The sequence below is a fragment of the Arachis hypogaea genome, chromosome 5 (genome assembly GCF_003086295.3).
Source record: "Arachis hypogaea cultivar Tifrunner chromosome 5, arahy.Tifrunner.gnm2.J5K5, whole genome shotgun sequence".
Classification (NCBI taxonomy): domain Eukaryota; kingdom Viridiplantae; phylum Streptophyta; class Magnoliopsida; order Fabales; family Fabaceae; genus Arachis; species Arachis hypogaea.
Window position 1 is genome coordinate 108851299 of NC_092040.1, and position 72089 is coordinate 108923387.

A 72089-nucleotide genomic window follows, 5' to 3' on the forward strand; every position below is an offset into this window, starting at 1 on the left:
ACTAGTAATTCTAAAAAGGAGTAGACATAATATATTGTCATCAGCTATTAACTCATTCAATTTGTGGTCGTTTTGTAAGATTTTGAGGCTGTATACAAACATGAGGCATTTAATGTCTTCTTTAGATCAACATCAGGGACGGAGCTAGATGAAATATTAGAGGGGGGCCAAAAATATTTACACAATAAAATAAGACTAAAACAAAATTTTAAGGGAGAGCTAAACTGAAATTTACATATAATTTACATGTAAAAAATTAAAATTAGGGAGGGCCGTTGCCCCCCTTTCTATGTATGTAACTCCGCCCCTGATCAACATGATGATGAAATGAAGAAATTTGCTAATTGGATACTTGATGTTGGAAATAAAAATATTGGTTCTATCATTGGAAATGAGTTAGAAGTTAAAATTTCAGATGATCTGTTGATTACAACTACTAACAGCGACGGACCAGGCATTGAAGGAGGAGGGCACTTTCCCCACTAAGTTTAAGAAATTTTTTTTATATAAATTAATATATTTATTCCAATGTAATTTATTTTTGTCCCACAAAAATTTATAAAATTTTATTTTGAGATTCATATTAAAAATAATTTTTTCATTAAATTTAACGTATAACAATATTTATTTTTGCAGTGTCTAGGGGAGGTCCTGTGATCTCCCATCTCCTTTTTGCAGACGACCTTATCCTTTTTTGCAAAGCGAAAAAATCTCAAGTGCTTCATGTTTTGGACACTATGGCCACCTTTTGCAGAGCATCTGGTATGAAGGTGAATTTTGACAAATCTCGTGCTATCTGTTCCATGAATGTTTCTAGACAACGCAAGGATCTCTTCACTGGTATTTCTTCTATCCGGTTTGCTAATTCTCTGGGAAAATACCTTGGTGTCCCCCTCAAGCATGGCAGAGTTATTAAAGCTGATTTTAATGATGTGGTTGATAAGCTTACTAATAGGCTAGCATCTTGGAAAGGTCGCTTCCTTAATAAAGCTGGTCGGATTTGCCTTGCTAAATCAGTTTTATCTTCTATACCTATTTATAGGATGCAAGTAAGCCTTTTTCCATCAGGTGTGTGCTCTAACATTGATAAGCTTACTAGAAGTTTCATTTGGTGTGGTAGTCATAATCACCGTGGTCTTCATTTAGCATCTTGGAGAGTTTTGACGACTCCAAAAAAGTTTGGAGGTCTTGCTTTGAGGGAGTCGCGGTTGGTCAATTTTTCTTTATTAGGAAAGCTAGTTTGGCAAATTTTGATGAATCAAGAGAAACTGTGGGTTAGGATTATGCTTCAGAAATACCTCCAGAATAGAAACCTATTTGCAGTTAAAGCAATGGGTTCTTCATCGTATATATGGAAGTCTATTGTGCACTCAGCTTCCGTATTAAAGGAAGGGTTTGTTTGGAAAGTGGGAGCTCTTTCTAAGAATTTCTGGTTTGACTCTTGGTTGCACTCTGGGCCAGTAGGAGCGAGGGTTGAATTTCTTGATATCTGTGAGGCTGCTTTGACCATTGAAGATGTTTACCGTGATGGCGTTTGGCATTTGGAGAGGATTTACTCTTTTATTCCTAGGGACTTAAGGGAAGACATTCTTAGTTTAGTACATATTTCGGCTTCTGGTCGTGATTTGGGTTGGAGTTGGGAGCACACTATTTACTCTGCTAAACAAGGATATTTATGGTTAATTCAGAAGAAGTTGAATTGGGATAGGAATATCAACTAACTTTGGCTTTGGAAGGCGCGGATCCTTGAAAAGTTGAAGCTCCTAGTGTGGCTTTGCCTTCATGATGCTGTACCAACTCAATATCTGCGTTTTCGGCGACATCTCTCCTCCTCATCCTTATGTACACGTTGCAATCAACTTCCGGAGACAATTCTTCATTATTTTCGGGATTGTGAAGTGGTGCGATCAGTTTGGGTTTCTCTAGGTTTTTCTGATGTGTATTTCTTTGACTCTTACGAGGTGCATGATTGGTTCAAGCATGGCCTCCTCAATGAAGGTTGTTCCAAATTTGCAGCTATAATATGGTCAATTTGACAAGATAGAAATATGGGTAATTTTCAGGGAGTTTTTGGATCTACTGGGTCAATTGCATACAAGGCTCGCAGGTGCATGGTGGATTTTGAATATACAACTCAGAATCGAGTGTGTTGCATCCAGGGAGTCTCCACCAGAACCTGGTGCTTGGAAGTTAAATTGTGATGGGAGTGTGAACTTGGGGGATGATTGTGCTGGTTTTGGGTGGGTAATTCGCGATAGCTCCGGTCAATGGGTAATGGGATGCTCAGGAAATTCCTTTGGATCTAGTGTCATCAAGATGGAGTTGTGGAGTATATGGAAAGGTTTGGCTTGGGCTTGGGAGGCGGGTCTTAAGCTTGTTATCTGTGAGACAGATTGCGCAGCAGCTTTTGAGCTAGTGACTGGTTGGCAAGTTCCACTCTGGCATCTTGAAAAAGAAGTGATACAACTGATCTTTGACTTGAAGTTAAGAAGGGATTGGGATATTCGTTTTGAGCTTATCCCGAGAGAAGCTAATGTCGTGACAGATCGGTTGGCAAAGATGGAATTGGAGGTAGCGGAACTGATGAGGTTCACCTTTGGCACCAGCCACCAGAGGTGGTTTGTCCTCTCTTATTGTTAAGAACCTAATTTTTTTTTCTTTTTCTTTTCTGCTCTTTTGTTTTTCCTCTTAGTTGTTCACCAAAAAAATAACAATATTTATTTTGTTAAATTTGATTTAATATCAAAATTAAAAATAATTAAATAAATTAACTCAATAAAAAAATTAATAAATAGTGATAATATAATTTTTTAAATCTAATCAACTCGTTAATTACCAAACTAAATCTCTATTTTTTAAATAAAAGTAAAATTATCAGTATTTTTTTGTCTTAAAAAATTAGTTGAAATCAGAAAAAAATAATATTTATCTATTAATTAATATCTTTTATTTTAAAATTATATAATATTTTTTAATTTTATCTTTTAAATAATCTTGTTTGTTATAATTATTTTAGATTAAAAAGTATCTTATGTCATAAATATTATAAAAAATAAACTTCCTAATTCAATGTCTGGTAATTAATATTTGAAAATTATAATGAGTAATAATAATTGTTTAAAAGCATGAAAGTTAATTTTGATATATTAAAATATGTATATTTTTTTACATAGTTATTTGATTATATTTATTCTTTTAGATAATTATTTACGTGATTAATATAAAAGATATTTTTAAATTACAATACATAATTAAATAGATGTATAAAAATCTAACAGTATATTAAAATTAAATTAAAAAATATATAAAAAATTAATTATTTCAAAAAGAAAGAGAAAAAATAATTATAAATTAAATTTTTTATTATTTGATATAAACATATTTTTCATATATAGGTTTATTTTTTTATGATATTTATATACAATTATAGTTTCAAATTATAAATGCTAGTATCTTAATAGGTGCTAACGTACCAATTGATTCAGTCTTTTATTATTAAATGTATATAAAAATACATAAAAATAAAATTAGTTATGATGACAAATTATTTATAATTTAATTAAAATATTTTAAGTTTAAATTTTAGAAATAATTTTTTTTTATAAAATATATATAATAAATAGTATTTTAAGAATGAAATTGTTCACTAACTCTTTTTAAATTTTATATCTCTTATATTTTTAATATAATTAACAATGTTCAACGAAATTTATTTTAAGATATATATTTTTGTCTCCACTCTTAAAATTTTTTGGGTCCATCACTGATTACTGATGATCCTCTCCCTTTTTTGGTAAACTTTATAAATCTAGATTTGTTGCAAAACATGTCAGATTACGGGTATTTTCACAGTAGAGTAATTTTTGCACCCACGCTTGAAAATGTCAAGAAGGTGAACGATTTCGTCTTGACAATCTTTCTAGAAATGGAAAAGGAGTCTCTGAGTTCTGACACAATATGTCAAGCTGATGAGAATGAAGATGTACAATAAGAGTGGTTCACATCAGAGTTCCTAAATGACGTTAAATGTTCAGGACTACCCAATTATAAGTTGATTTTAAAGCTAGAGTCGCTGTAATGCTACTGTGAAACATTTACCAGACTTTAAATTTATGCAATGGGACAAGATTATTAGTTAACGAATTTGGCAACAACATAATTAGAGCCATGGTAGCGGCTGATATTTTAACTATTTTTTTTAAAAAAAAAATTATAATATTATTTTTTTTGTACTTAAAGGATTTCAATTTGTTAAAAAATTTGTTTTTGCTTAAATAAATTTTTTTCTATCTTTTTATTTAAAAATATTATTATTAACATATTAATATTAAAAATATAAAAAATAAACATACTTTAAAAAAGTACTTTACGTCGTTTAATCTTTATAAAATTAAAATAATTAATTAGTTATTAATTTTAAATTGTAACTATTTTTTTAATAAAAAAAATTTATAAATTGTGTTTAAAATTTTATGAATTTGTTAATTTTTAAATTTTAAAATATAAGATATATATGTATATAGTTTGGTACAATTTTTTGTTGTTATTATTTTTTAAATTGTAATTAGTTTTTTTTTTAATATAAACATTACATATTAGATGAGTAAACGAAATTTAAAAATTTTAATATTGACTTCTATGTAAATTTATTTATTTAGATTTGTTTCAAGATTTTTTTTCTATAAATTTAAATTTATTTATTTTAGTATTTTTTATGTAAATTGTTATTTTAACTTTATTTTGTTATAAATATTTTTGTGCTCGAAGGATTTTAATTCATTGAGAAAATTATTTTCGATGAATAAATATTTCTATCTTTTTATTTAAAATGTTATTATTAGTATGTTAGTATTGAAAATATAAAAGATAAAGCATATTTAAAAAAATGTATTATGAGATTAAATAATTTTATAATTGTGGGTATTTGTCCCTACGGAAGGCTGTGTAAAAAATTTTGGCTCATGATATTCATCGGAGATGGCCTTCACTAATGAGATTAACTTTTTATTTACCTAAAAAGCAAAATATCATCTTTAAAGACTTGACAATCTTGAAAGAATCATGGATCAAGAGAAAAGGAAATGTACAATGTTCTTAGCATGGATAAAGGCCAACAAAAATTTTGAAGCAGAACAAACTTTAATGTATGCTGAGTTTCGAAATTAATTTGTTTATGATAGAGAAGAAAGAGAATGATATCCACGCAAGAGAGAGCATTGTATCAGGAGGTTAAACTATGTTTCACCGGATACATGTGATATTTACTATATAAGAATTTTGTTAATTATTCAAAAGGTTGCACAACATATGAGTCTATTAGGACAGTTAACAGGATTACATATCCTAACTTCTAAGATGCTTTCTATTTTATGGAACTACTGTGTGACGATAGAAAATTCATTGCAGCTATTAATGAGGTCTGGTCATCAGTTGAGAAAATTATTTGTAATGCTATTGATATCTAATAGTGTTAATAAACCAAATCGTATTTGGAATGCAACTTAGACATTATTGGCTAATGGGATACTATATATGAGGAGAAAAATATTGAAAAACCAAGGCATTTCACTGTGTGGTAAATCATTATCATATGTAAGACTTTACTTGCCAAAATCAAAGTTCACCAATAAGTAACTTTACGTTGCTTTGTCAAAAGTTAAGACTCACAATAGCCTGAAGATTCTAATTCTAGATGAAGACAATAATCCAAACTCATCAACAACAAATATTGTGTTCAAAATTTTTTTAAATAATATTTAGATAAAAAATAGTATTTTCATTTTAGTAACATGTTATAATTTACACTTTTGTACAAATATTTATCATATATATAACTAATTTATTAAATATACTTTCAGACTTGAAATAAAATGTATAACATGGAGCACAATATTATATGCCAATTGCTTTTCTAATGAGGTTAATAAAATACTAGGTTGTCAATAAATTTTCATTAGCCTTATAAAATAAAGTTTAGTGTAAAATTGACATGCTACTATTACGATTATATATGTTCTTATTTCAGGTCTCTTTCCTTATAACTCAAGAATATTATAGACTTCAAACTGTTTCATTTGCAATTTACTATGAATAAAGATATAATGTAACACCTTAACTTTTAGCACCTCATAATCGCACTAAAATAGACTTATTTCAAGATTCTCAAATACTAGTCCTATCCCCTCTAAAAACTAAAAACAATAAACGACAAGGGAAAAATAAAATCTAAGAACTTAACTCGTGAGTATAATCTTCTATGCTCCTGAAATTATGCACTAAACCTTCGCACCTGTAGCTGAAAGGGAGTGGAAATAAGGGGTAAGAACTGGGGATTTCTTAGTAGGGTCTGGGTTAGAAGTTGAATTCATTATCCAAATTGAAACTCATATTTTCCTTATGAAAATTTCACGCAAAATGACATTTCATATATTTCACCGCTTACTAATAAACCATTTTAACCAAAACTTACCACTGGTCCTTCCAATCACAACCTTTGGCCCAAATCAAATCAACTCGGTCTCTGGTCCAAATTAAATCAACTCGGCCTATGGTTCAATTCAACACGAATCACCATCAAAACTCAATCACAAAATAGAATCAATCATAGGCACAAACAATGCAAGACAAACACAAATCAGAGAGCAATTATAGAACATAGAGTCCAATCACAAGCACACAAAATCATGAAAACATAATCACAACAAGTATGCGCAAACAAGTATGATGCATGTCTAGTCCTATACAGGCCATGAGCTCATGTGTCAGTTTGTTGTCTGATTCCCGACACTGGTCCTAAGATAAGCATTTCGTACCGCCGTCCTTATCTCAGCCAACGTCCCCTCCATGAGTGTTACGCATCACCGTCCTTATGGGAGAACCTTCCTTTCGGTCTCCAGTGAGCGTTACGTATCACCGTCCTCACTGAGCTGTCCTTATAGTATCAACGTCCCCTCCATGAGCGTTACGCATCGCCATCCTCCTGGGGAACCTTCCTTTTGGTCTCCAGTAAGTGTTACGCATCGCCGTCCTCACTGAACCGTCCTTATAGTGTCAAGTGAGAGTTATGTATCGCCGTCTCCACTAGACACTTACACTATGACCCAAACAGCACTCAATTTCTTTTCAATCTTTGCTCTATACTCTATTGCAGTATAGATCCCTTTAATTAATACCTTCTTTTCTATCTGCTCTACTGTGGCAGACGTTCATTAAAATCCTTTAGTTAATACATTCTTTTCTTTCTCATCTTTCTTTTTATTTTCTTACTTTTTTTCTTTCTCTCTTCTTTTCCTCAATCTTTTAATTCTTTATCATAATTCAACTTCACATTCTTCCCTCGTCTTTCCCTAAGTATCTTATGGAAAAGAATTGTAAAATACTTTAAGTAAGTCTGCGTTCTCTAAAACTTTTAAGATTACTCTATTTGCTCTTCTCTAACATATAATAATATTAATAATATCTTTACTAGATAATATTTTTAGTAAAATAATAATTACAATAATATAAATAAAATATTTTAAATAGTAAATAAATAATAGATTTATATCTTTTCTTAACACTTAGTTTATAAAACCTTACTTTTAAACTTTTATCAATTACTTTCTAAATCACGAATCTTTTAATGTTCTATTTTTTAACCTCAATATTCTATAAAATTATATTTAAATCCTCAATTATTTTCATATTTATAAAAATAGCTTGAACTTTTATGAAATACCCATTACTTATTACCCAAAATACCTTAAAAATGTATATACTTATAAAATTAACTTCAATTTTTTATTAAATTACTATTTCATTCTCAAATATAAATTTTAATTTCCCGATTATAACTTTATCAAAAAAATTGAATCTCATTTCCAAAATTCTTCAACTTTTCAGCTTAAGTTTTAAGTCCATTTGTTAAGCTTTACTATTACCGATTTTTTTCAGTTTTTAATTTAATCTTTCAACTACCAAATCTCACAAATTTTCTCAAAAATATCATATCACAACAGTTCCAAAATCATTAAAACAACCATCTTTGAACTATTTTTTCAAAGTCAAACCAACAAATCACAAGCAACAACAATAATTCAACATAAATTCATTTAAATTCAAGCAATTAACAACCAAATCAATATTCACTTATCAAATTTACATTTAATTATTATAAAATTATCAAACCCTACCTCCATATGAAATCAAAATACTCAAGGCTAAGGAGAAGCTTTCTGACTGAGCTGTCAGAAAAAATGTCAGAAATTGTCTGTGTTTCTTAAAATTTCAGTTGGCCGAACTCAAGGGGAAGATGAGTTTCGTCATTGTCAACTTCTACTGAACAAAAATAACATCAACATGTAGAAGAAGAGAATACAAACACTTTTATTGGATTAAATTTGTTATTGGAGTTACAAATCTCAAAAAATCGAACGCCGAAAATTCGATGTTCTGAAGAATACGTTCATTTCTCTCTCGGCCTTCTTTCTTTCCTTTTTCCCAAATGTTTCGGCTGAATGAATGAAGTGAATATAACCAATTGGTAATGTGGTGTCATTAGTGGGACATGTGTGGCGTTAATAAGTGGATGAATCAGCAATTCAAGTTATAAATATCTTAACTGAATAACTATAAAAGTTGGATATATTAAAACACAAATAATAATATATATAGGAATAAATATGCGTAAGTTACTAATATAAATGATATTAGTAATAAAATGATGAAAAATATATAATGAAGTATTAGTAAATCTAAGTTCATCGAAGAGTACCGATATTTACTCATACCGGTAGATTTTGAACTTAATAATAATAATATTAACTAAATTCTATTTTTTTAAATTAAAAATATCAATTACTTAAATTAAAATATACATATATTTTTTATTACTTATAAATGACTAGAATTAAAGTTTTAATTATGTAAAATATTTCATCATAAAAGAATATATATATAAATATGAATTTTGATTAAATTTAAATAGTTATAAAATTAATTTAACTACTTATAATTCAAATAGTAATTTTTTAAAAATAAAGAACTCCAATTTATAAAATAAATTTTTACTTATTTATATTTATATTTTTAAAATTGTGGGTCGTTACATAAAACAACATATTAAGTACGTTTATTATATAATGACGATGATAGTATTATCCTAAACTTAAAAAATTTATGACTATAAAATATTATTTTTGATTTATCATGTCAAATTAAAATGTAAGCCCGTACATCACACAGGTTTAAGACTAGTAGAAAAAATATAGGAAGACAATGAGAATGGTAAACAATGTGAACAATAGAGTAAAAAAAGAAAAATGAAAGTAAAATCATAAATAAAATTATTAATTAATTATTAATAATTTTAAATTTTGAAATTTAAAAAATAAGAATTTTAAATTAAACCAAATCACACACGATGCAGTTACACCCAATATTACGCTAACCTCCCTTCTCCATTTGCGAATTCTGGTCTGTAGAGTAACTCAGTTGTTGTTTCAATTCCCCATTCTCTGGTCTGACGCTGCCCAGACTCTAGCCGCCGTCGCCCAACCTCTCTGCGGATGTCTGATCGCGCCACATCAGCCTTGGACAGCCTCTTTCACGCTACCCACCCGCTGCCGCCCAGCCTCTCCGCAAACGTATGATCGCACCGCACCAGCCCCGGACAGCTTCCTTTGCGCTGCCCACTCGCCGCCGGCCGTGCGGCCTCCCCCGCAACCCACTGCGTTCATCGTTCTAGCGTCACTATCAGCGACATACCCGATCAACATACAGGGATGTACGCGGCTAATGGAGCTTGATCATGGTTGCTTCTTCTGTTCAGTCATCTCCTTCTTCTTCTACTTCAATGGCCAGTTTAGGATGATCATTTTAGTAGGTATGCGGATAGTTTTTTTAATTCTTATGTGGATGATTATTTTGATTAGATTGGATTTAGTTACATATAATTAAAATATGTTGGATGTTCAATTCATTAGGTATGTGAATGATTTTTTATCCTTAAGTGGATGGTTATTTTTAGGGTTAAGTACGATTTTGGTCCCTAAGGTAGATGATGAAAATTTATTTCGTCTCCGGCCTTTTTTCGCTAAAAAATGGTCCCAAAAGTTTAAATTAGTTTTAAAATCGTCCTTTTTACCAAAATTTTAATTTTTATTACCAAATTATCTCTAACTAAACAAATTTTAAAATGAAAAAAGAAAAATAAAGAAAGAAAATAAAGGAGAAGGGGAAGGGGAAGGGGGGAATCACGCGGAGGGTGGGGGCAGGGAAGAAGAAAGGGGAAGAGGAAGGTGGGGGAATCACTAGCCGCTATGCTTCGCATCACCACCGAAACCACCGTCCACCACTGTTGCTGCTTCTCTCCGTTGTTGCACCAGTACAATCGCAGTTCGCTGGCATCACTGCTGGCTTGGATTCGCGTCACTATCATTGCCGTTTGAGGTCATGCCAGCACCGCTGCGGCAGCGGCAGCGGCCTTCCTCTGCTTGCGTTGCGCCGCCGACGTTCTACCCGTCGCCTCACTGTTCTCCTCTGTGTCTTGCTGCGCTTTGTTTCTAATGATAGGCATTCACTTTGCTTCGCGTCACTTCCCGCTAGATTTGTTGAATTTTTTTATTTGTTGATTTTGTTAATTACATTATTTCTGATTCTGATTTTATTATTGTTGTTGATTCTATCTGCTTCTATGGTTCTGCTTCTGTTTCTTCTGCTTTTGATTTTGATTCCATTGTTCATTGTTGTTGTTGATGTTTCTGTTTGTTTCTGCTTCTGTTTCTTTTGTTGTTGTTCTTTGCAGAGAGACAGTGATGCTTCTGCTTCTACTTCTATGGTTCTTTTGTTGTTGTTCTTTGGAAAGAGATAGTGATGCTTCTATTTCTTTTGTTTCTTCTGCTTCTGCTTTTTTTATGTTTATTACATTGTTTTATTATTGTTATTGCTGATGCTTTGATGAAGATGAAAAAAACAGAAGCAGAGATGAAGAGATGATGCTGTTATGGGGAAAGGAGAAGGGGGAAGGGGAAGGAGAAGGGGGAAGGGTATTTTGGTTCGAAAAACAATTTTAAAATTAAGTTAAATCTTTGGGGACCATTTTTTAGCGAAAAAAGACTGGGACGAAATAAGTTTTCAGCCCATACCTTAGGGACCAAAATCTTACTTAACCCTTATTTTTACTAGGGGTGAGCGACGCTGGTAGCGGCGTGTGGCAGGTCAAACAACGACGATGAAGTAGGATGATTATTGATGAAAGTAGGGGTGGCAACCGGTTGAGAAAGAAGAGGGTATTTGAGTGAAATACTTTGGTAAATTAGGGTTTAGGATGGTTATTCTTTTGGAATAACTAAGTAGAATTTTTTATTTAGGTAATTTGTAGAGTGTTTTTTATTTTTACATGTATTGGACTAAATCTACAACCCATTATTCACATTGTTTAGATTTCCCATTATCTCCCTAGCGGAGTTGTTCATAATATCCTCTATGCTGGGTACAAGCTATGATGTTCAGACACTGACATGGACACGGGATATGATACGACATGGGATATGTCAACACACGAATTTTAAAATCTTATAAGACAAGGAGACACGTATGTAAAATATAAAGTATTTTTTAGATAAATGGTAATGATATTTTAATGTTTTATTGATATTAAAATATAAATTAATTTTTTAATTATTTTTAATGTCTTATTTGAGTTATATAAAGTATTTAAAATATTTTTTGTTTTAATAAATAATAATATATACTATTTCTAAATTTATTTTGAGAATACATGTTAAGAATAAGATTGGATATACTGATACGTGATGGTATTTATGTGTGTCCAAGAGTGTCCGAAAAAGAATTTTTTTTATATTCTATTAAGACACAGTTGGACACAGCAGACACACGTGTCTGATGAATGTCAGTGAGTATCGTGTCCAAAATGCATCTGACTCGCAGACACAGCAACTCAACGAAATATCCGTATTTCATAGGGTGCAAGTGTACCGCTTTTCCTCCGTCATGAGATGAATCCAACCTTCATATTATTATTAGGAAAAATTATTATAAAGGAGCTTATGAGAGATTTAATTATTAAAAAGGACCGTTGTACTATAATTGTCATAATTGAACCGGTGATTAAATCGATCAGATTACTAATTTGTTGGTTTAATGGATAAGTTATTGGTCCATCCGGTAAAACTGGTCATACATAAATAAAAAATATAAAATAGTCAAAAATCTAAAATTAAAATTTAAAATACATATTTTTACTAATATTTTAAGAATAATTAAGTTTCGAATTCTAAAGATAACTAATATAAAGATAGACATAAAACTAATTTTAAGAATAATTAAGTTTCGAATTCTAAAGATAACTAATATAAAGATAAACATAAAATTAACCCGTACTACTATAATAACATCTTAATTGGACATTTAAAAATAACAATGCATAAATTATATCCAAAAAGTAATTTCAAAGTTTGAAAATCTTTATATAATTAAATAATTATATATAAGTTTATTTTTTTCTTAGAATAAGTATTTTTTATTTTATTTTTATATTAATTATTATTTTTATTTTAAAATTAATTAATTTGTACTTCAATTAAAAAACTAATCAATTTAAAAAATATTGAATATAAAAAATATTGAATTAAGTATTTATATATATATATATATATTATAGTTAAGATATTATATAAAATGCAATATATACCATAAAGAGCATGAAAGATACAAAAAATATATTAGACGTCATCAGTGCACCGGTTGACCTTGCTTGTTGATTATTTTATCGGACCAGTTTGTGTCGATTTTAATCAGTTCGTATCGATTTTAATCAGTTTATTTTTTTAAACAGTTAGAAGTTAGAACACTAATCTATTTCGATATAGGATCTATCTGGTTCATCAGTTTTTTAGTTGATTCAGTCTGATTTTAATAACTATAATTAATACTAAAATTATTAAAAATAATTATTTTTTATAATATTTTAAAAAAAGATCAATTTTTTTAGAAAGACATATATTTTTAGGCAATTATTTATTTTTTTTTGTAAACATATTTTTTTTATTCTCTATTATATTCGGGTCTTTATTTACACACTTTCATCTATAACAATAATTTATTGTTAGTGAATCCCTTAATCTCCAATTCACCATTAGTAAGTCTTTTAACTCATGTTTTTGTTACTTGTTTATCTTTCGTAAAAAATTGTCTAAATAGTTAAGAGTGAAGAGCCATTTGATAATGAATAGGATTCTATTAAACTCAAAATAAAATAATTAGACTAACAATAGAAACATATACTATAATTGATCATTTAATAGTATGCAAATAAAAATGATCTTTTAAGTATAAATCAAACTTGAATTGTAATTGAAGCAGTCATGATTATCTAATGCATGGGAATATTCATTAGACTGCATAAAGCAATTTGAGAATTTTCTTATGTTAAAAGGTTTTTTATTTTCTGAATTTTGAAAACAAAATTATAAAGTTACAATCCACTATACATATCAAACAAAGTACAAAACTATAAAAACTTCATAAGACACTAATTTTTAATTTGAGTAAGAGATTATCAATATAAAGAAAACTAAAATACATAACATAAAATTGAAAATTTTAAATTCTTTTAACATAACCAGATCATAAGGACCTTTCGAAACACTAACTATATTCTGCTTTGACTTCAAGTCAAGTGTTTGTTTCAATTTGTACCCAAGAATGGGTAATATATGTTAGGATTTGGTTGAATTAGTCCCACATTGCTTAGGATAGCAAATGGAGTGGGTGGCCTAGTCTGACCTTTCACATCAGAAAAGAATTTTGTCCTGTGGCTTGAGGTTGATCTTTGGTTGCTGTTGTTGTTGCTGGAAGGCAGTGTGACACCGTGAGAGTGCAGTTTGAAAAGGTTCTGGCTAAGGAAAGACTTGGTATTTAAGTGTGTCCATTGTGACCCACCTCTCTTTCCTGGGGACCATTCCTAGTGCACGGTCTACAGTTGAGTTATACTATTCCAGTATACAGTTGCAACAATGTCAGGATATTCAAGTGCTGTGAAACTTGAAATAGAGAAATTTGATGGAAGAATCAATTTTGCCTTGTGGCAAATACAAGTCAAGGATGTGTTGATACAATCAGGTTTGCACAAGGCGTTGAAGGAGAAGATCTCTGGTTGCTCTCTCTATGAGAGAAGATGATGTTCTCTAGAAGACAAGAAGTATCCTCATGGTATTGTCGCACTGCCATGGATAAGGATAAGTTGTGGCAATCGGGTCCACAATTACACACGGGTATTGGTTGGCATTGAGATGCAAGGTGTGTGGCGGAGTTATGTCGATGGCTGAAGAACTTTCAGGAAAAGCTAATTTGGAAGTTGCACCATAAATTTTCAGCAAGGTTTCGATCTGTACCAAGGCGAAATGCTTGGAGTGGTTTAATTCCAAGTGAGTATACTTTCATGGTGGAGTATGATAGTTCTCTGAACTATGATTGTCGGTATAGACAATGGCAGCAAAGAATTGTCGGTGTTGACAATGGAAGCTGAAGATGTGTGACTATTTCAATCAAGGTGGAGATTGTTAGGATTTGGTTGAATTAGTCCCACATTGCTTAGGATAGCAAATGGAGTGGGTGACCTAGGCTATAAATATGAGGCTAAGTTCTCCATTTGTTTTTGCACCAGTCGAAAACACTTTAAGCTTGTATCTGATTTTTCTTTTCCTCTATACTCTTTGATTAGAGAGTGTTGTGAGGTGTAGTTAGATATTTGCTTTGAGAGAGTGTGGGTGTTCTGAGGTGCCGGTATTAGAGAGAAAGAAGTCTATGTGTTGTAACAATTTTCACATAGTGATATTCTCTGGTTGTCATTTGACAACGGCCGTGGTTTTTTCTCCGGTAATTGGAGTTTCCACGTTAAATTCTTGTGTTGTGATTGTGTCTATTTTATTTCTCTGTCAAAGGTGTTTTCTCAAGGGGGAATGGTATCTTATTCCCAACAATATACTCAACAAAGTAAATTACTTATTTTTTATAATAGCAAAATAAAATTAAAATGAAACATATATGAGTTTTTTGTGATATCTATCTATGTTCATCATAGACAAATAAATAAACCTAGGTACCTGCATTAAATTCAAACAAGTGTTAAAGTCCAAAATCCATCAAGCCCCGTAATATAAAAAAGAAGTTAGTAATTTTGGCAAAAGTTAGATGGTGCACCTGAGAAAATGGATTCATGGAAAACTCAGGGACGGAGAGAAATTTGTCAGAAGAGCTCCAATAATGGCAAAGGCAGAACAAAGTCACTTAAATATAGTAAAAGGCATCTGTGTACGTACAAGAAGATGAAGCCGACAGAAATGAAGAAAATATGCCAAGAAAGAGGAAGAAAAAGCACAATAACATGGAGATGACGGAGGAAAAGAAAACACAAAGCAAGGAATAGGGAGTGGAAAAGAAAATAATAGAATGATTTTGTCATTTTAAATTTTATTTGTTAATTCTTTTTTAATATAATTTTTATTTGGTCTTTTTTAATAATTTTAATATAATTGATCATTTTTTTAATTAAAATCTCTTAATGATTCTTAGCACTAATTTTCCATTATTATTAGAGTGCTTATTGATATTTATTTTTTTATTTATTAAATGTATTTAAAAATAATAAAAACTAAATTAGTTAAGATGATAGGTTGTTTATAACTTAACTAAAATCTTTTGGGTTCAAGTTTATATACAATAAAAAAAATTATAAATTATATATAATAAAGAGTAGTAAAAAGAAGTTGGACATCAATCTTTCACATAATGTTTTATATAATCAAAATTAAATACTTGCATTTTTACTTCAAATTTTAAGAGTTTGATTTTGATGTATTCATAGTGTAAAATATTTACATAATCGTTAAATCACATATGTTCAATTGTTTTGGATGATCATTCACGTATTTAATGTAAAATGTAATTATTTTTTTGATATGATATGACATAATTAGATGCACTACAAAAAAAAAATATTGAGTACCGTCAGATTTATCATCGAATTCACAAATAAATTCGTCGGTAATCAATTTACCATCGGATTTACTGTTGTATTTGAGTTGACGGTATAAACGGCACCTAAAACTGTTTACCGGCGGATTATTTTTGTCTGACACTATTTACTGGCAGATTTTCCATCAATATTTTCAATAGATTTGTCGAGATTGAGTTGATGTTTACCGTCGGATTAACCCGACGGTAACTTTGGCGCCATATCACGTGTTTAGGTGCTAAGTTACTGTCAGATTTATCCGCCAGTAAATCTTATTTACTAGTCTGCTCGTCATCTTCATGAACAGCGACAACGTTGGTGCTGGACGGCGACAACGATGGTGCTGGATGGCGACGACGATAGACGAACAAAGAGAAAGAGGGAGTCACAGCTGACGGAAGGGAGAAGACAAACGGGCTAACGGAGTTGACAGAGGGACAGGCAGCGGTAGGGCTGAGGACGGATGGCGGGGAGAGGCAGCGGTTAGAGAGAGAATGGGAGAGGAGAGGTTAGAGAGAGAGAGAGGAAATTTCAAAATGAAGGAGGAGAGGGTTCACGCTTAGAATTTTAGGGCTCGTTACCGTCAGATTTATCGGCGGATGAATCCGACGGTAACTTATGCCGGGTCATCAAAACGCAGCGCGTTTCACTAAATTGGGTTTTCTGGCGGATTGTTCCGACGGTAAATCCCGTGCTAAATTTTGCTCATATTTTTCCCGTTGTCCCTCCAAGTATTACCAGCGAATTTACCGTTGGAAACTGGAATCCACAAGTAACGAATTGACCAAACGAATTTCACATTAAAACCGTCCATAAATCCGTTGGTAAATCCGACGCTAATGTGCGATGCTAAATCTGACGGTACTCAATATTTTTTTTGTGGTAGTGATACATACATAAAATTAAATTTTAATTTTAAATTCTAAATCTTACATACTAAATTTTAAATTCTTTAAAAAATAAGGGAGAAATAAATTATTTAAAAAAAATGTTAGGAGAAGAAAACTCAGATTTTTTAATTTTTTTGGTAAGAAGAAAACTCAGGTTACTCCACAACAAAAAACGTTTATGTTCCCCTTTTAAGATGCTACCAATAAGAACATCTGTTTAGAGCCCAAACTGGCGTGGCGAACTTGCTATGATTGAATTCAGACCCATCCTAGCCTTATCCTTAACTCCCATATATTTATTGGCGTCTAGTTTCACAGAATTAAACACACATCTCCTATATTTATTTTATGCAACATGCATCCTGCAGCACTTCCCGTGGTATCCAAACTTTCGGGGATGATTCTATTATTTCCATTTTCCATACCATGTTCTCCGAAGGACATTACTATACACGATGTCAACTTGTCATGTCCCCTCAGAATTTTGGATTTGAACCACAGAAGAGGTTCGAGTCTTTTATGTGCAGCAAGAAGGCAGGTTCGATATCAAGATGGGGATATTGATGATGATGAATATGGGCACAATAAGGAAATTGCAATGTTGGAGTTGTACAGTCAATCAGCAAGAGATGAAGTACTCTTTGTTCATGCCATTGTGGACCAAGAGGAAGTAGATGTGCTCATCTTCAAGGTCGATTGTTTATTTGCTTCACATTTAGATTTGAGTTGTTATATGATTATTATATTAACTACCAATAGCAATACATCAGCTCTATCATTAATAATAGTAAACAAATGCAATTAAACGTGACCATAGAACGGCTAAGATCATAGTCATAAACGTGACCTCTTAATTCAAAAATATTATTTATATATTAAAATTAACCGTAAACTCAATTATTATATTTAACTCATTTTTAATGTATATTTTATACTAGTAATTACTTTTAGTATAAATTTAATATAGTTGCGTTTAATCTATAGTCACGTTTTTTACTTTATAAAAAAGGACCGTGACTTTTGCCTATGAAACTGTGGCTATTAAATTATGGTATAGTATCAGCCACAGTTAAAAATCATGACTTTTGCTCAAAATATACTACCATAGATCAAAGGTCATAGTTTGTTATATCTAATTATCTATGGTCAAAACTGTGACCTAGTGTAAAAAAATGTTGTGATGAACTCACAGCCTAGTGATTTTCTTATTTGTATCTAGGGTCCTCTTCCCCTCTTATATATCCCCCTCCCAAGTTGCTATTTTGGGTTAAAAAAGATCATAAATAATAATTAGGACCAATCTACATAGCTCTCTTTTCCTTTTAATACCAAATTTTGTTTTATTGGCTACCATATAATTGCTTTGTCAAGGCAAATATAATTTAGTTACAATATATAATTACATTTCAGGGCCTTTCTTCAAGCTTGAGCTACAGTACCTCCCCAGACTTAACTAGAAGCATTCTACCAGAAAGGGCAGTGATAAAGACCATAGATAGAATCAAAGGGCCTTTCGACCCTAACAATATAGTGTACCTGCAAAAAGATGTACCATGGGAAGATTTCAAGACAAATCTGCTATCTAATTAAGTGAGTTTCAGTTGCGTTAATTTTCAGCAACAAAAAAGTGAAAAAAAAAAAACCCAAATCGGTCATGATTTTTAAAATAGGATACTTTTTCAAGTTTCAAAATATGTAAAATAGTTCCATCCGTTAGCTATTAGAAGTGACTGTTGAGGTGAAACATTAATTCGTACATAAATTGTTAAGTGTTCACATATTGAACTGGACAAATTAGTTTTCGGAGTAAGTATAAAATAATCTCTAAAAAAAATAAAAAAAACCTTAAAACAATTCTTAAAAATTTTAAAAATTTTAAAATATTTCCTTCTAATATTTTTAATCTTTTTTTTAAATCAACATCATATAATATTTTTGTTAATTAGAATAATAAAATATTGTTAAAAAATATATAATAAAAAAATAATACAAAAAATAAAAAAAATATATATTAAAAGATAATTTTATTAATACTAAAATATCATAAAAAGTAATATTATTTAATCATTAATCTACAATACCTGCATCGAGTACCTGCATCGAGGTAATGTACAAAGTAAAAACTATAATAATAATAACTAAATTTAAGAGATTATTAAATTATGAATGACAATATTTATATATCTAAATTTTTAAGATATTAATAGTAAATAAACTTAAAAAAATATTCCTAAATAAAAAATTTATTTTTTTTGGCATAATTACTAACTATGTTACTACAAACAGTTTTACTTGCAAGCTTATTTTGTGCAGCATTACAAACATTGAATTCCAAAACTTTCTAATCAACATGAATAGAATATTTAAATTTACCAAGACATTTTTTCTTCAAGTGTTGCATAGTATTAGGAGCTTCATAATAAAATTTTATATTTTGTAAATTATTTACATTACCTTATGGTTGACCAAAATTTATAAATTTGTCTTTATAGATGACTTAGTTCGCATTACATGTAAGTTCTAAAGTGTTGTCTCCATAAATATTTGCACAAATAATTTCAAATGTTTATGTGAAAAAAAATTATGTTTATGTTAAATAAAAATTCTCCTATCTCTTCAAACACACTAACTCATTCTCTTATTCATCATTAAAAAAATGATCATAGAATATGATACCTATAAATTAAATTAAATTAAATTAATATCTTACATGATCAAAAATAAATATGAATTCATTTATTTTAAATTATCCTTTTTTGAAGTAGTGCCTTTCTAAAATTAATTTATAATTTATTTTGAAAATACATAAACATTTTTTGTATATAAATAATTAAATTTGAGATAAATAAGCCGAAATGTTAAAAATTAAAATTTATTAATTTAAAAATAATTATATATACATAATTCGAAAGGACTATTTAAAATTTTAAAAAATTGTTAGGAACTATTTTGAGATTTTTTAAAATTTTTAGAAATTATTTTGTATTTTATCATAAGAATTGATTTGTTTATATGTGTGAGTTAACATTCCATGTCAGTAGTTACCGTTAGTGATTAACGGAAAAAATTATATTGTCTAATAGAAATAAACGTTAGGATCTATTTTGTATATTAAAATATGAGAGATTAAAATATCCAATTTTAAAACTCTCAAAACTGATTTGGATAATTACTAAAAATAGTGCGTTGATTTTTTAATAAAAATGGTACTTTTATAAAATTATAAGGCTATTTGAAAACATTTTTTAGTACTTTTATTAAAACAAAGAAAAAATTTGTTTCATAACGTGTTGTTCTTAAAAAAAAAAGGCTTAATTATTCCAATAATGCTCCACATTCATATAAAAAATCTAATCATATCATCCAAGCATTTTTTTGTTAACGCGCCTCCCCCTTCCCCCCAAGTCACGTGAAATACATGCGCACCCCCTTCTCCCTCCTATCAACGTAACAGATTTACGTAAACCTTTTCTTTAACGTAAGCATTCTTCTTCTTCTCTTCTTCAACGTCAACGATTTGCATTGTAATTTTCGGATCTGCAATCTCTACTGCTCATTGTTCTTCTTCTTTTTTCTTCTCTTCTGCTCGTTGTTCTTCTCTGCTGCTCGTCTTTCTTCTTCCTATTCTTCTTTGTTTTCTTCTTCGATTTTGTGAATTTATCTTCTTCGTTTTTATATTTCAATATTCCATCAAAATAATGAATGATTCAACTTCAAATCAGTTGAATGAGAGCATTTTGGATTATTCTTCTAAAACGAATCAAGAGGACAAAGTTTAGATTATTTTTTGAATTGAATTGAATTGAAGGTATGCATGTGTTTTGAATTGAATTGAATTGATAATCTCTAAATTGTAGACACATGTGTTTTAAATTTGGTTTTATATCATGGATAATATTTCGTTCATTCAGTACTATACAAGTGTTTCACCATAATAATGTATTCGGTTTATTTTACAGAAAACTGTTTGAATTTGATTTTATATAATGGATAATGTTCCGTTCATTTAGTAGTCTACAATTATTTCACCATGAGCATGTGTTCGGTTCATTATGTAGAAAGCTGTTTAAATTTGATTTTATATAATAGATAATGTTCCATTCATTTAGTACTATACAATTGTTTCACCATAATAACGTGTTCGGTTCATTATGCAGAAAGTTGTTTGAATATGAATTTATATAATGGATAATATTCCATTCATTTAGTTCTATACAATTGTTTCACCATAATAACATGTTCAGTTTATTCTAAAGACTAGGTGTGTTGTGGATGAACGATTTGTCGCAAAGGTCGGAATGATTTTCAAGACACTACAAGAAGGCAGAAAGTTCTACAAAAATTATTTCAAACTTTCCAGTTTTTCTACCAAAATAAGGAACACGATTCAGAAGGGAGACGAGATTAAGAATCAACTAATCGTATGCAGCAGAGAGGGGAGGTGGAAATCCAAGATATCTCTTACTCTAAAGACAAATCCCCCAGCCGGCATAAACTGTCTAGCCAGGATCTACGTACACATATTGAAGGATGTCGGTCTTTGGATAATTTCCAAAGTCATTCTGAATCACTCATACCCCTGCTGTTCAGACCGGGAAGAGATACTCAAACAACACAGGGAGCTAAGCATGTTCTTGCGTCGCACCATCGAAACCAACGAGGAAGCCAGAATCATACCAAAAAAAACTTACCAATCATTCGTAGCAGTAGTCGACAATCACAGGAAACTAAGTTTTATAGAAAAAGACGTGAGAAATTACATCACAAGGGAAATACATAATGTTTCTAAACAAGACGATGCTGAAGAATTCGGGAAGTACCTACTAAGAATGAAAGAGAAGAACCAAAATTTATTTTTCGAGCTCAACCTCGAAGGTGATCACTCCATCAAAAATGCATTCCAGGCCTATGCAAGAAGCATGGCTACATGCGAATATTTCGGAGATGTAGTTTCATTTGACACCACCTATAACACAAACAGGTATTTGGTTCACCCAAAGTAAGTCTTTACATTCACTAAATCCACACATTTTGGTTCATCACATTGTGAGAGTGTCCATTATGCAAGTACAATATGGTTTTTAGTTCTTTTGTTGGCGTGAATCACCATGGTCAGTCGACACTTCTCGGATGTGCCCTGATGAAAAACGAGGACATCCAATCATTCAAATGGCTATTCGAGTGTTGGCTCTATTGCATGGGAGGGAAGGCACCAAAAGGCATTCTCACCGACCAATGCGCATCGATGCAAAGGGCCATCGAGATGTGCATGCCAACAAAAACACATCGGTGGTACATCTGGCACATCATGAGGAAGATTCCAAACAAACTAAACGGCTACAAGCGACACGAAAAAATCGAACAAGAGTTGAGCCACGTCGTTTGGGACTCGTTCACAAAAGACGCATTCGACAAAAAATAGAACGATTTCCTCATAAAGTATGGCCTCGGAGGCAACAAGTGGCTCTTAGGTAACCGAGGTTTTAATTCGAATTATTTTCATGCCATTACTTCTTAGGTCAAAACATGCACAGATTTTGGTTTAACATAGCTCATTTGTTCAGTTCATTCTGCAGAGCTGTACAAGGATCGGCATATATGGATTCCAGTTTACCTGGATCACCACTTTTGGGCTAGGATGAGAAGTACACAAAGAAGCAAGATCATGCACGCATTTTTCAACAAGTTCAGCACACATAACAGCTCCTTGAGTCAATTCGTGAAACAATACGACAATTGCCTAGCAAGCAGAGAGCAAAGAAAGAGAATTCGACGATGCAGATTTTCACACCGTGATACCGTGCGCAACAAAATCATCAATAGAGGCACAGTTTTAGCACATGTATACCGACAAGAAGTTCAAGGACAATTCAGAGGAAAGGTGAACTGCATCACAAGATCAAAGAATTCCACCCTAGGTTTCACAACATACGAAGTAATAGAGCAGGTTTCCAACTCCACATTCAACAAGTTTTTTGTCACCTACGACACAGCATCACGAGAGGTAAAGTGCCAGTGCTTGCTGTTCGAGTCAAGGGGCATACTGTGCCGCCATTCTCTGAGCGTCCTAAGCTTTGAACAAGTAGATACGTGGCACCGAAATACATACTAGAGCAAGAACATAAAGAGGAGGCACACACACATCAGGAGCAGCCAAGACAAGCCACTACTGGAGCCGAGAAGCAAGAGATTCGATGATTTGGTGTTTCGGTCGCACAATATATGCGAATTTGCGTCAGAGTCCGAGGAGCTGACCAAAATTCTACACCGGGCGTTTGATAATGTGATGGCCGAGATGCAAGAATATCAAAAGAGAAGCAAAGAAAAAAGTTTGTTATCCCACGAAGAAGCGACGTTGAGCGATGTGAACGACCTTCAAAGCCCGCCACGTGTTAGAACAAGAGGTTGGCCCAAGAACAAATTGGGATCAAACCTGGAAAAAAGATCTCAAATTCCATGAAGAAAAAGAAAAATCCATCTCCAAGCGAGGTAATATTGAGATTAGGCTTAAGCAAACATTCATTTGTGCATTTTGCTAATATATGATTTATTTTCTCTTTTTTGCAGTTGAACCTTTTAGACGGCAGATCAATGATTCAGTCAAGCTCCAGCTTTTACAATGCACCAGATATGAATTATCCCGGAGAGGATTATAGGAGTTTCAGTTTTTATTGACATAATTTTTCTTTCATCTATGAGAAAATTTCGATTCACTGAAGTTATAGGAGAGTTAATTTCTGACTGTTGTTAGTCTTTATTGAATAGTCACTTTTTTTTTGTTTTCGATATTAGCTTTTGTGAAATTCTTTATTCAATAGTCACTTTTTGTTTATTGAATAGTCAATTTATTGTGCTATGTCAGAGAGTTCAGGTGTTTCTGAAACTGAATACTGATATATACATTTTATTTCAAATTATCTCTCTGCTATATTGATGTATGCACTTTTTTGGTTCACCCTATGTATTAATTTTGATTCATTTGTTTATTTGGGGCTCTTAATGTTTGATAAACATCCTGATTTCATTCACTGTCAACCTAGAACAAAACAGCAGCCAGACAGTTCCAACAGATATATACATTAACATCTCAGACCGACAGGACAAGGACTAATGCATCTTGAATCAGATATAAATATTAACATTAGATATATACTTTAACATTAACATTAGATATATACATTAAAATTTATATTAATATTCACATATATACATTGAAAGAAGCAGTGTTTACTTTTTTAAACAAAATAGTGTTAATTACAATCAGTCAAACAAAGTATATCCTATTTACAATATGTATCCCTAGACGTGAATTTACAATAAGGGCTGAAGAGGGCAGCAGATGACTTCGGGAGTCTTATTACTCAGATACCTGAATCACTTAGTCTCTGATTTTGTTCAGTTTGTGCAATAGAATATTTAGACCATATTCAAGCCTAAAGGCATCAATCTCTTGCTACATTTCAATTGAAAAGAATTAGTTACATAAAAAATGAACCTAACTTAAATAAGAAATGAAAGAATTTTATGAATTTAGAAACAACTTACTTGTGTCCAAGATTTATATTAATACTCTTCTCACTTTTGATCTTTCGATGATCGATTATTTCAAGCCATTTCATGACGTATATCGCACAATCATAGCTAAGCAAGAATTAAGTAAAATACGGTTAATAGTATACAAAATAAAATACATTAAAAATAGCACTATAACAGAGAAAGATTTTTACCTTGTATGTTGACTATTCAGCCTTATATACTCTGCTTCTTCTCCCTCTTTGTCCTCTATTAAGGGTTTTGCCCCAGTGTAAACCCTCAACTGGGAGACTATTAATCCCTGAAACTGATAAAAAAAGTGAACTAAAATTAGGTGAATCAAAATCAACAACTCCACTGAACTGAACACAAATCATGACTTGAATAAAACGTCATAAAAATTGAATCAACGAGGGAAATATTTAAATAACTTACAATAAATTTGTTCAGTTTAATTCTCAAATCAGGTATTTCATCTTTCTTCTTGTTCACAGGGTCAAGCACATAGAATTCCTTTCTCTGGACATCGGCAATCCAGAACCACCAGTGCTCTCCACTGCAAATCAGCACAAATAGCTGAAATTTGGAAAAATGATAGAATATCTCAGTCCAAACGATAGCAAACGAGAGAATTATCAAAGAAGTTTTAGAAATCACAACTTATAAATGGATGCGATGCGAGTTTTCTTTTGTCAAAAAACTGGCAGTAGTGTGCATATTGATGACATCCATCTGGTAAGCCTTGTTGGTCTTTGGATCAATGTAATTCTCGCTATGGGTTCCCAACATAAACATTTGCAAAATGAATCTCAGTTAAATTACAAATAAACCAAATTATTTAATCATCAAGAAAAACTTCTCTGCATGCAAAAGAACTCAACTGAACAATCAAGTAAATCAAAATGACCGATTCCAATGAACCGAACACCATTCATGTGCTGAATAAAATATGATACACATTCAATCATCAAGAAAAAATATTACTGCATGCAAAAGGACTCAACTGAGCACTTGACAATCAAATGAATCAACTTGACCAACTCCACTGAACAGAACTCCATTCATGTTTTGAATAAAACGTGATAAACATTCAATCATCAAGAAAAATATTTTTGCATGCAAAAGGACTCAACTGAATACTTGACAATCAAATGAATCAACTTGACCAACTTCGTTGAACTGAACGCAATTCATGTGCTGAATAAAATGTAATAAACATTCAATCAGCAGGGAATAAAAAATTTGGCTTACCACAATATCCATTGGAACACAGTATATATCTTTCTTAAACCGGAGATATTTTATGTCGTTGAAAATCATGCAATGTGCATTGACCACCTACAGGAAGAAAATTTATAAGATTAGCAGAATATGAATCTTTAGAAAAATCATTAATGTTAATGCAATAGAAAAAGATTTACCGTACTTTTCACATGTTGTTCGGGCATTAGAGACATGAAATGATGTCTAACTGCCTCAAAATTCGCTTGATACTTTAAGACGAATATGGGGTCATATTTGTTGGTACTATCTTTGATTTCTTTCACATGTGTCATCCAATGATAACACTTTCCCTTCAACTCCTCCGTGATTTCTTTCTCTTTCTCCGGAGTTTTGTAAACTTCAGCGGCTGTAAAGCTCGGCTCGGCACTTGTTGCTTCAGCAAATTTCAATGAAGCCGTTACCCCAGCATCTACCACCGCCTCTGCTAGGATTTCAAGCTGTGATACTGTTGGCTGAGAGGGCTGACTCGGTTGAGTCACTGTCATTTAAGAGGGGGGACTTGGTTGAGATGCTGGAGGACTTATCCCATGGCTGAAGGAAAGTACATCATCTTCCCATTGTCTAAGACGAGCAGCACTGCAAGACGACAGAGGAAAGTTTCAAGCAATAAGGAAAAAGCAATACCATATAATACGAAATTTAACAAAAATGATATTAATTAAATATTACACATTCAACGGAGGTTCTGGCTCCGCCTTCCTCGAGGAAGATTCCTCGCCCACCTGCTTTTTGAGTTTTGAAAGACAACTGTAACAAACAAAAAGTAATTGATTTCTGGATTCTGATGAACCACAAATAGAGCATGTAATGAACTGAAATTTACCCAGATCTGAATAAGCAGTAAAACTTACCTATCAATGAGTGCTTGTTCTTCTGATTGATCTGCCGCCAGAGCTTCTTGGCACGGTTGCTGTTGCGGTTCTGGAGGGTTGCTGCATTAAACAAAAAATAGTTCAATAATGACCCTAAATTATTATCCGATACCATTAAATCTAATAGAAAAAATTTTATGTGCAACTTACTCGTTAACAGAAGTTTCTTGTATTTGAAATTCGGAAGTGTCATAGGCAAAGTCATCTTTTATTAGCTCTTCCTTAAGAAAACTCGGAAGAGACACTGCAATAGGAACTTTTAATGATTTTGGGATTTGAATAAATCTTGAATAATTGAATGATTGTGAAGGTAGAAATTAACATGTACTTGATTGAGAGAAAGCAGTGGTTGGGAATGTTAATACGTGTGATTATCTATTTTAATGCATGCAAAGATCTTTCCATAAAAAAATTATATATAATTGAATTTCAATTTCTTATTAATTCAATTTCTCTTTAATTAACTAATTGCCAATTCCTTGGTCAACTAATTAAGAAAAGAGGTTTAGCACAATTCTAATTTAAATTCAAATAATAATAAAAAAGTAGTTCTAGTTCAAATTATATGTCATATATTCAAAATTAGTCCAAAACAGTTGAGAATTATGAGAATGAAAAAGTCGCATGTTCTTTAAAATACTATTTTTAGTTAAGTTAAAAAGTCATGAGAAAGAATGTTCAAGCTAATTCTGATATTAAAATTTTTAAAGTAATAACAAAATCCAAAACAGAACTAGAATAAATTTCAATACTTCTAACCTTTAAAAAATGAAGAACGAAAACTCAATCTTAAAAATAGATTAATGCATACTTTAAAATAAAATAAAATACTTAGAATAATAATATATATAAAAGTAAACAAAGCTCTTTAACCCTTAACAAAAAAGAATTAGTTACTCATAGAAAAAGATGAAAACTATGCTGGAAAGGATTTCCCCCTTAACAATGTTATGTTACCACTAAGTCAAATCTCTCTTCGATGTATATAGCGCTAATAATTATATATATCATATGAACACATTTGATTGCCACACAATTTTTTGTTATATATTTTTTATCTGATCATAGTTATTATAGACACCTTATATATTAAGTAAAATGCACAATTAAATCAAATGGAGGACCAAATTCCAAAAGCACATTCTTATATAATTCGAATCAGTCTCATTCGAATTAGATAAACCAACACTAATTCGAATTAGTAGTAATGCTTGTAATTTGAATTTGTCCAATTTGAATTATGTTTGCATGTAGTCTTAGGGTAGTTCGAATCAAGGTGATTTGAATTATGCACACTAGGACCTCCCTAGTAATTCGAATGGGTCTGCTTCGAATTAATTTTGGACCATTATAGATCGAATTAATTTACATCTATTTATATGTGATACAAGCGTATATAAAGAGTACAATAAAGAGTACATTTAATAATATCCATAATGAATTCAATAAAGAGTACATTCAACCATAAATAAAAAAATAATAATTATAAATATTTTTTATAAATTATTAAAAAGCAAATATTTTTTAAAAATATTTATTAATATTTAGAATTTAGTCTTTAATATTTAAAATTAGTGAAATATTTGTCAAAAACATTATATTTTGTTGGTCAGTTAGCATTATTGAACCTATTAACCATGATAATATGCAGATGATTGATTGGTTTTTATATAAAAATATTTTTATTCTATTTAGTATTTAATTTTGATAAAATATTAATTAATTTTGAATTTAGTTATTATGAATTCTTATATCTAAGAATACAAATTAAGATTGTTATTAAAAAAATTTAAATTTTTTATTTTAATAAATGCTCAACAAATCATTAAAATAAAAAAATTAAAATTTAAAATTATATTTTTTGTAAAATTATAAAGTTTTAAATTTTTAATAATTTGTAGCAAAATATTTTTAATTATTATTTTTAATATTTTATAAAAAATATTTATAATTATTATTTTTAGAAATTGTTTGATTTTTAATTAGTTCAGAGTATGATTTTATTTTCTTCTTCTACATCCATGTTTGAATGCAAATTTAAATGCCAATAAAGTAAACAAGAAAATCTTATTGGTAAATTTGTTCACATGAGTTAACATATATAGTTTATTTAACTTGTGAATTTTTTTTTACGTAAAACGAATGTAGAAAAAGTGTTACGAGTTTAAGTAACAATGATTTAAACATATGTAACTTAAGATAGTAGTGTTTTACTTAACTAGATTATACTCAGAGGGTTATTACTAAAGAAAACATTGCAATATGTGGTAATACGCATTTTGCAGCGGTTTAAACAAATAAAATAATAAATCTTAAGTGCTCGGAGTAAATTCAAAATTTAGAAGTTTTAAATTGAAAATAAAATGTGAAATTTGATTTCAATGAATTTTTCTGAAATTGAAAAATGTATCTTTTTCGAAAAGTTTTGTAAAAATGCGTATTGGCGCTTAAGTCGGCAGTACCGGCTGTAGTCTATCCAGTATCACGTATTTTGGAAAATAAAATTTTGAAAATTGAATTATTATTTTGAAAGAACAAAAATAATTTAAAATTAAAAACCAGACACTAATCTTAAAGGTTTTTGATCTAAAGTAGGCCAAACGGACCTAAAACGCTAACGGATTGAATCGGACCCAAACCAGGTCCAAGGCTCAATATATATATATATATATATATAAAATGAGTTTTCAACTCATTTTTTCCCTAAAACAAAGAAGGAGGCGCAACTTGAGAGAGAAGAGAGCAAAAGCGTTTGGTCACTATTCACATCCACCTTCTGGTGACCATAACTTGGGTTACAGAATTTCGATTGACGAGCCGTTTGCAGTCACACGAAACTCTCGCCGAGCTCTTCATTTCTATTTAAACAAAGTGGCAAGATTTTCGAAATCTATGCTCCAATTTCCATTCCAAACAGTTCTGCATTTTTAGTTCTAGTTCTTGAGTAGATTTTGTGGTTTTATTTGTTTAGGGGTGATCTATCATTGAAATATTGTTGGATTTTACCCCTAATCTCTTTGGGTAAGGTTAGGTCTCACTAAACTCTTGTGTTTAATTATTTTTGTAAACCCTAGGTTTGATGTTTATATGTTATGTGATGTTAGATTGAGTTTTGGTGTTTGTTGGAGTTGGTTTAAAGCTTTGAATCGAGATTGGTGGCTTCGTTTTGGTGTTTGGTGCATTTTGAAAATTGGCCAAGGTATGATTTTGGTTTTCTGTATGTAATATGTAATATTTATGGACACTTAGACTAGTTGACTCTAAGATAGGATTGAACGAGGGTTGTGTATGATTACTTATATGTGAATTTATGTTTGATGATGAGAAGTATAATATGGAGTGTTGGAATGTGTGATATATGAGTTATGATAATAAAATGATGAGTATTGGTGATATTTATGTTCATGGTGTTGATTATAGATATTGAGATTGAATAATGATAATTATGAGGATTTATGATTGGAGGTGATGAATGATGTTTATGATGAGTGAATTGTACAAAGTATTGATGATTGAGATCTTAAGTTGGGAATTATGGATTTGTGTTGATTTATGGTGGGAAGGTTGAGTAAATTAGGTGTGATGGAAGTACAATAAAACGGTAAGGTGCAGTGTGTGGTAGTGTTTTATGATGTTTGGATATATTTTGGTTTGTTTTGGTTATGGAATTTGAAAATTTGGGAACTTTGATGTTTTTGTGTAAAACTTGATTTTTGGTGAACTTTTTTAAGGATCATAACTTGAGCCTCAATTTTCAAAATTAGTTGAAATTTATCTTAAATTAAAATTCATTCAAAGATTTTTAAATTGATATAAAGTTTGATGAAAGTGGATTTTTGTAGAGGAAGTTATGAATGTTTAAAGTTTGGGATTTAAAACTGATTTATGCAACTTTGCAAAATTTTAAGTCTGGGAGTGCATGCATACGCATACCCCTCATACGCATACATGCCATTCTGTTTGGCACCTATGCGTACGCGAAATGTGCCAAAATGTATGTATGCGTACGCATACATAATACATGCGTACGCATACACCACCATGTTTTGCTGAAAAATGGTTTTTTTTTTCACTTTTAAAGGGTTCTCTAGTTTTCTAAACTTTTTTATCTACTGTTTAAGATTGCTAACTAGTAATTAGATCTTAAAACTAATAAAGATGGGTTAGTGAGCTAAATTGGTAATTTTCTATATGAGTTTAGAAGACGGCGGGTTAGGTTTCTGAAGTTGTGGGTGAACTAGCAAAATGTTTTATTTGCAATGGCTTAAGAAATTGTGAATGGATAGTAACTTGTGGTATTAAAAATTGATGATGGTTATGATGAGTTTGATGGATATTGAAGAAGAGTATGCCAGACATTATATTCTTAAAATATTGAGATTTGATGATTGAAAGTGGATTGAGATAAGAAAATAGTGATGACTGGTGATGATTTTAAGAAATTCCCTTACAAAGGAATTCTAATTGCAGCAATTAAACTAGACTTACAGGATCTTCATCTATAGATTACAAGGATTATGCCATAATTACACTATATTTTCAAAACTCTTCAATCTTACAATTTTCAACAATCCAACCACACTATATCCCTTATGACATGTTATGGATAATATCAAATGGTCACATCACTTTAAGAAATCGATATCCAAGCATGGATTTTTAATTGATAAAAATCTCAAGGTTTAATTGTTCTGTTGATTTTTATAGTTTTGTAAAATTTTTAATTAGGTCTTTATACGTTTTTTTTTTAATTAAGCCACTGCACCAATTTTTTTTCAATTAGGTCCCTCTTGACAGTAATTGGTTTAATTGTATAAGGACCCAATTAAAAAAAATTGATGTAGAAACCCAAATAAAAGAAAAAAAGTGTAGGAACCCAATTAAAAAAATTGGTACAAGGACTCAATTAAAAGAAAAAAAATATAAGGAACTAATTAAAAATTTCGCAAAATTATAAGGACCAATAGAATAATTAAACCAAATCTCAAGAAATTTTCTCACAAGGAAAATCTTATAGAAAGTATGCCAGAGTTTTAAGCCGTGATCAGCAAGTTATACAAATTGTGCTAGTATTACAAGACATTCTCCAGTGTCTTCAACCTCACAATTTCCATCTATTTGACCACACTAAAACTCTTTTGGCTCATCATGGATAACACTAAATGGTGTGAAAAAATTCATGAAATCACCATCCACACATGAATTTTTATTTCACAAAAAATTCAATACATTTTCTGAAAAGAGAAGTCGGTTATTGGAATTATGCTAGAGTTACAGAATCATGATCATCAAGTTACGATAATTGTAACAATATTATAGGACATTCTCCAATGCCTTAAATCTCACAATTTCAAACAATCTAATCACATTGGATTCCTTTTGGTTCATCACAGATAACACTAAATGGTCAGAGGATTGCATGAAATCACTATCCACACATGAATTTTTATTTCATGAAAAATTTAGCAAATTTTCTCACAAGAAGATCCGATTATAGGAATTATGCTAGAATTACAAGATCGTGAACACAACGTTACAATTATTGTACTAGTATTACAGGACATTTTCCACACTCTTTAATCTCACAATTTTTAACAATCTAACCATACTATATTCCATGTGACTCATCATGGATAAAACCAAATAGTCATGAAACTCCATGAAATCATGATCGAAGCATGGATTTTGAGTTTATGAGAAATTCAAAAAAAAATTTCACAAAAACATGCTCACAGGAATCATGTCGAAGGTATGATATTTTCATTTGCTGGTTATGTGAATTGTGCTAGTATTACAAGATATGCTTCAGGCTCTTGAATTTCACAATTTCAAATAATCTAACCACACTAGATACCTTGTGAGATGTCATAGATGACACTAATAAGTAGCTACAAAATTTATCACCATCCGATAATAAATTTTGAGTTTATGAGAAAATGGAGAAACTTCCTTACAAGAATTCATGATAAATCAAGGAAGTTCCTAACAAGCGAATTTGGGCGAATCTGGTAACAAAAATTATGTTAAAGTTACAGAATCTTGACTAAAAGGATACAGAAATTATGCTAATGTTACAAGACATTTTCCAGAATCTTCAATCTCGCAATTTTCAATCATACAACCAGGGGTAAGTACGATTTTGGTCCCTAACGTTTTGTGCCAGAATCGAAATCGTCCCTCTTGTACTTTTTGTATTAAAATCGTCTTTAACGTTTTTATTCGCATTAAAATCGTCTTTTTTATTTTATTTTTTGACAAAATTACCCTCACAACTACCAACATAATTACTTCCTTCAACGCCAACGCCAACGCCACCAGCACCACTGCCGCCGTCCCCCTCCCCCTCCCTGCCTCCCCTCCCCGTTTCCCTTCCCCTTCCCAGCACCCCCACCCCCACCCCACGTGACCCCCATCCCCGTCTTCCCTTCCCAGCACCCCCTCCCCGCGTCACCCCCCCCCCCCTTTCCGTCTCCCCTTCCCAGCACCCCCACCCCCACCCCCTCCCCGTTTTCCCTTCCCCTTCCCGGCACCCCCACCCCCACCCCGCGTCACCTCCATCCTCGTCTTCCCTTCCCAGCACCCCCTCCCCGCGGTCACCCCCCCTTTCCCTCTCCCCTTCCCGCCTCCCCTTCCCCCCACCCCCAAACAGAAACAGAAACAGAAACAGAGAAACAGAAACTCAAGGTACAAATTAACAAATTCAAGTACAAAACCAAATCAACAGAGGAGCATGCATGAACGGCGGAGAGGCAGCGGCAGGGCGGAGAGGCAGCGGCGGGACGGCGAGGCTGCGGCAGCGAGACGGCGGCTTCCCTTCTCCCTTCATCGTCATCATCATCAGAGTTTTGGAGGAGGCGGCGGCGACGACGGAGGCTCCCCGGCGCCGTCCCCCTCCCCCTCTTCCCTTCCCCTCCCCTCCCCTCCCCTCCCCTCCCCTCCCCCTTGTATAAACGCGTTTTCTTCCCTCTCCCCCAAAACACGCGTTTTCCTTTTTTTATTTTATAATTTTTATTATTAAAATAGGAATAGGGGTAGTTTAGGAATAAAACAAATTTTTTTTTGAAAAAGACGATTTTAATACAATTAAAAAGGTTAAGGACGATTTTAATACGAAAATTACAAGAGGGACGATTTCGATTCTGGCACAAAACGTTAGGGACCAAAATCGTACTTACCCCATAAATTACTTATGGCTCATCATGGATCACACTAAATAGTCACAATACTCCATGAAATCACTATCCTAGCTCGAACTTTCAATTTAACGAAAAATTTAAGGAATTCTCACAACGAAATCTGGTTACATGAATTATACCAGTGTTACAGGAGCTTGGTCGGAGGGTAACAAGAACTATGCCAATGTTACATTACATTCTCAAAATTCTTCAATCTCACAATTTCCAACAATTCAATCACACCAGATCATTTGTGGCTCACCATAGATGACACCAAATAGTTAGAAAACTCTACAGTTGGTTCCCTGTAACCCGAGTGCACTTTGTATAACCGAGTTATCTTTTGACTTTTAAGCTTGAATTCCTAACGAACCCAGAATCCACACATGGATGATACTACTACAGGATTTTTAGCACCGACAATCATCCACGAGGGACCCCGGGAGGTCTAATGTAACTTTAATTGTTGGAGATGATGAGTTGGAGAAGGTTACAGAATGTACTGTAATAGTAATCCAATTCCTGCAACTTTTTATTCACGATCTTATAACTGTCCCACCATTCTTATAACCCAGCTTCCTTGCACTGGAATCCCTTGAATCTCTCGAGACTCCAAACTTCACTGCTGGGTGCATGATCGTGAAGTTGTCTTATCTTCTGGCATCGTGGATGAAATTCTCTAACCAAATACAGAATTTCATTTCATGAATAATTCTAGTCCAATTTCCTCGAGAAACTAATTTGTTATAGTAATTCTGCATTTGTTATGTAATTATGGTGCACATATTACATAAATTGTTAATTATGCTAGACATTCTCCGGGGTCTTCAATATCTCAATTCTCAACAATTCACCCACGCATGGTCATTGTGAGTTAGGACACATGACATCACAAAATTCTATCAAATCATGGTCAAGGCATAAATCTTTATTATTTGAATTGTTCAAGGAAGTTCTTCGAAGAAGATATAAGTTATGTTAGTTATGCTTGGAGTAGAAAACTTTAATCATCATGAATCAGTAATTTGTCCAGTATTAAAAGGATAAACTAGGGTTACAGATCCTTGGCCATCAGGTTACAAGAATTGAGCTAGGATTACACGACTATCTCTAACCTTGTAATTATCGAAACTATCAGCCACAGTAGATACCGTGTGACTCATTCTGGATGAGATGATGACAAGTGGTCACAACACAAGCTTTCAACATCCACCCCATGAATTTTGACTTCATGAAAAATTCAACAAATTTTCACATAAGGAAACATTCCTCAAGTGTGAAGTCAAACTAGCGGTATATTTATCAAAATGTTAAATGAATTGTTCCAGTTTTACAGGATATTTTCCAACTTGTTCGATTTCAATCTAACACAATTCAAACAGACTAGATCTCTTGTGCCTCGTCATGGATGACACTGATCAAACAAAAAGGGTTCGTGATATATACGTTGACTAAATACACTGTAACTAGCATCGAAGTTCATGAAATATTCAAAAGACAATGTTACTATACATGGTGACTCTATCATCATAACACTGCGAGTATAGCAGAGAGCACAAGATGAAACAACTTTGCTTATACCTCCTGGGAGGGGGTTTTTCCTTAGTCGAAGACACCAAACTCAGCGAGTTGGGATCTAACTTCCGTCTGATGTTACTTTGTCTCGCCCTATTCTTTATGTAGGCGGCTATCCCCAACTGGTTGACATGCACTTTAAGGGGGACTTAAATGAATATTCCTTTTGAATAGGCCACATGAAAGTACTCCTCCACATGCCCAAGGAGTACATCCTGGCTAGTGTTCAACCCACTCAGACGGTAGGATAGGAGGAGATCTTTTTGGAAAGTCAGAACTTGCTCTTGGAAAAATGGGAGATGAAAACTTAAAAAAGCACAACGTTGTAGTTGAGTTTGAGGTTCGTCACCAAAATTCGACATCAACAACAGTTCTAATAATGATGAAGCTCAACAAAACGACGGTGTCCTAACCTAGTTGTAACCCAGCAATAAGGTTTCAGGCGACCAGTGCTGAAGGTACTTGTACACAAAAGCTCTGCAGTCATCACTGAATAATAAGTACACAAGGGTAAGCATCATCTAGGCCTCCTCTTTGTACCACCAAAAATGGTCAGATTATACAAACTACCTACAAAAAACATGTGCGACAAAATGTATTGGATCACCTGTTGTGTTGCCTTGGTACAGGGGTATAAATGCAGTGAAATCCAGAATCGATAGGAACGTGGCCAGGGTCTACCAAAGAGATCTGTTCCTGCCTCCTCGACAGCACGTCGTCAAGCACAATCGTAACACAAATAGAGATTAACCTAACAAGTGTTGTAGTTGACAAAGTTCAAATATCGTACTCACCACCAGGGAGTCTAGTTGCTTCCTTTAAAAAGTCAGGCACCTTCGGCGTATGGAGTCAAGCACGTAGACTATTTTATTCTTGCGATCAAGTGCATAAGCCCACCAATGCTCGTTCCACAAAAAGGGTCCCATAATCTACCAACAAATACTCATTACACGATCCATACAAAAGTAGTGTAACAATGCATGAAACGACGGAAATTTTGGTGCTTTTACCAGATTTTTGTTCGCTATCCGAATGTGCCTGAAGTAAGAATGGTCTTTCAGTCCCTGAAGCGGTCAGTACTTCCCTGACTAATAATGTCTAAGATCAGACAACTAAACACCCAAATTTTTTAAGTCAAATATCGAAATTAATGATATGAATAAATAATTAGAACAATGCAGTTTCGGGCAACGATTACCATCATGTATGGGCTGAGGCAAACACATTCTTCCAATTGATCGTCCGCACCTTCGGCATTAAGAAACTCAATGACAAAATGCATAAGCTGACAATGCAGAAGACACTGTTACAGTGGGATGGCATGCAATAGCGAGACAAAACAAATTATTTAATGTCTAAGATCAGACAACTAAACACCCAAATTTTTTAAGTCAAATATCGAAATTAATGATATGAATAAATAATTAGAACAATGCAGTTTCGGGCAACGATTACCATCATGTATGGGCTGAGGCAAACACATTCTTCCAATTGATCGTCCGCACCTTCGGCATTAAGAAACTCAATGACAAAATGCATAAGCTGACAATGCAGAAGACACTGTTACAGTGGGATGGCATGCAATAGCGAGACAAAACAAATTATTTAATGTCTAAGATCAGACAACTAAACACCCAAATTTTTTAAGTCAAATATCGAAATTAATGATATGAATAAATAATTAGAACAATGCAGTTTCGGGCAACGATTACCATCATGTATGGGCTGAGGCAAACACATTCTTCCAATTGATCGTCCGCACCTTCGGCATTAAGAAACTCAATGACAAAATGCATAAGCTGACAATGCAGAAGACACTGTTACAGTGGGATGGCATGCAATAGCGAGACAAAACAAATTATTTAAACAATACATACATGATTGCTTATCCAAAGTCCAAGTTTTGCACTTGTGGTATCTGTCCGAGCCAAGTGGTGGTCAAACCCAATCGCAATCACCCTAACAAAAGCAAGCAAAGACTCTTTAAGTAATGGGATCCCATCCGAATTAAGTTTTCCAACATATCTCCTATAGGTTTAATCATGATTAATGAAAATGCAAGAAATATAAACATACTTAGAATGTTCAAGCATCATGACTGACGAACCATCATCTGTGGTAACATAGTATAGATAAACCTTCTCTCTCAACTCATCTAGAAAACGATTCGGGGCCTTGTAGACAACCAACTCCTGTGACACGGGCGGCTCCCGTTGCAATGGGCGACAATCCTTGATCATCACTTGAATCACCAACTTTTTTATTAGCCATAGAAACGTCTGGTAGATCATCACCTTCTGAGCTAGATACAGAGCTTCTGTCATCGTCAGACGCAACATTCTTTCCACTGTCCTGAGCAGCCATTTTACCCTCCCTAGGACCGTTATCACTGTCCTCAGAATGATTGTTATTGTCATCATCTTCAGTCTCCTTATCACTCTTTTTGGGGTCCACATCGATTTTCTTCTGACCCTTACCCCTCATAACCTCAACATCCTTCATATGTGCATCGTCCTCCTTACCATCTTCGCTCACCTTGTTCTGGACAACAGGCCTCCTTGGCCAATTGAATCTCCTACTAACAACAGGGCCTCCAAACTTAGCATCCTCCTGCATCAGCCTGCTTATCTTCTCCTCAAAGATGCGATGCTCATCCTCGGCAAAATGACCGATCAGCTAAAACAAAAATAACCGCACACTTTAATACATACTTCATTCACCATAAATATGTACGGCAGAAGTAGTTTTTATCCTACCAGATTCTTTCACTTCGAGGGGACGAAGAAGACAGACTCAGCATCCTCACCAATGGGAAACAAGAATCCCTACAATCAACATACAACTACCATTTATCGACACTTTGTTTTATCCAGCCAACTTACTGGTAAAGGCAATTATGGACTTTTAATGGAGTGAAAGGAACTCAAGAATGCTCACCGTAAGAGCAACTTATCAGCATGTATCTGTTCTCTCATCAGCTTGTTCCAAAAAGATAGAAGTTGGAACTCAACTCCACCATTTGTTGCCCCGAAACTCTGCCCCTGCAAGCATAGAATCTGTTGCAAAATTTGCAACGAAAAAACACTTTTCAAAAACACGATTAACTGTTACTTCTGCATGAAGCGCCCAAAAAAGAACTACTTTACCTATCAGCATTCCACACAATGAAAAATGAATTGCTTTTTTTTTTTGGACTTGAAAAATGAATTGCTTTAAAAATTCTTCTAGTAAAATCAATCCAAAAGTCGAAGCAATAATCCGGCCTGTTGAGAAAAAAAAAAAAACATTTACCTCCTCCGTCATCATTCCTCCGAATATGTTTTTTTGGGGCCATGTGTAAACAACAATCCACCAAAACTTGAAACTTCTACAAAAAAAAAAAAAAACATACCATTAACCACCAACAATCTTCCAGTCGCAGAAGCTCTTGCACGGACAATGTTGATGCTTGACCCCTTATTCACGGCCCGTGTATTCCATCAACGAAGTTTTCTCGCAGGCCGTGGACACCCACACAGCAAATCCCGTGGACACTTCACCGACCAGTTGGCAACAGCAACAAAGATACTTTCACAGCCCCGTGGGATCCTTCAACAAACTCTCTTACGGCCCGTGGACAGTATCACAGAAAACTTGACAGCAATGCGAAAACGGGAAAGTCAAACCAAACTCCGATCAATGTCTACACGACCCGGAGGAAGCAAAGGTGATTAGTTGTGATTTCAGACGGTTTAGGGTCGGCAATTAACATTAAAAGCTTTTGAATTCTTTTTTGAACAATGACGCAACATTGAGAGAGAGAGAGAGAGAGAGATAGTTTCAATCCAACGGGATAGGCACGGGTTACTTCGCTCTCCACCACAAAGGGCAAATCAGACATTGTATTTTTAGCGTATGTATGCGTATCTTGGTTGGGAGTTGGCAAAAACAATATTTTGTTGGTATAAATTTTTTTTGCCTACTTAAGAAAGTGATAAACCACTCTTATTTGAATAATGTCACTTTCATATACGTTGTCTTTCCCTTGCGTTTCTATATGGATATGTTAAACCTTCATGTACTCTTCTTTTAATTAAAAAAAATAGACCATCCCATGCATTGATGATAAAAACTTCAATAAGATAAAATAACTTAATTTCTTAATGCAGTGAAGACGTTATTCACAACCTGTAGCAAATGAAGGATTCTTTTGCCAGAAAACTAACCAACCTTCCACAAGATACACTAAGGATAACTTCAAAGTACCGCCTCATTTCCATTGCTCCCATACGAACAAATTAGACAGAGGACAACTTTCAAATGACCTAACAGATGACACTAGATTCACCAAATTTGCTAGCTTATACATATATAAATGCCCTACATTGCTGTGCTTTCAAAAACCTTTATAGAACCATTACACCAGAACAATGATCACAGCCGCGCAACGGGGGAGGTCAACGATTTCTTCTCCGGCAATTATGTATACATATAGACAACAGCCGTGGAAACACTGAGTAGGGCTTTTACTTTTCATCACACTTGTTCATTTCCTTTGAGAATATTGTACTTGCAAAGAGGACAAGTTGCATTCATCTTTAGCCATTTCACTATGCATAAAGAATGAAAATGATGATTGCACGGAAGAGCATGGAGCTCTGTTCCATCCTCGTAAGGACAAAGGCATATGCAACATTCCTGGGAAACAAAACAAGCATAAATAAACTCAACTGAAAATAGTGTTAAACCTAGCAGACTATGTGTTTTTATATTGATGAATGAAATGCTCAATTCTATGTTAAGCGATTTTTCTTTTTTCCAGAGAGACAATTTATGGTATGGTAAACGTAAAAATCGAAGAGTTCAGGCCAACATCTTCAACAAAGTTCCTCTTAGCACCATGTTCATCAGGGCTCAGAATTAATACTGCCCCTCATGAGTCCGAAATTTCGTCTTGGGAGTGTGTTCTTCGTTCATTCAAATATGATGATATCCAGATTTTAAATCTAGGTTGGAGAAAATTTGAGCCCCACCAATCTAATCCAACAATTCACAAATAACCAGAATTAGAAACTCCAATATTGTGATTTTGTTCAAAGCCCTATCATCAACTGAACCTCCATCTACAATCATTTTTCTTTAACTAAAATAACAGGTCTAAAAAGGACTTGTACTAGCCCTTATAACACAGATTTTAGCATCTCATCAACTATCTTTTCTATCTCATTTTTTCGGATGGCAGGGGTTACCTATATGGCCAAATTCGAGGAATATTGACACCCTCTTCAAGAACAATAGCATGGCCATGCTCATGGGTTGGAAGGAGTCCTTCTGGGACTTGGAATAAGTCATCCAATAGCTGCAGTAGCTGCTGCACTTAATGCGACAGAATCAGGGCTTCATCATCGAGAACTTGAATCTGAAATGATGTTATAAGATAGCTCTCTTGGATTTTAAGGGCACTCAGAGCTGCTTTCCACATAGCCTTACTCCTACTCTAGGTGGGATCTCCGTTCCAATGAAAACTCCTTCCCTCCATCACTTAAGAGCCATCTATGTATGTTCCCCTTCATATTTCCCCAAACTTGCCACCCAACCAGCATGTTGAAATAGTTCCAACCTCCACTAACTCAACAAAAAAAATTGTTGGGTTGGGATTCCCTGCACCATCACCACCACATCTTCACATCTGCCTACCCCTTTCTCTATGGAACCATGCCTTAATTCCACTCTAAAAAGTCTTAACATTCTCATGGTAAGATAAAACTTCTTTGCTACCTTGTGGGAATGAAGTTAGCTTCATCCCCTGAATCTACTAGAACTAGTACCTCCTGCCCCAAATTGTGGTTAATCGTCAATACTGTAAGAGGAAAAGTGAAGCATCATTTCTTTAACATCCACCTCCTTTAACACAGGTCCCAAGTCTTCCTCTTCCTCCTCCAATTGCCTCTCCTCTCCTTCTCCCAACAACAAAAACATGATGGTGTCTTGAGTTGGCAAGTGCATTATGGGCCCCATTTGTCACTGCAGCTAAAGCACAACCTTTTCTTCTGCATCTCAACCCATTCCTCATTAGACAATTTCCATACCCCATGAGCTTTATGGCCCACCGTCACACTAGTTTTAGCCCCAGCAGCTTCAGCTCAGTTACCCCCACTCCCAGTTTTAGCCCCTCCTTCATCCACACTAAAATCCTTAGGTAGTGTTCGATAGTATCCATGTTTGGCAGAGTCATGGACACTGTGGCACATGTCCACTGTTTGTTTGCTGAGACAACTTTTATAGACATGCTAACACACAATGCATACAAAATACATGTTTCAGTGTCCTTCCACATTTGTCCCTATATTTCCAGTTTGTTCTTCTCCCTTCTCCCTCACTCCCACCTCCTCCCTCTCTCCCTTATGCCTATACTGTCACCACTCCTCTTCGCCTTCGTCATTGCTGCCTTTACTCCATCTTCACCTCCTCTCTTCTTTTCACCTTAGTCTGCCTTCGCCTTCCAGATATGTTGCCTTCCCTTTCTTGATCTGCCTTCACTCCAACCTTCCAGATGTGTTGTGCCTCCCTCTCCCTCTCTCGATCTGGCTGAGCCTCCGCAACTGCCTCCTGATGTCATCTTCCTCTAGCTTAGCTACTCTTCCTGATGTCATCTTCCTCCACCTCTTCCTCTCTTCCTGATGTCGTCTTCCTCCACCTCCTCCTTTCTTCCCTGTCGCTGCTCCCTCTAGTTCTGGTTTTCTTTTTCTTTAAAAATAATAAAAATATATTTATATATTTTTATTAATTTATTGATTAATGTTTTTTAGAATGATTTGTGTTGTTTTAATTTGTTTGAGTGAATTTGAGATTAGGCTAAGAGTTTTTAACGGTGGTGATTTGGGTTGAGATGGTAGTGATGAAGTGGTGGTGGTGGTTTGCATAAGGGTAATATTGTCATATTGATATGACATATTTGTATGTTCTTTTATGTACTTACTTACCAAACAAGTAAAAAATATTGTCTTTTATGTATTTACTAACCAATCGGAGTTTTATATCTCCTCTTTCATATCTCATCACTATCAGAATGATTGGATCTTACACGTTTCCCACTATCCTCGCCATGTGGTAATTCTGTTACGTCAATAGGCTCCTCCTTAGTCTCTTTCACTCTCTTTTCCCTTCTGCTCTAGCTATATGTCATAGGTATATTTCCCTCTCTTAGTAATGGAACCCTAAGAAGGTTCTCCTTCCTCTGTTACAACTCCAAGGTATGTAACAAACTACCTTCACTTAGCTAGTACATGCCCTAAAGCCTCTACCATTTTACGATGAGCCTGTGGCCATTACTAGCACACACAATAAATAGACGGCCACCCTGCACACGACAATGCCCCTCTCCTGCGTGATTGTTTAACAAGAAGCTGGATTACTCACAGTTTAAGGTCTTTGGTTGTGTTTGCTTCGCTTTTCTAAAACATAAAAAGTAAAAAAATAAATGAATTTGCTTTACACTTCTCTAAATGAACTTTTCTGGGTTAAAATAGGCTCCTTAGGCATAGTTTGAGACACTCAAAGCTTCTCGAAGGAATTTGGGGTTCAATAGTGCTACATCTGACCTCTCCCTCTCATGTCACTTGCATCCTAGTGTACATGGATGATATATAATCATCAATGGCTCCTCTCCCTCTGACAATCAAAGGCTCATTGCTACTTTGTACAACAATTTTTGTACTCAATGATTCAGATGCCCTACACTACTTTTGGGGAATTGAAGTTTAAAGACTCCAAGATGGCTGACTATTTCTGTCCCGGCAGAAGTACATTTTGGCGACCTATCCAAAGGAGCAACACGGAAAAGGCAAAGGATATTTCCACACTAATGGCTTCAAGCCTCAAATTGTCTCATAATGGCAGTGATCCCACCCTATATGGGTCTATTGTGGGTCCCTTACAATACGAGACAGTCACTAGGTCTAAGATATCTTTTTAGTATGAAAAAAGCTTGTCACAGGAAAACCATAGGAAGTGAATAGGATTTTGAGATACCTAGTTGGCACTTGAGGTCCAGGCATTACACTTAGATCAGGGATAGATCTCAAACATCTGAATTTAAGAAGGTATTGCGATGCAGATTAGGCAACAATGTGATTGGTAGGAGGTCAGCATCTGGTGCATGAGTATACTGAGGACCAAACATTATTTTGTGGTGATCCTGGAAGCAAACGACAGTGGCAGGATTGAGTACCTAGGCAAAATACAGGACTATGGTTGATCTCGCCACAGAATTGATATGGATTCCGTCTTTAGTGTTCCTGCTACAAGGCTGGTTGTGTATTGTGATAATCTCAGTGCTATTATGTTAGCACACATTCCGTTTTTGCACAATAGTACAAAACACATGAAATTTAATCTTCTTTGTGAGAGAGAGAGAGTAATGGAAGGCAGTGTCTAAAGCAAAGTTTTTGAGCTTAAGTGATAAACTACTTGTAACAGATTTTTGGAGATGTTGAGAGCCCAATTTCAGGGGCCATAAGAGTGAGTTATATAAGTGATAGTAAAGCCTAAAGAGAATATATTAGATGCTGTTAGTTATTACCGCTGAGACAGCTAGAATAGGACAGACTAACTACCTAATAGCTGTCATAACTAACTATAGATAGAAAGGATTATTTACATCCTTATATTTAAGCATAGCTCAGTGCTAAACTGTGACAAACCCCGACAGCCAAGAAGTTCAGCGGCAACATAGAGAAATTACTCCTTTTAAATATACATATAGGAGGAGAGGAATAAGAAAGGCTGTGTGAATTTAGGGAGTTAGTTACAGGAGAGAGATATAAATAGGAAGTGAGGAGCGTTGGTTTTAGGTAGGAAAAGACTAAAGTGAGAATTGTGGAGAGAACTGGCCTCTCGAATGCCAAACATCATTTCTGTTACAGTCATACACCCTTACTCAGTATACTCATTCACTCGTTTGGGACTATCACATTGATACTTCCTCTCAAGTGATTCCTCACAGTACTTCTATTCTTGTTATTCATGACTATTCATACTACTGCTTTTCTACACTCTCTATCCGAATCCTCTTCTACCTTTGGCGATACCAGAGAACCTTACATAAACTCAGTCATAATACACATTACACATTTCTTAAACTTCTGTCTTTCTGAATTCTCTCCTCTCAAAACTCTTAATAAATTCATTGAAGGGGAATACACAACTACATATTCCCCTCAAAAAAATCAAAATGAAATAAGATTTCGAACCTACTATATGATGTTGGCAATTCCAAAGTCAGCATTCAAATGAGGACATAATTTATTGATTTTCTCCTTTTCAGGTAATCAAACTAACATAAAAACATAGCACTTATGCAAAGATCTTTATGCATATTCATAAACATAAAAAAACTTATAGAACCCTCCATTTCTTTTTCACAAGTCATAATCTGAACTACACAAGACAAATATGAATTAATAATAGTGTTTTAGTAAACATACCGCATCCTCTGGCAAAAGTGTCCGTTCGTTTGCAACATATCCACTACTGGTTTCAATGGGAACCATTCTTCCAGCTCCCCCAGTAGGCTTTTCCTCATCGCTTAAAATTTCAAATCTGTATTTTGGAATTATACTGAGATCTGCCTCTGACGCACCTTCCTATGTTTCCCAAAATAAGACCATGAGAAAAATTAGAACACACACAAGTTTAAAATTTTCTGCCAGTCAGTGTCAAAGAATTTTGTTCATACCTGTCCTGCAACAGCATAGAGAATAGCAATGATGCAAGGCAAACAACAACAGAGGGCAATGCCAATTAAGCATGCCAAAACAACACAAAAGATAGCAAAGAAGACGTCAAATGCCAAAAACACAACAGCCAACCTGTAAAATTCAAAAACAAATATATCCTTACATCATTATGAACAACCTACGCAGAATTCATCACGCAGTCTATGAAATAGAAAGAACTAACGGAGAAGTTCCTTTCAGTCCTCCAAAGGAACAGAAATTGATTAACTTCCCTGTATTAGCAGCATCAAATTGGTAGGTAAACGGTAGTTAATGCCATGTCATTAGTTTCATCCTTTTAAGCCCCACATCAAACCATAATTGATAGTTTAATAAATGGAGGACCAAATTGAAGATATGCACAGCAGAAAATAGAAATCCCTCCAGAGAAGTGAACAATATCCATTTGACCTTGTTTAACTTGTCAAGGTTTAATGACTATATTAAAAATCACAAATCAATATCAAAAGGAATAACTGATTCCTAATATACCACAAAGGATTTTTCCCACAAATCTTTAATAAAAACCAGGTTCTTCTATCTGCATTTCAGATTAAAATATATCTCTTGGCACATAGAAGTAATGTGTTAAGCATAAAATAAAAACAAAAAAATCTTATTTATCACTTGTATGTCTGTGAATCCACATGTTAATCATATGAGAATATCAAACCATTGAATTTTTAGTAGATAGAAATTATAGAATATCAAGACATTAGAACGAGCATAAAAATATTATTCTTACTCAAAAAGTTACCAAACAAGACTCACCAGTATAAGCGTGGGGCATCTTGCAGAAGTATATCACCACCAGAGACAACCCAGTAAAAGCCCACTATCCACCAAAGGAATGAAATCCCCGTATTAAACGACTCACATCGTTTTGTGAATCTGCTTTGAAGATAAACAAAATATCTGAAAATCTTAATTACCTAATGCAATCCAAACAAGTAAATGATAATATCAATAAGACAGATTCTTATTCAACAACCAATACTACAGTAATACAATCAATGCCATGTCTACACAATGCCAAGAAACCTTGGAGGTTTACTCTAGCATGTTAAATCCTTCTGCAGCATAGTTAGTAGTTTTACCATCACATGTCAATTAATTAATGCTGGTACAACATAGACCTGAAATCTATGCAAATACTAATTAACCTAATATAAGAGGGAAAATGTTAGGATTCAACTGCAGGGTATGGGACTTGAGTCAAGTATGGGATTCCGATGGGAGGTTTATAAGGTCTTGGACACTCCAATCACAATAGCTAACTTTTCTGATGTCGTGCTCCAATGGTTTGCATAAGAAACTACTGAAAATGTATTGCACTCCTATATTTAAAATTGAAGAAATTTATCTTTGATCAACCAGACAATAATTACACTCATCCTATCATATATCATATGTAAGTAATAATAAACAAACCAAAAGTCATTGTAAAATCCAAATATATTAATAACATTGCACATGATCAAAAACAGTGAAAATCCATTAACATATGGATCCCCTCTCAATCAATCATATGCTGCTGTTAATTTAAACAGACAAGGATGACACTTCATTTCACACTTCAGTTACTCTACAAAATAAAACAACTGGCAAGGACTCCTATATCAGCTCCAGCTTCAACAGTTACGTCACAGCATAAATGTACTTAGCAAACCCCAAATCCTATAAACCATGCAGATTATGAATAAGACAATAAGTGTATATTAGTACACCCTCATCAGGAGGTTGTCAAATGTCTATTGCGAATATGCAATCAGGCTGCAATCTTGTAATAAAACAACTATGGATCTGTTTGGTTTGTCGTTTAGGCAAGGCAGCGTTTACTTTCTAGTTTTACAAACATAGTTTTGCCATGAAGAAAAATGGGGAAGACATCACGTGTGCTTTAGATTGTTTTTCTCAAGGGGAAATTTTACATTTTCAAGTGGTCATGTGAAACACAATAGTGGATTTTTATGGGAGATGATTGAATTACAGATGTTGGATGTTTGGGGTATAAACTGTATACATAGGATAAATCCAAGGGGATTAATTGCATGTTCCTTTTTATCAATACTATACATGCTTCTTGACACTGAAGCGATATACCTACTAAGAAGGATGATAGAGAGGTATCGTAGTAATAAAAAAGATCTACATATGGTGTTTATTGACTTGGAAAAAGCGTACGATAGGGTGCCAAGAGAGGTCTTATGGAAAGTTTTAGAAAAGAAGAGAGTAAGGATCACATATATTCGTGCAATTAAAGACATGTATGATGGGAGTACAACTAGTGTGAAGACTCAAGATGGTGTGACAGAGAAATTTTCTATTGGTATAGGATTACACCAGGGATCATCCTTAAGTCCATACCTTTTCACATTAATCTTGGAAGTACTCACAGAGCATATCCAAGAGCCTGTACCATGGTGCATGCTTTTTGCCGATGATATCGTCCTTATGGGAAAGTCAACGGAAGGCCTAAATAAGAAGTTGGAATTATGGAGAAAAACTCTAGAAGCGTATGGGTTGTGCATAAGCCGGAGCAAGACGGAATATATGGAATGTAAATTTGGCTTGCGAAGGGAAAATCCTTATATAGAGATGAAGATTGGAGATAACATCCTACGGAAAGTTAAGAGTTTTAAGTATCTTAGATGCATCATACAGGATAATGGAGAGATTGAACAGGATGTAAATCATAGAATCCAAGCAGGTTGGTCAAAATGGCTGAGTGCGTCTGGTTTTTATGTGACAAAAAAATATCTTTAAAACTTAAAGGTAAATTCTATCGCACGGCTATCAGACCAGCTATACTTTATGATACAGAGTGTTGGATGGCCAAAAAGAAGTACGAACATAAGTTAAGTGTAGCAGAGATGAAGATGTTGAGATGGATGAGTGATCATACCTGATTGGATAGAATAAAGAATGAAGATATAAGAAAGAGGGAGTTGGAGTAGCATTTATTTTGGAAAAGATTGTAGAATCGCATCTCAGGTGATTCGAACATGTGAGAAGAAGACCAACAGAACAACCAGTCAGGAGGGTGGATGAGATGGAAGATGGATAAGAGGTGAAAGGCAGAGGAAGATCTAAGAGGATCATCCATGAGGTAGTCAAACAAGATCTACATGTAAACAGTCTTTCTATTGACATGATATATGATAAAGCTCAATGGCGTCGTTTGATTCATGTAGTCGACCCCACCTCGTAGGACAAGGCTACTGCTGTTGTTTCTGTTGTTGTATACATGCTTCTTTACTAAAACTTTATCCTTATTTATTGAACAAAAAAAAAATAACAAAACAGTTGGCATTTTCAAATGCATTTTAGGCCATGGTTGCTTTGCACTCCATCAAACAAATTACATTTATTCAAAACTTCATACAGATTTCTTTTCTGTTCATCTTTTCTATTCTATTTCCTCTCATTCTTTGCCGGGGTGGGTGGGTTTGCCCACTTACCTACCGTAAGATTTAGGCATTATTCATAGATTTATTTGCTCATGTACTCATCGTCAAAAAGGCATTGTTAAACAACAACATACACAAGCTAATGAAATGGGGCTCTACATAAAGTATGTATATAATGGCATCAGCTGCATACCCTGCCTGAATTGGTGTAGGTGGCTAGTGGCTAGTGTTGACATGTATCTTCTCACGCCAAACCATATAGAACAAAAATAAGAAGATGGCTGACATATCACATGCATGTGTTATGGTAGATCACAAGTATGGTGAATTTTTGCCAACTTCACTTTCATCAAATGCAACTAGGTGTAGGCTTAAAAAAAACATACGTAACAAATAGTCACAAATATTCATAGAAACTATGAAGCCATGAATAATAAAGGATAAATTTCACAAAAATAGATGCCGTTCATAGGTTAAAACACCAAGATATTAAATAAATTTTTCATAAATGACTCTAACCAATGAAAGGTTGCTATGCACCACTTTTTTCTCCACATTATCATGATAGAAAATTACTTACTCTGCCCACCTCCATTGAAACCCGTTCAATTCACTATTCATGGCCCCCTAACTAATCTTGATCAACCAAACTAATCACGTCACACTATCTCCTGCAGCAAATCCATTTGTCCCTATCCAGTCACTTGATCACACGTGTCTGTACTCTGTATTGCTAAGTGTGTTTGGTTTGGTGTTTAAAACATAGAAAAGCAAGTCCAAGTTTCTCGAACGCTTCATTTTTTTGTTTGACTACTTTTTTTTTCCTCTGAACACAGATATTATTTTGTTATTTTGTAAGTTCACGTGAAACAAAAAGTTTTGGCTTTTGCTTACTTGTTACCTTTGAACTATTAATTGAGAAAATTTATTTCCTTTCTACCAATCTTGCCTTTCATTCCCTTCTTTAAAAAGAGGCATAAAGAACAATCTTACTTCACATCTGGTTTTTGCGTGGTCTCTGTGGTTCCAATATTTTTTTCCATCAAGAACTCTCATATTTGTTTCAGTCACTAAGGTAAATATTTCAAATTTTTTTATCATGCTTTCTTTCATGTCTTGATTTTTACTTATTTTTTATTGTATTTCTTTTGTTTATATGATGAATGTTGTTCCTTTTTTCTTTTTTTTATTGTTTTTTTAGTGCTTTGATGTCTCATGCATGTTGTTGTCTTTTTTGTGGAGTTCTTATGGTTTCTTGTATATGAGTCCTCTTCTTCTATCAATTTACAGTTATTTGTTTCTTTTTTGTATGGAACATTTTATTTTAGCTTTGTACAATTTTATAGATGTGGTTCTTGTATACTATGTTTATTATTATTTTCTTTTATAATATGAATTATTGATCCATTAGAAAGAGCAAATTAAATTAAAAAAACTAACTATAAATAATAATAATAGAATTATAAGTAGTGAAAAATTATAACCCAAACGAGTACTAAAAAGAGTATTCAGAGTAATACATAAAAAAGTACTATGTAATAAAGTACTAGAACAGAGTACTGAAAAATTACAAAACTAACATTCTCATGTATATATATAAAATTTAAGAGAAAGATAATATAATATGTTTGATGAGACATCTTTATGTATATATATCTAAAATTTATATTTTTTCCCCTAATAGAATAATGAATAACAATGAATCTCAAAAGACAAAAACAAATAGGACGTATAAATTGATTAACAAGATTTATTTAAATATCTAAAATAAAATGTTAAGATAATATAAAAAAGTTATTTAAATTTATGTCATTTTCAGTAATTTTTCATTTAAAAATAATTTTGAGTAATGTAATCCAAATATTTATTTTTCATCTAAAATAAAATGTTAACACTTATTTTTCATCAAAATCAAAATTGAATGATTTTGATTCAAACTCTCATGTGCAAACCTCAATTCAAATACACACTAAGTCATTCCCGTGAACTACATATCTGGCTATCTTAATTCCAAAGCATAACATACTTATTATACCTACTTGATGAGCTTGATCGTAACCCCAAAATTTAACTAGATTGACCAGTAGAAAAGCTTGGCAAGTGAACAAATCAACTAAAGTACTATACCAACATGTGCCTTCCCTGTTCTCTCTCATTTCCATGACGAATTAGAATACCATCAAAATAAACTAAATTCTCAAAAACGTGATTCCACTAGCTCATTCCCGAACCATCATATACAACACAAGCTCTAATTTCTCCAAAGCTTATGTCTTTTTCATGTTCCCCCAAAAGGTCCTTGCATCTCAATTTACGGAATCAAAACTAGCACACAAACATCTTAATAAAAGAAAATTCCAATCAATAAAAAAATCAGTTTAATATTGCTACTAAAAGTCAAAATCAAACCTCAACGGTGAAATAAAATTCAAACGAATTAAACATACCCGGAGGGAGAAGAGTTTCCATCACCAACATCATCATCGTCACTATCGTTGGCATCCTCAAAGCTATCAACATCCTCGCTTTCTATGCCACTCGTCCTTCGCTGACGCCGCGAATTCCTTTGGTTCCGGCGCCGGTACTCGAGCCACACCAGCACCACGTGCAGCAGGCACTGCAGCCCGTACCCGAAGATCCACAGGCGGATCGGCGTGTTCGGCCGCTCATCCAAGGTGCACGCAAGCATCACCGCTGAGACCACTACGAAGGCCATGTTCCACGACATGTCGAGCGCCACGACCGGCTTCGAGTATCCCCAGTCGGCCCGCCGCTCCTCCAGCTCCCGCGCTGCAGTCTCGCGGACCAGCATGGACGGGCCACGGCGGCCCGTGGCTCGGCCCAGCAGAAGCGCGAGGGTTGGAGCCCGAGACGCGGCGGAGGCATCAGAGTTCCCGTGGCGGGAGCGGAGGAGTGGCGCCTGGGGCTCCGCTGCCTCCGTGGCGGTTGTCTGTGATGACATGGCTAGAGAGAGAAAACGGATAGCATAATTCAAATTGAAAGGGAGAGATGGGAGTGAAATTGTTATATATTTAGGCGAAGCGGAAGTAGCGTAAATTGGAACTGTGGGGGAAATCACTTTCCATGCGGAATTGAAGATAAAGTAATTTGTAGTGTGTGCGTCTAGGTCACTGAATTATAATTCCAGAGAGGAGAAGTGCCGAAAGAGGGGAAAGGAACAAAGGAGAATAGGGGAGAAAGGATTTGTGAGTGAGGCGTTGAATGGTTGGTAAGTGTCGAAACGGTTGTTGAAAGCGCTGGGCTTTTGGGAATGCTTAGAAGTTAGATCTTGAACTTCAGCTCACTCGGTGAGTCAAAGGAAACCGGAAGAAACGGTGGTGGATTATTATCAGTATATATGGACATTGGACAGATAATCACCCTTTTAGAGTTTTAGTTATTTTATTTATATTTATGTTAAAATAATAAATATAGATATACTATCAATTAAAATAGTAAATACATTGTATCACATTCCCATATACTAGTATAACTAATCACCAAAAAAACATATACTTGGATATCAATATTTAATACTCCCTGATCTGTATATTGATTTTTTTTATTATTAAATGTATAAAAAATAATTGAAGTGGAATTAATTAAAATATTAAATAATTTATAATTTAAATAAGAGATCTTAAATTCAAGTTTTATAAATAATATATAATGAAGAATATTTAAAATAATTTTATACCAATTATTTTGTTATCCATCATATAATATATATATATATATATATATATATATATATATGGTAGTATCTAACGAGAAAAATATTTTTATATGAAAAATAAAAAAAATTAATTATAATCATTAAATTTTAATAAGTGGTTAGAATTTGACTATGAAAATTTTAAAAATGTATGTAATTAATGTGTTTGAAATTAAGGAGATAGAATAATTAATATCCTTAAAATTAAAAAAAAGAAAGAATAATTAATTTTAATGTATATTTATATTTTTAAATATTTTTAATTATATTATTTAAAATATAATGCAATATACAAGACACGGAATAAAATAATTTTATCTCTTAATAAAATAAGTTTATTGGTCCATAAATAAATAATATACAAATAAACGAAATAAATATATATATTTTATTTATATTGTAAATAATTTATACATATACTTATTTCATTTATACTGTAAACAAGATAAATAATGCAATGTAAATCAATAAAAATATTTTAAATTATCTATATATGTAAATAGAATATTTTGTTGTAAAATAACTAAATAAATAAATAAGGAAGAGGTAACAGATATAAAATATAGAATATAATTAGATAACTATTTTAGTAATATTTACTAGAATTACTATATAGATATAATTAATATATTTAATAATATTAAAATAAAGTATATAAGAAAGAGAATAGTATTAGTAATATAAAAGAGAAAGAGAAGATTTTATTGCTGTAAAGAAAGAGAAAGTGTATATGTTATTGTGTTGTTGTAGTGTACGAATGTACAATTACATTTCAATATTTATAAAGGTGAAATGTTTACACTTTTAAACCTGGATGACCATTCATGATTATGCCTCGTTAAAACCTTACTAAAGAAAAAAATCTAATGGGAAAAAACTTTAGTGAAGGAAAAAGAGTACAATATTCTTTGTGATGGGGAATGCCTCATTAAAAACCTTATCAAGAAAAACCCAATGGGAAAAAAACTTGACCAAGGAAAAAAGAGTACAATCTCCCCCTCTTGCTGACATCATTTAATGTCTCGAAATCGGCGCATCACAATCTCATGTACCAATTTTTCAAAGGAGGATTTTGGGAGTGACTTTGTAAATAAATCTGTCATATTATCACTTGAGCAGATCTGTTGGACATCAATTGTCCCTTGATTCTGAAGATCATGAGTGAAGAAGAATTTGGGAGAAATATGTTTTGTTCTATCACCTTTAATGTATCCACCTTTAAGTTGAGCAATGAATGCTGTATTATCTTCAAACAAGACAGTTTGAGCTATCTTATGATCAATCAGTCCACATGATGACAGAATATATTGGATCAAACTCCTGAGCCAAAAACACTCGCGACTAGCTTCATATATCGCTAGTATTTCGGCATGATTAGAGGATGTTGCAGCAATCGTCTATTTCGTGGACCTCCAAGATATAGCTGTTCCACCATATGTGAACAGGTATCCTATTTGAGATCTCCCTTTATGTGGATCAGACAAGTATCTGACATCTGCATAGCCAACTAGTTGTGACTTGGATCCATAGGGATAAAACAATTACATATCAACCGTTCCATGAAGATATCGAAAGATTTGTTTGATTCCACTCAACTGTCTTCTAGTTGGAGAGGAACTATATCTTGCTAGAAAATTCATAGCAAATGATATATCGAGTCGTGTATTATTGGCAAGATACATTAGCGCTCAAATGGCACTAAGATATGGTACTTCATGACCAAGGATATCTTCATTCTCTTCTTTAGGACGGAATTGATCCTTCTCCACATCCAAAGATCTTACGATCATTGGGGGTACTTAATGGATGTGACTTATCCATCTAAAATCTCTTCAAGATCTTTTCTGTGTATGTTGTTTGATGAAGAAAGATCCCACTTTTTATATGCTCAATCTGCAGGCCGAGACAAAACTTAGTCCTTCCAACATCTTTCATCTCAAACTCTTCTTTTAGAGTTTTTATAATTGTTGGAATCTCTTCAAGAGTCCCAATGATATTTAAATCGTCAACGTACACAGCAATTATAATGAATTCAGATGCAGATTTCTTTATGAAAACACATGGACAGATATCATCATTCTTGAATCCATTTTTGGCCAGATACTCAGTAAGACGATTATACCACATTCGTCCAGATTACTTCAGACCATATAAAGATCTTTGCAATTTGAATGAGTATAACCCATGCGAATATTCATTGGATGATTTAGATATCTTTAGTTCTTCAGAGACTTTCATATAGATATCCCGATCTAATGAGCCGTATAAATAGGCTGTTACCACATCCATTAAATGCATATGCAGTTTATGATATGCAGATAAACTGACCAAATAACACAATGTTATCGCATCCACTACAGGGGAATATGTTTCTTCATAATCTATACCTGGCCTCTGAGAAAACCTTGTGCTACAAGTCGAGCTTTGTAGCATACAACTTCATTTTTCTCATTTCGTTTTCTCACAAATACCCATCAGTATCCAACAGGTTTTACATCTTCAGGTGTACGGACTACAGGTCCAAAGACTTTACGTTTTGCAAGTGAGTCTAATTCAGCTTTCATGGCTTCTTTCCATTTTGGCCAATCATTCCTTTGTCGACATTCTTCGACTGATCTTGGCTCAAGATCCTTACTTTCATGCATGATATTTAATGCCACATTATATGCAAATATTTCATTGACAATTGTCATATTTCGGTCCCATTTCTCTCCTGTAAAGACATAATTTATCGAGATCTCGTCATTTTCACAATTTTTAGGTACTTGAACGTCTTCTGACGTTAAAACTATATCAGAATTTTGGACAACTGCAGGTGTCTCTACTTTGTATTTTTCAACAGGAATCGTATTTACCTCTTTTCTTTTTGGAAGATTTTTGTCTTTGGAACCGACAGGCCTGCCACGCTTCTGGCGTGTATTTGCTTCGGTGGCATTTTGTCCAACTGGGACATCAATTTGAATTGGGACATTTTTCGCTGGTATATACGACTTGGTTATCCTCTTTGTATCAGAAAATGCATCAGGCAATTCATTTGCTATTCTTTGCAAATGCATAATCTTTTGAACTTTTAGTTCACATTGCCCTGATCGAGGATCTAAATGCATCAAGGATGACGCATTTTAATTAAGTTCCATTTCAGGAAACTTATTCTCTCCCTCTAATGTCAAAATAACAATCCGCAAACTGGGTTTTAAATACATCTCCAGTTTGTATCTCAAGATACCTCACTATAGACGGAGAATCATATCCAACATATATCCCTAATTTTCTTTGGGGTCCCATTTTGGTGCGATTAGGTGGTGCAATGGGAACATATATCGCGCACCCAAATATTCTTAAATGGAAAATATTTGGCTGCTGGCCAAAAGCTAATTGCATAGGAGAGAACTGATGGTAACTTGTTGGCCTCAAACCAATAAGTGTTGCGACATGTAAAATAGCATGCCCCCAAACCGAGGTTGAGAGATTTGTTCTCAAAAGTAAGGGTCTAGCAATTAATTGGAGGCATTTAATAAGTGATTCTACTAACCCATTCTGTGTGTGAACATAAGCTACTAGATGTTCAACACTTATTTCATTAGCCATACAATAAGCATCAAAAGTTTAGGAAGTAAATTCACCAGCATTATCAAGACGAATTGCTTTGATTGGATTTTCTGGAAATTGTGCTTTTAATCGAATAATTTGAGCCAGTAATCTCGCAAACGCCAAGTTGCGAGAGGATAATAAGCCCACATGTGACCATCTCGAAGATGCGTCTATCAGAACCATAAAGTATCTAAAAGATCCACATGGTGGATGAATAGGTTCACATATATCACCTTGAATCCTTTCTAGGAATTCAGGGGACTCAAATCCATCCTTTACTGTTGATGGCCTTAAAATGAAGTTTTCCTAAGAACATGCAGCACAACAAAATTCACTAGTTTTAAGAATCTTCTGGTTCTTTAGTAAATTTTCATGGGAGTTTTCAATAATTCTCCTCATCATGGTTGTTCTCGGATGACCCAATCGGTCATGTCAAGTTATGAATTCATTTGGGCTAGTAAACTTCTGGTTTACAATGGCATGTGACTCAATTGCACTAATCTTGGTATAATATAACCCAGATGAAAGTGAGGGCAACTTTTCTAATATAACCTTTTTATTTGAATCATGAGTTGTGATACATAAGTACTCATGACTTTCCTCATTCATAGTCTCAATATGATATCCATTTCAGTGAATATCTTTAAAGCTCAACAAGTTTCTTCGAGACTTGGTAGACAACAGTGCATTATTTATTATGAATTTTGTTCCTCTGGAAAACAAAATTATAGCTCTTCTGAAGCCTTCAATCACATTGCTTGAGCCAATAATAGTATTAACACATTCTTCTTTTGGCACAAGATGGGTAAAATATATATATCACTTTTGAGAATAGTGTGCGAACTTGCACTATCCGTAAGGCATACATCTTCATTACATATCCTTATCATTCTCTTCAAAAACAAATAATAATAAAATGAGTAGTATGCACAGTTAAATTGAATACTTGATCGGAATTATTTTTCTAAGAAATACTGCACATAAAAATAATGTTATATACTAAAATTTTATTTCAAAACATGACATATTTAATGCTTTTAAGATTCATAATCATTAATATTTCATTATTTATATACATCATATTTGAAACTTAAATACATAAAAAATAAAGCTTAACAATAAGTTATTTACATTATTTATTTACATGAATACTTAACAATCTCACACATTAAACTATTCTATCATTTATCAAATGACCAATATTTCCTTCAGGATCCTCAAAGAAATCAGATACATCATAATGAGTGGTGGAATTTTTAACATCATTTGAAACAAATTCGATTCTTTTCCCTTGTCGTCCTTTTTCAAAGATGCCTGGTAAAGATCGACTAGGTGTCTTGGGGTACGGCAGGTACGTGACCAATGGCCCTTTTCACCACAACGGAAACACTTATCCTCTGTTGATTTATTCTACCCGATATTTCTTTCTTTATCCCATTTCTGGTGAGATCTTTTCTTTTGAATATAATTCATTTTCCTTCCATAATTTTTATTGTTATTAAAACCTTGCCATTTACCTCTTCTGGGGTAATTTGCCACATTTACTTTAGGAAATGGGACGGCGCCAGCTGGGCGCGCTTCATGATTTTTCAAGAGCAACTTATTGTTGCGTTCAGCAACAAGAAGGCAAGAAATTAACTCAGAATATTTTTAAACCCTTTTTCTCGATACAGCTGCTGTAGGAGCACATTCGAGGCATGGAAGGTTGAGAAAATTTTCTCCAACATATCATGATCAGTTATCTTTTTTCCACATAATTTCATTCGTGAGGTGATTCGAAACATTGCAGAATTATATTTATTTATAGATTTAAAATCTTGTAGACGCAAGTGCGTCCATTCATATCGGGTTTGAGGAAGTATCACCATTTTTTTATGATTGTACCTTTCTTCAAGGTCTTTCCAAAAATCTGCAGGATCTTTTAATGTGAGATATTCATTTTTCAATCCTTCGTCAAGATGACGACGAAGAAAAATCATGGCTTTGGCTTTATCCTTTTGGGATGCATTATTTTCAGCCTCAATGGTATCTCCAAGATCCATTGAATCAAGATGAATTTCAGCATCTAATATCCATGATAAATAATTGTTTCCAGATATATCAAGAGCATTGAATTCAAGATGAGAGAGCTTCGACATAATAAAAATTTGTTATCTCCAAGTCTCGTGTTGATAACGTGTTGTAAAATAACTAAATAAATAAATAAGGAAGAGGTAACAGACTATCGTAGTAATATTTACTAGAATTACTATATAGATATAATTAATATATTTAATAATATTGAAATAAAGTATATAAAAAAGAGAATAGTATTAGTAATATAAAAGAGAAAGAGAAGATTTTATTGCTGTAGAGAAAGAGAAAGTGTATATGTTATTGTGTTGTTGTAGTGTACGAATGTACAATTACATTTCACTATTTATAGAGGTGAAATATTTACACTTTTAAACCTCTTTAATGTAATCAGTTTTAAAAATGTGTGAACCGTCTATAATAAATGGCCATCCACATCATAATCCTTATCACAAGTTCACAACACATTTATTATATTTTTATTAAAAAAATCCCATAGATACCACCTCTCTCTCTTATATATAATACACTACCATGTCTATTAATGTATTAAATGTTTATTAATGTATTAAATGTGTATATTATTAACACGTATTTTAACATTTTTTAGAAAATGTAAATTCGAATTTAATTTAAAATTCACTTTTATTAATTAGGTATATAATTGTATTCTACTATAATATTCCGTCTGCGAAGTTCGATTTTTTTATAAGTTGAAACTAATTATCTATATTTTATTTTTATAGTTAATTATGATTTTTTTCCTGCAAATACATAATTTTAGTTAATAGAAATTACGCATTTTATGTGTTTAATTTTAATTATAAATATTTGCTCTGTGTTGATTGTTAATATAATAAAATAAGAATAAATATTAGAAAAAATAAATTCGTTTATCAGGATTTTATTTAAAAATTTTGAAGACGAACTCATGAACCTAAAAAATTATGATGCACTGTAGAATATGAAATGGATCATCTCTATTTTTTTTAATAATTGAGAGAGTAAAATATGATTTTTTACTATTAATTTTATAAGTGAGAATAAAAATAAATATGAGAAAGAGAACAATAAAAAATTAAATATCACACTTTATACTTTCAATTTTTTTAACAATTAAAAAAATCCATTCCCCACATCATTTTAATAAATGAAGTATTTTTTGTGTTAAAATTGAGAGAATCTATTCCCCTATAGAATACACCACGTCGTGTTAATAAATGAGGTTTTTTTTGTATCTTATAAATAAATTAGAACACAACACAACGCTCAGAAAAATAAAAGAAAAATAAAAAAAGCACTACATGGTCTCGTTGAAGGATATCATGTAACTCCTGCCAAGGATTAGGGATGGCAACGGGTACCCACGGGGGCGGAGACATGTCCCTCGCCCCCCGTCCCCCGCCTCCATATCCAGTCCTCGTCCCCGTCCCGTCCCCGCCACGGGTAACGGGGACTCCATATCCGCCGGGGATCGGGGACTCCACGGATACCCATGGATTTTTAAGAAATTAAACAAATTTGAAAAAATTGGAAAAAAATGAAAAAATTATATCAATCATCATGTTCCTTGTCTCTAAAGCATTAACAATAACAAAGACATCAACAACATGTTCTTTTTCTCCAAAGACATTAACAACATTAACAACAAAGACATTAACATGTTCATAGTCTCCAAAGACATTAACAACAACAAATAATATCAAATATATCCTTAAATAACCAAAGTATCAAACATATCCAAAATCTACAAAGCATAATTCATCACATTGTAGAATCCTCAAGCCTTTTTCATGATGTAATGGTAATGATGGTAGATTCCGATTTGTTTGAATCCTACATCAAAATCACATCAACCTAACTCAGAAATATAAATTAAAAATCAGAAATTCAGAATCGGAATCAGATTAACCTAACTTCAGATTAACTCAAAAATATAAATTAGAATCAGAAATCAAAATCATATCAACCTAACTCAAAAATATAAATTATAAACCAGAAATTCAGAATTGGAATCAGATTAACCTAATCAAAAATTTGTTAACTTAATCAAAAATTCAGAACTCAGAAATTCATCAACCTAATCAGAAATTCAAAAATTTATTAACCTAATCAGAAATTCAAAACTCAGACATTCATTAACCTAATCAGAAATTTAGAAATTTGTTAACCTAATCAGAAACTCAAAAATTCAAAACTCAGAAATTCATTAACCTAATCAGAAATTTAAAAATTTATTAACTTAATCAGAAATTAAGAAATCCAATTAACCTAATCAGAAACCACATGCTGACTTACCCGACAGAGAAAAGGGGAAGACCGGCGATGACGACCGGCGACGAGTCTGCCATGACCAGGAGAAGGCGACGACGTTGCTGAGTGTGCCGCGACCAGGAGAAGAAGATGACGTTGTCGTGAGCTCGCGACGGTGAGCCCGACACCTGCAGTGAGCGACCGAGCCACTCAGGGGGTTTGGGGTAGGAAGCAGTGCTGAGGACCCAGAGGATGGGAGGTCTGTTGGCGGAGAGTTGAACTGCGGGGGTCTGGGGGTTTGAAATTTGAGGAGGAGTGGACAAGAGAGGAGACTTAATTGCGGCGCTGAGGGACCTAGAGGGTGGAAGGCAGCGATCGGCGGTCGGCGGTCGGCAGGAAAGAGACAGGAGGGGGCGATGGGCTGAGCGCTTGAGGAGGAATGGGGAGGAGAGGAGCTCTCACTCTCTGAAGCAGGGATAGGGATTAGGGAAGCATGTGTGATTTGTGAATGGCTAAATGTGGCAGCTAGGGTTAGGTTACATGTTATATATATATTAGGGGTATTTTTGTCTTTTCATACAAATGGGGATTTAACAGGTCCACACGGGGCGGGGACCTCTACCCCCGCCCCCGCCCCGTTTATTATACGGGGCCCTGTCCCCCGTCCCCGCGGGTGAAAATCACCCCCATATCCGCTCCCCGGCGGATAAATCCGGCGGATACCCGCCCCACCGGGGATTTTCGCCATGCCTACCAAGGATTCAACTATTCTACAAATTCAGTACTATTTATAGTTTTTTTTTTTTTTGTAAGTAGGTCAGTTACGTCATTAGCCTTTCTCTCTCTTAACAAGATTAAAATGAACCTCTTATTAAAATCTAAGTAGCTCTTGAATCTTAAGAATTAAATTCTCATTATTATTATTATTATTATGAATAGTCTGATGAGAATCAAATTGAAGTAGTAAGAAAACATCTAAAGAATCGGTTTCCACAATAACCACCTTAGAGCCACATTTTCAAGTAAGGACTAAATCTCTCCATGCTACAAAATGTTTGTAGCGGAAAATGCCCTAATTAGGAAGAGACCGAGAGTAACCTTTCATTCAAGAGCCTTCCTTGTTCTAAAGTACACATTCGAATCCGCCGAGATTCCGAGCATGATAGACACTTCCATCACAGCTAAATTTAACCATTCCTTTCGGTGGAGGAGTCTAGACTACATCGATGCAATGAGCTTGAAGATGGTAAGTTGATTTGTTGAAGTTATGAAGATCTTGTGCAAGCTTCCACGCTAAAAGAGTAACTCTGTCATGAGACCAATCATCATGGGAGTTGAAGATATGCTGGTTAAGATGACGCCAACTCCACCATAAACCAGCAAAAATGATGAAATCAACCTTCATCACTTTCTGGCAGAAATAGGTAAAGGTGTTGGCCGAATTTATAACATGATTATCACTTCCCTAAGGTAAAAACCCTAAAAGAGAGCACACACTACGAGCTCTGGCACAATCAAATAGACAGTAAAATATTGTCTCTCTCTAAGAACTGCAACGCAAACATAACTCCAGATCCATCAAACCGCGACAAAATCGAAAGAAGGCAATCGGAAGAGCATCATGAAAGCAAAGCCACACAAAGAATCTTAATCTTCTTAGGGAGGTTGGAGAGCCACAACTAATTCTAATTAGCATTAGCATCCCAATAAATTTTGCCCTTTAAAATCCAATTATAGACATCCTTGGTGGAGTAGATTTTTTAAGATGATGAATGCCACCACTATCCACATTTCACACTACCCAAAAAAAACACTGAATATTGGAGAAAACAAAATAATCTAATGGTAACTTTCGCGCCAAACTATTTTATTCCCACATTTTTATAATTAGATTTTTTTTGTAATTCCGACAATAAGTTCAATTTTTTTCGTTAAATTTTTTCGAAGCAATTAGTGGTCAAATTCTAAATTTTTTATTCAAATTTATTTTTTGTATAATTAATATTCAAAATCTAAATAATAGAAACTAAACATGTTAAATTAAATATCAAGCATACAAATAAAATGTAAAATTAAATAACAGAGGATATAATACAATCAAACAGTTTAAAACAAAACTCTAATCACTAAAGATCCTGATAGACGTCGTCATCGTTGTCCCGCTAGTCCTGCTGAGGCGGCGGCCTAGGCAGTGATGTTTGTACCCCCTCCAACGGTGCTACTGCCACCACCAGTAGTGCTGCTGCCACTGGCACACATCTGATTTTAGTACACCGCCATCTGTCGCTCCATTCGCTAAAGCCGCCCTAGCTCCTACCTCCACTCCAGCATGAAGTCATCTGTGCCTATCATGCATGAGAGGATCGCCTGATACCTCTCCTCAGACTCCTACAGTTGCTGAGCTTGTTGGTGAAAGCTCCAAGTGAGGAGTAACACTTGCTCCCTCAAATCAACGTCATTCTCAAGATTGACGGGATGACTGGTGGCAGAGATGGATGAATGTCTCAATGTGGATGTGTGGAGGTTATTGGTGAAGAATGACCCCAGCCCAAAGACACAATTCTTGTATGGCTCAGAAGCGGCCTCGCGCCAAACCATCTCAAGATGGACGACTGATGCAGCGAAGTTTTTGCTGTCGTCTCCAGTACGCTGAGATTGTTGGATTGAGGCTTCCAATCTCTATGTGTAGGAGTCCTATGTAACACATTTTATAATTAGGGTTACAATTAATTTAAAAATTGTATGTCACATGATGTTTACTCACATAATAATCTGCGACCCGCTGATCAGCAAATTTCCCCTTGTTCTCCTTCAATGTGTAAGTATACTTGAAGGTTTCCACCATCGTCGCATCATGATCCAACAAATTACACTACATATTTTGAAACCACATGTTAAATCAAGTAATAATGACATTATATTGATACTAAATGAAATTAATAACAAAATGAAACAAGTTACTTACTAGCCTAGCCTTTGTCTTTATGAAAGTCGCTGACCTACCAGTATACTTTGATGACCTAGCCGATACCTTGTTAGCTCTGTTCGTGAGACCGTGACGCTTGAACCCCTCATCAGTCTCCCAATGGACGTACAATGCCTTCTTAATATCCGGGCAGAGCCAAATGGTGAGGTGGTCACAGTGCTCACGTACATCTTCCAACATTTGCTGAAACCGCCTAACCATCTGATGGTCGAAGATCTTTCTAATCATGAGATCGTGAGTCTTGTCCCATATAAATTTCTCCTGCAGAAAGAACATTTAGCACGAGTTAATTAAAATTAAGCATAATTAAACAAAATAGAATATATAAACTAACTAAGGTTTGAATATATTGAGTTTTTACCGCCCACTTCTGAAACCATCGCTCTCTAGTCTGGTTTGTTAAAGTTGTCTGTATTATGAGGTTTGTTGCTATTGACCAACTGTTGAAGACTGTATGTAGGATGTTGTGAAATTCCTATGTAACAAATAATAAAATGAACATAACTATAACCCTAACCCTACTAAGAACTCCCTAGTTCTTGCCCCCTATTTTCTTCCCCTTTCAGCTACAGGTGCGATGGTTTAGTGCGTAGCTACAGGAGCATTGAATATTATATTCATGACTTGAGTTGTTAGAATTTATTTTTCTCTCGTCGTTTATTGCTTTTAGTTTTTAGAGGGGTAGGATTTGTTTTGAGAATCTTGGAATAAGTCTATATATTTAATGCTATGTGAATATATATACCTTTGTGGTTAATGGTGTAAAATAAAGAATATTTGTTTTCTTAATTAAAAGTTTTGGTTTGTATTCGCAAAGACTTTTAGTGCTATCATGAGGTGCTAAAAGTTAGGGTGTTACAATCGATTTGGTTCATTTGTCCTTGGTCTTGGTCTTTGAATTAGTGCTTGTAATCTTAATGATTGATATAGTTAAATTTTGCTAGTATTGTGGTAAAGACTGAACATAGATTATTGCACTTCGAACCTGGATACATGCTGGTGACACTTTCTCTACTCTATTTAATAGATAGGAATATAAGCAATCATAAACTTTATCTAAAAGATACCATTAAGGCTGAAAATAATGCATCCCAGAAGGATAAAGCCAAAGAAATAATCTTCCTTCTTCGTTATCTTGACAAAGGATTGAAAAATGAATATCTCACGTTAAAAGATCCTGCGAATCAGTGAAAAAATCTTGAATCATCAAAAGACAGTGATACTTCCTTAAACCCGATATGAGTGGACGCACTTACGTTTATAGGATTTTAAATTCATAAATGAATACAATTCAATAATGTTCCGAATCACCTCATGAATGAAATTATGTGGGAAAAAGATCATTGATAATGGCATATTAGAGAAAATTTTCTCAACTTTCCATGCCTCGAATGTGCTCCTGCAGTAGCAGTATCGAGAAAAAGAATTTAAAAAATATTCTGAGCTAATTTCTTGCCTTCTCGTTGTTGAGTGTAATAATGAATTGCTTTTAAGAAATTATGAAGCGCGCTCAGTTGGCGCTGCCCCATTTCTTGAAGCAAATGGAGCAAATCATAACCCCAGAAGAGGTAAATGGCAAGGTTTTGGTAATAAAAAAAATTATGGAGGGAAGAAAAATTATGTTCACAAGAAAGGATCTCACCAGAAGTGGGATAAAGAAAGAAATAATGGGCAAAATAAATCCATAAAGGATAAATATTTCCGTTGTGGTGGAAAGGGTCATTGGTCACGTACTTGTCGTACCTCAAAGCACTTAATTGATCTTTATCAAGCATCTTTAAAAAATGACGACAAAAAGGAGACAAATTTTGTTTCAAAGGATATTGCTGAAAATTACACCACTTATTATGAAGTATCTGATTTCTTTGAAGATCCTTAAGAAAATATTGGTCATTTGATCAATGATGGAAAAGTTTAATACATGGATTTATTAAGTATTAATGTAAATAAATAATGTAAGAAACTTCTTATTAAATTTTATTTTCTATATATTTAAATTTCAAGTATGATGTATATAAATAATGTTTAATAAAATATTAATGCTTATGTTTATGAATTTCAAAATTACTAAATGTGTCAACTTCTAAAATAATAATAATAGTAATAATAATAAAACTTTTAATATATGATACTATACAATATTTTTTAGAAAAAGAATTCCAATCAAGAATATAATTTTACTGCACACTTTTACTCATTTTATTATTATTATTTGTCTTTGAAAAAATGATAAGGCATATAATAAAGATGTTTGTCTTGCGGATAGTGCAAGTTTGCATACTATTCTTAAAAGTAACATATATTTTACACATCTTTTATCAAAAGACGAATATGTTAATACTATTATTAGTTTAGTCAATATCATAGAAGGCTCCAGAAGATCTATAATTTTGTTTTCTGGAGAAACAAAATTCATAATAAATAATACACTATTGTCTATTAAGTCTCTAAGGAACTTGTTGAGTTTTAAAGATATTCGCCGAAATGGATATCATATTGAAACAATGAATGAGAGAAATCATGTGTACTTATATATCATAACTCATGATTCAAATGAAAATATTATATTAGAAAAGATATCTCACTTTTATCTGGGTTATATTATACTAAAATTAGTACAATGGAATCACATGCCATTGTAAACCCGAAGTTTTCCAGCCCAAATGAATTTATAATTTGATATGATCGATTGGGTCATCCGAGAACAACCATGATGCGAAGAATTATTAAAAACTCCCATAGAAATTCGCTAAAGAACCAGAAGATTCTTATATCTAGTGAATTTTTTTGTGCTGCATGTTTTCAAGGAAAGCTAATTGTAAGGCCATCACCATTAAAGATTGGATTTGAGTTCCCTGAATTCCTAGAAATGATTCAAGGCGATATACGTGGACCTATTCATCCACATTGTGGATCTTTCAGATATTTTATGGTCCTAATAGACGCATCTTCAAGATGGTCACATGTATGCTTATTATCTTCTCGCAACCTGGCATTTGCAATATTACTTGCTCAAATTATTCGATTAAAAGCACACTTTTCAGAAAATCCAATCAAAGCAATTCGTCTTGATAATACTGGTGAATTTACTTCCCAAGCCTTTAATGCTTATTGTATGGCTAACGGAATAAGCATTGAACATCCAGTAGCTCATGTTCACACACAAAATGGGTTAGCAGAATCACTTATTAAACACCTCTAATTAATTGCTAGACCATTACTTATGAGAATAAATCTTCTAACCTCGGCTTGGGGCATGCTATTTTACGTGCCACAACACTTATTCGTTTAAGGCCAACAAGTTTTCATTAGTTCTCTCCTATGCAATTAGCTTTTGGCCAGCAGCTAAATATTTCCTATTTAAGAATATTTGGGTGTGCGACATATGTTCCCATTGCACCACCTTCTCGTACCGAAATGGGACCCCAAAGAAAATTGGGGATATATGTTGGATATGATTCTCCCTCTATAGTGAGGTATCTTGAGATACAAACTGGAGATGTATTTAAAGTCCGATTTGCAGATTGTCATTTTGATGAATCAAAATTTTCAATATTAGGGGGAGAGAATAAGCTTCCTGTAAAGGAACTTAATTGGAATGCATCATCCTTGATGCATTTTGATCCTCAATCAAGGCAATATGAACTAGAAGTTTAAAAAATTATACATTTGCAAAGAATAACAAATGAATTGCCTGATGCATTTTCTGATATAAAAGGATAATTAAATCCTATATACCAGCTGAAAATGCTCCTATTCAAATTGATGTCCCAGTCGGACAAATGGTCATCGAAACAAATTCACGTCAGAAGTGTGGTAGGCCTGTCGGTTCCAAAAATAAAAATCCTCGAAAAAAAGAGGTAAATACTATTCTTGTTGAAAAAGATAAAGACATAGTAAAGACACCCACAGTTGTCTGAAATTCTGATATAGGTTTGACTCCAGAAAATGTTCAGGTACCTGAAAATTATAATAATGATGAGATCTTGATAAATTATGTCTTTATAGGAGAAAAATAAGACCGAAATAAGACAATTGTTAATGAAATATTTGCATATAATATGGCATTAAATATCATGCATGAAAGTAAGGAGCCAAGAATAATCGAAAAATGTCGACAAAGGAATGATTAGCCAAAATAGCAAGAAGCTACGAAGGCTGAGTTAGACTCACTTGCAAAATCTGAAGTCTTTAGATATGTAGTTTGTACACCAGAAGATATAAAACATGTTGGATACCGATGGGTATTTACGAGAAAATGAAATGAGAAAAATGAAATTATACGCTACAAAGCTCGACTTATGGCACAAGTTTTTTCATAAAGGCCTAGTATAGATTATGAAAAAATATATTCCTCAGTAGTGGATGCAATAACATTGCAGTATTTGGTCAGTTTATCCACATACTATAAACTACATATGCATTTAATGGATGTGGTAGCAACTTACTTATACGGATTATTAGATTGTGATATCTATATGAAAGTCCCTAAAGGATTAATGAGATCTAAATCATCCAATGAATATTCACAGGGGTTATACTCAGTCAATTGAAAAGATCTTTATATGATTTAAAGCAATCTGGATGAATGTGGTATAATCATCTTATTGAGCATCTGGCCAAAAACGGATTTAAAAATGATGATATCTGCCCATATGTTTTCAAAAAGAAATCTGCAACTAGATTCATTATAATTTCTATGTACCTTGATGATTTAAATATCATTGAAACTCGTAAAAAGATTTCAACAATTATAAAAGCTCTAAAAGAAGAGTTTGTGATGAAAGATCTTGGAAAGACTAAATTTTATCTCGGCCTGTAGATCGAACACACAAAAAATGAGATATTTATTCATCAAACAACATACACAGAAAAGATTTTGAAGAGATTTTATATAGATAAGTCACATCCCATAAGTACCTTAATGATCGTAAGGTCTTTGGATGTGGAAAAAGATCAATTCCATCCTAGAGAAGAAAATGAAAATATCCTTGGTCCTGAAGTACTATATCTCAACGCCATTGGAGCACCAATATATCTTGCTAATAAAACAAATCTTTTGATATCTTCATGGAACGGTTGATATGGAATTGTTTTATCCATATGGATCCAAGTCACAACTAGTTGCCTATGCAGATGCAGGATACTTGTCTGATCCACACAATGGGAGATCTCAAACATGTTCACATATGGTGGTACAACTATATCATGAAGATCCACAAAATAGACGATTGCAGCAACATCCTCTAATCATGCTGAAATACTAGTGATACATGAAACTAGTCGCGAGTGTTTTTGGCTCAGGAGTTTGATCCAATATATTCTGTCATCATGTGGATTGATTGATCATAAGATAGCTCCAACTGTTCTGTTTGAAGATAATACAGCATGCATTGCTCAACTTAAAGGTGGATACATCAAATGTGATGGAACAAAGCATATTTCTCTCTAATTCTTCTTCACTCATGATCTTCAAAATCAAAGAACAATTAATGTCCAACAAATTCACTCAACCGATAATCTAGCAGATTTATTTACAAAGTCACTCCCAAAATCCTCCTTTGAAAGATTGGTACATTATATTGGGACGTGTCGATTTCGAGATATTAAATAATGTCGACAAAAGGGGGAGATTGTACTCCTTTTCCCTTGGTTAGATTTTTTTCGTTGATTTTTTCTTTACAAAGTTTTTAATGTGGCAGTCCCCATCACAAAGGATTTTGTACTCTTTTTCCTTCACAAAAGTTTTTTTCTCATTGGATTTTTTTTTAGTAAAATTTTAATGAGGCATAATCCTAAATAGACATCCAAAGGGGAGTATTGTGATAAGAACAAATACCTGGATGCCCATTTGTGAATTGGACGGTTAACATTGAGGGTTGAAAATGAAGGCATAATCACATGTATAAATAAAAGGCATCGTCAGATGTAATTGACACAGCAATAACAACAATTCTCTTTCTCTTTATATTACTAATATATGAAACAATATTCTCTCTCTTTTATATGCAACAAATAATCTTGTATCTTTTCATATATAGGAATTATTTCTATTATATTAAGATAATAATATTAGTGAATACTGATAGTAGAATTTTCTATTTATATTTCTTTATTTTATATTTATTGTTTCTTTTTTAGTTATTTATTTCACAACATTTTTTATTTTTTTTTTGTTTAAGAGGGTTAACAATTTATTATTCTTATTAATTAAAAAAATCAATAATGCTCCACATTCATGCAAAAAATACATCCAAGTTATCTAAGCATTTTTTGCTAGATGTGCCTCTGCCACCCCCACTCGTTTGTGATACACACGCTATATATTAATGTAAAGCTTCTCTCCTACAACCTAAACCTTCTGCTGCTCTCCTAGTTATTCTCTGCTCGCGTTCTTCTTTATCGATTTGCATTGCATTCAACGTAATAAGTTTCATTGTTCTTCTCTGCTCACGTCCATCTTCGTTTTCTTCTTCGATATGCTTATGTTTTATTTATCATCTTCCCATTCTTTTTCGTTTTCTTCTTTGATCTGCACATAGCATTTATCTTCTGAATCGAAACAATGAATGATTCAACTTCAAATAAGTTGAATGAGAGCAATTTGGATTATTCTTCTAAAACGAATCAAGTAGACAAGGTTTGGATTATTTTTTGAATCGAATTGAATGGAATGCAATTGCTAAATTGAATTGAATTGAATCGAATTAAATGGACATAGGTGTTCTAAATTAAATTGAATTGAATTGAATTGATCATCTCTAAATTGTAGACACAGATATTTTAAATTTGATTTTATATAATGGATAATATTCCATTCATTTAGTACTATACAATTATTTCACTATAATAACGTGTTCGGTTCATTATGAAAAAAGCTGTTTGAATTTGAATTTATATAATGGATAATATTTCGTTCATTGAGTACTATACAATTGTTCACCATAATAATGTGTTCGGTTCATTATGCAGAAAGCTGTTTGAATTTGATTTTATATAATGAATAATGTTCTGTTCATTTTGTATTATACAATTGTTTTACCATAATAACGTGTTCGGTTCATTATGCAGACCATATGTGTTGTGGATGAACAATTTATCCCAAAGGTCGGGATGAATTTCAAGACATTAGAAGAAGGTGAAAAGTTCTACAAAAAATATTCCAAACTTACCAGTTTTTCTACCAAAATAAGAAACACAACTCAGAAGAGAGATGAGATTAAGAATCAACTAATCGTATATAGCAGAGAGGGAAGGTGGAAATCCAACATATCTCCAACTCTGAAGACAAATCCCTCAGTCGGCATAAACTATCAAGCCAGGATCTATGTACACATATTGAAGGACGTCGGTCTCTGGACAATTTTCAATGTTGTTCTGAATCATTCATACACCTGCTGTCTAGACCGGACATAGATGCTCAAACAACATAGGGAGCTAAGCTTGTTCGTGCGTCACAGCATCGAAACCAACGTGGAAGCCAGAATCAGACTGAGCAAAACTTACCAATCATTCGTAGCAGCAGCCGACAGTCATTGGAAACTAAGTTTTATAGAAAAAGATGTGAGAAATTACATAACAAGGAAAGTATAGAATGTGTCCAAACAAGACGATGCCAAAGAATACGAGAAGTACCTATTCAGAATGAAAGAAAAGAACTAAACTTTCTTTTTTGAGCTCAACCTCGAAGGCGATCACTCCATCAAAAATGCAATCAGGGCCAATACAAGAAGCAGGGCTGCATGCGAGTATTTTGAAGATGTGGTTTCATTCGACACCACCTACAATATAAAAATGTATTTGGTTCACCGAAAGTAAGAATTTATGTTCATCAAATCTACACTTTTCGGTTCATAAATGTGTGAGAGTATCTATTTATGCAGGTACAATCTAGATTTTAGTTCTTTTATGGGCGTACATTTCTCGGATGCACGCTGATGAAAAATGAGGACCTCCAATCATTCAAATGGCTATTCGAGTTGATGAGTTTGGAAAACTCTAAATTAAATTGATGATGATCAAACATTATTAACAGCAAAATTATTAATTTATTAAAGTATGATTTTTGCTGTGCAGATTCCTTATTGGGCCGAAAATAAGATTCTGATGCAAGCCCAACAATATTCAGCCTTGGTTTGATGCTAGAATGTATGATGAGTATGGCTGAATTATTTATTGTGCTAAATGGGCCAGATTAAGTTATTATTACTACAAGCCCAAAGAAAGCTTTCCTATTTGTTCAATGCTTGATCCAAAAATTCATCAGGAAAGCAAATGTTATTATTGGGCCAGAATTCAAATAGTATCATAAGCCCAATTTGTTTTGCATGCCTGGTCCGAAAGAAAAATGGAATTGGGGCACAATGGTTAAAATAATGAAAACCCAATTCATTGAATCTTGGTTGCATGCTTCCAAAGGACTTCACACTTTAACTTGTGGTGGAATTCAAATTTTATCAAGTAAAGTTAATGCAGTCCTTGGAAATATGAAAGAGAAAAGGTCAAAGTGATATGATGGCAATTAATGGTAGCTTACACGCTACTACACAAAGCATGGAGAAATGCACCTAATTAATTTATCTATCATAACACTCATAGCTTTACTTTTGTTTTCTCTTTCTTCTCTCTCTATTTGCTTTTCTTCTTTTTGGTCATTACCCAGGAAACAATGGGAGTTAGGTTCAGCAACCAAAAGAAAGAAAATGATGCATGCTTCAAGACCATCGTACTAATGATGGCAAGAAAACATAACAAAAGAAAAGTATGCTGTGGCTGAGATTATCACCAAAAGTGGTAAGATTTGGTGAGGTAATCTCGGGTCCTTCATACTCAAAAAGAAAGAAGGAGATTCGGCCAGCAAGGAGGAGATTCTTGGAGGCATGGCTTGTCTCTAATTCTGCTCAACCACCACAGGAAGTAGCTAGAGTGGCGAAGTGATGGAAGAGGCAGAGATTGGAGCAGA

General features: G+C 33.6%; 3 protein-coding genes and 1 long non-coding RNA gene across 22 annotated transcripts; 1 reads left to right on the plus strand and 3 right to left on the minus strand.

Annotated features, from left to right (window-relative positions):
• Nucleotides 1-17142: 17142 nt before the first annotated feature.
• On the plus strand, nt 17143-18515 carry LOC112799845 (uncharacterized). The gene is made up of 2 exons (XM_025841850.2): nt 17143-17596; nt 18316-18515. Exons 1-2 carry the CDS (start codon nt 17261-17263, stop codon nt 18493-18495), a joined length of 516 nt encoding a protein of 171 aa, XP_025697635.1. The 5' UTR covers nt 17143-17260; the 3' UTR covers nt 18496-18515.
• A 16531-nt stretch (nt 18516-35046) lies between these two features.
• Nucleotides 35047-39206, minus strand: LOC112802641 (uncharacterized). 19 transcript variants are annotated; one of them, XM_072237808.1, is made up of 13 exons: nt 38736-39133; nt 38491-38607; nt 38282-38400; nt 38101-38169; nt 37421-38020; nt 37222-37303; nt 37057-37143; nt 36800-36886; nt 36543-36629; nt 36355-36432; nt 36139-36273; nt 35952-36034; nt 35047-35833 (listed from the first exon to the last, which is right to left on the minus strand). In XM_072237808.1, the coding sequence occupies exons 5-10, from the start codon at nt 37798-37800 to the stop codon at nt 36418-36420; spliced, it is 738 nt and encodes a 245-aa protein (XP_072093909.1). In that variant the 5' UTR covers nt 37801-38020; nt 38101-38169; nt 38282-38400; nt 38491-38607; nt 38736-39133; the 3' UTR covers nt 35047-35833; nt 35952-36034; nt 36139-36273; nt 36355-36417. The 19 variants fall into 19 exon arrangements, with proteins under 19 accessions (XP_072093909.1, XP_072093908.1, XP_072093907.1 ...); XM_072237807.1 differs by having other exon boundaries at nt 35952-36040; XM_072237806.1 differs by having other exon boundaries at nt 35952-36040; nt 36355-36456.
• Nucleotides 39207-39461: 255 nt separating this feature from the next.
• LOC140172856 (E3 ubiquitin protein ligase RIE1-like) lies at nt 39462-51869 on the minus strand. Its single transcript, XM_025845948.3, has 5 exons — nt 50957-51869; nt 45871-45990; nt 45060-45192; nt 44809-44967; nt 39462-40021 (listed from the first exon to the last, which is right to left on the minus strand). The coding sequence occupies exons 1-5, from the start codon at nt 51469-51471 to the stop codon at nt 39860-39862; spliced, it is 1089 nt and encodes a 362-aa protein (XP_025701733.1). The 5' UTR covers nt 51472-51869; the 3' UTR covers nt 39462-39859.
• A 7549-nt stretch (nt 51870-59418) lies between these two features.
• Nucleotides 59419-60664, minus strand: LOC140184763 (uncharacterized). Its single transcript, XR_011882409.1, has 2 exons — nt 60187-60664; nt 59419-59724 (listed from the first exon to the last, which is right to left on the minus strand). It is a non-coding gene; the product is annotated as an uncharacterized lncRNA (long non-coding RNA).
• Nucleotides 60665-72089: the final 11425 nt, after the last annotated feature.

What these genes read in the sequence shown, in the direction of transcription:
- LOC112799845 (XM_025841850.2), top strand. Translation starts at nt 17,261, where the DNA reads ATGCATCCTGCAGCACTTCCCGTGGTATCCAAACTTTCGGGGATGATT. An exon ending in TAGATGTGCTCATCTTCAAG is followed by an intron (nt 17,597 to 18,315) that starts GTCGATTGTTTA and finishes ATTACATTTCAG; the next exon opens with GGCCTTTCTTCAAGCTTGAG.
- LOC140172856 (XM_025845948.3), bottom strand. Translation starts at nt 51,471, where the DNA reads ATGTCATCACAGACAACCGCCACGGAGGCAGCGGAGCCCCAGGCGCCA. An exon ending in GGAAACTCTTCTCCCTCCGG is followed by an intron (nt 45,991 to 50,956) that starts GTATGTTTAATT and finishes TCTTCAAAGCAG; the next exon opens with ATTCACAAAACGATGTGAGT. An exon ending in GATGCCCCACGCTTATACTG is followed by an intron (nt 45,193 to 45,870) that starts GTGAGTCTTGTT and finishes TGAATTTTACAG; the next exon opens with GTTGGCTGTTGTGTTTTTGG.
- LOC112802641 (XM_072237792.1), bottom strand. Translation starts at nt 37,800, where the DNA reads ATGTGGACCCCAAAAAGAGTGATAAGGAGACTGAAGATGATGACAATA. An exon ending in GACTTTGGATAAGCAATCAT is followed by an intron (nt 37,144 to 37,221) that starts GTATGTATTGTT and finishes CTGCATTGTCAG; the next exon opens with CTTATGCATTTTGTCATTGA. An exon ending in GCCTCAGCCCATACATGATG is followed by an intron (nt 36,905 to 37,056) that starts GTAATCGTTGCC and finishes CCACTGTAACAG; the next exon opens with TGTCTTCTGCATTGTCAGCT.